The sequence below is a fragment of the Astatotilapia calliptera genome, chromosome 4 (genome assembly GCF_900246225.1).
Source record: "Astatotilapia calliptera chromosome 4, fAstCal1.2, whole genome shotgun sequence".
NCBI classification, from domain to species: Eukaryota; Metazoa; Chordata; class Actinopteri; order Cichliformes; family Cichlidae; genus Astatotilapia; species Astatotilapia calliptera.
In genome coordinates, this window is record NC_039305.1 from 14018002 (window position 1) to 14088681 (window position 70680).

Here is a 70680-nt window from a genome sequence, read left to right on the forward strand (position 1 = left end):
GTCTTAGACTCAACCTCTCTGGGTACATCTCAGGCCCTCTAAAGTACGGAGGCCTATCTCCCCTCACCACACTCCCTGCCGGTGGCTGATGCCCTCAGACGTTGGTGTGTTGGTGGTCCTTGTCGTCTGGGGCTGGGCGCTCATGTATGTACCGGCTCACTCCTGGTGGCCGATTGGCGGGGCCGGGCGCCTGTGGCCCGGCTGGGCTCCTTCCGGGGGGTGGGATGCCCTCAGGCCTCTGGGCCTGAAGCTCGGTCCTCTCTGGCACAGCTGGCTGCCGGCAGAGCCCGCGGGCACACCACTGCAACGGGGCTATGGCTCCCCACACTCCCTAGCAGATCGTTACATGGAGAAACCTTTGGAATACAAGCATGCTGATCCACACAGGTGTGCACACAGGTGTACACACAGGTATTCACAGACGCGGACTACAGCTTTCTTGGCTGCTGCCTCAAAGCACATTGTGCGCTGTCTATCTTGCGTGCTGCACAATATCGTTTATTATTTAGTATCTACTGTTATCTACTGCTAGCTAGTTTATTGTGATGGTGCTGTTTTTTTATTATGTTGCTCTTTGTTGTTTGCTTTCTCTTCTGTTTTTTTTCTCCATACAGGTGACCCAGGTGTTTTGTTTGTTTTTCTTTTTTCTTTTTTTCTTTCTTTTTCTTTCTTCCCCCCCTTCTCACCGTCTCTTCTCCCCTTTGGTTTTCTTTCTCTCCCTCTCTTTCTTTCATTCTTTCTCCCTGTCCTATCCCCCAGTCATCTCTGTCCCGTTTGCAGCAACTGAAAATAAAATAAATTCATAATTATAATACAGATCAATCAAATGGACCAATATGGCAAGGCCATGATGATCCACTTGGTAAAATAAATCCGCTTGGCATCTTTCTTGGCCTCAAGACAACAATTCTGATGGCTAAAGATCCAAACGGGACACAAAAGAAAAAAGGGGAAAAAAATAGTCAACAGGAAAAACCAAGGTGCAAAATAACTGCCCATGAACTGAGAAAAGTCAAGCGTGCAGCTGCCAAGATGCCACTTGCCACCAGTTTGGCCATATTTCAGAGCTGCAACATCACTGGAGTGTCCAAAAGCACAACGTGTGCAATACTCAGAGACATGGCCAAGGTAAGAAAGGCTGAAAGACGACCACCACTGAACAAGACACACAAGCTGAAACGTCAAGACTGGGCCAAGAAATATCTCAAGACTGATTTTTCTAAGATTTTATGGACTGATGAAATGAGAGTGAGTCTTGATGGGCCAGATGGATGGGCCCGTGGCTGGATTGGTAAAGGGCAGAGAGCTCCAGTCCGACTCAGACGCCAGCAAGGTGGAGGTGGAGTACTGGTTTGGGCTGGTATCATCAAAGATGAGCTTGTGGGGCCTTTTCGGGTTGAGGATGGAGTCAAGCTCAACTCCCAGTCCTACTGCCAGTTTCTGGAAGACACCTTCTTCAAGCAGTGGTACAGGAAGAAGTCTGCATCCTTCAAGAAAAACATGATTTTCATGCAGGACAATGCTCCATCACATGCGTCCAAGTACTCCACAGCGTGGCTGGCAAGAAAGGGTATAAAAGAAGAAAAACTAATGACATGGCCTCCTTGTTCACCTGATCTGAAGCCCACTGAGAACCTGTGGTCCATCATCAAATGTGAGATTTACAAGGAGGGAAAACAGTACACCTCTCTGAACAGTGTCTGGGAGGCTGTGGTTGCTGCTGCACGCAATGTTGATGGTGAACAGATCAAAACACTGACAGAATCCATGGATGGCAGGCTTTTGAGTGTCCTTGCAAAGAAAGGTGGCTATATTGGTCGCTGATTTGTTTTTGTTTTGTTTTTGAATGTCAGAAATGTATATTTGTGAATGTGGAGATGTTATATTGGTTTCACTGGTAAAAATAAATAATTGAAATGGGTATATATTTGTTTTTTGTTAAGTTGCCTAATAATTATGCACAGTAATAGTCACCTGCACACACAGATATCCCCCTAAAATAGCTCAAACTAAAAACAAACTGAAAACTACTTCCAAAAACATTCAGCTTTGATATTAATGAGTTTTTTGGGTTCACTGAGAACATGGTTGTTGTTCAATAATAAAATTATTCCTCAAAAATACAACTTGCCTAATAATTCTGCACTCCCTGTAGTAAAAGAGACTTTAGTCTGTGGCTTACATGTTATTATGTTATTAAGTAAGCGAACGCTGTAACAAGGACTGATACAGTTTAAATGTCCGAACTCTGAATTAGTGTGGTCTCCATTCTGCTTGTTGGATTGGAGTTAAAGTCATGAGAAAAACATGGTCAGGGCTCTGTAATTTAAGTAAACAATGGCAGGGGAACTTCTGCAGACACAGGTAGGGCCCCAGCTGAAATGTGCTGATTTTAGCAATAATAGGCTGCTATTCTGTAACTGTGTAGTAACCTTTGGCCTAAATCAGAGGCTTGATGCAATCTTTCAGCAATATTGCCATGGTAACATTTCTGCATAACCTGTTTCTGCAAAATATCATTCAATAGTTAAACACAGAAACTGTGTATGTGTTAGCATGAATTTACTTTATTTACAATACAAACATAAGCGTAGATATATTGAGACCAATAAAAAGACTGCTGTTTTGAAAGCAGTAGTCTTTTTATTGGTCTTAATTTGTCTTTAGAAAGGATTAATCAAGGAGGATATGTAGACTAAAGTAGATGTCAGTGCATAGAATACCATCACTGTGCATTAGATTTACAGGTACTTCACTCTATAGACTAATGCTAATTCATAAGAAAAACACACAGTTATCAAAAATTTCTGGTTCTTTTTCATTGGCGTCTGACAGCACACAGCTTCTGAGGTGAAGGAGAGAGTGTGAAGCCCACAACTGGTGTCAGGTCCAGTTCATCCTCTGAAACTCCAGGAGGGGGCGTGAATCGAAAGTGCTGAAGGAGAGACGTGAAGAACAGGAAGATCTCCATTCTGGCCAGACCTTCTCCGAGACACACCCTGCGCCCTGCAAGGACAGAGGTGAAAATAGTCTTAGGTATATGCAAGCGTAACATATTTGTTTATTTGGGGTTTTTTTAATGGCACCTGCAGAAAATGGCATGAAGGCATCTCTCCTGACAAATTTACCCTCCTGATCAAGGAAATGAGAAGGGGTAAAAGTAAACGGGTTCTCCCATTCACTCTCATCGTATAGGACTGAAGTGAGAAGGGGAAATACAGTAGTTCCCTGTAGCAGAAGTAAAGCATAATGTTCAAAATGTAAGTTAATATATAACAAAGAAAGAAAAACGAATTTGTGTTCACTGGAATAAATGTTAGCAGCAAACCTCTTTGATAAAATAGCCATGAAGGGAAACATCTCTGCTGGTTCTGTGAGGAATAGCCATGGGAACAAGGTTGCAAAGTCTTTGTGACTCATGGATAACAGCATCAGTGTACGGCAGGTTCTTTCTGTCCTCGACACAAACTTGTCGACTTCCAACCACCCTGTTCAGCTCTTCCAGAACCTGGTCTGCATGTAAATGAAATATAAATCAAATTTAACAATATGTGACCTTTTTTTAAGTTCATGTAAATTGAAACAAGCCTGGCGAGGAATTTCTGCACCTTGGATATGAGGGTACTTGGCCATGTACAGCAGACACCACTGAAGTGTATTTCCTGTGGTATCGGTTCCAGCTGCAAACAGATTTATCACACTGTAGAGCAGGTTATCATCATGATAGTGTGAATCCTTGATTTCAGACTTCTAGCACGACATATGGAGAAGAGTAAATGCCGTTAATGAACAACATTAACAGTATAGGACTGGAGTGACCGCTGATACCTCACCTCCAGTTTTTGCCTATGAATCAGAAACGCATCAACAAAGCATCTGCACATCTCAGGGTTGAAAGTCTCTTTAAGGTTTCCTATGATCCTTTTCATCTCCGCCTTGTTGTCTTCAATATTTTTCATCAAATCCCTCCAGTCTTTAAGAAATGGACCCAGCCACGGAACTATGTTGTATATCTGTTAGAGTGACCAATACAAATAAATTATAGCCAGAAAACATAACTATGAAAATCATGAGCCCCAGTTGAGCCTCATTTACTTATTATTGTTTGAACATGGGTTTCAAATTTTGACATATTCATCCTGATGCTGATAATCTTGGAATATTTGCCATTTTCGTTATGTTTGAAGAGGTGTAATGATGCTTTTCTACACATTGTTGTGCTATTAATTGAACATGTTTGTCTTGTTAACATTTAAATGAATTCATTAGACAAATAAGGAAAATCTTACAATTTCTAATTTCAGAAGAGATGTATATCTGTACTGATTTTCCATGTCAGCATTAAATTATATAAGTACCAGAAGGGAAGCTGAGCCCGTCAGACGGATGGACTCATTGTCTCTTTCCACCATAGCTTGGAAGACAGGATCTTTGTATTCAAACCTCTTTCCAAACATTATAGCTGATATAATGTTTGAAGCAGCATAAACTAGTGTCTGCCTATTGTTGAAGGCTTTCCCTGTAATAAAAAATAGTTAGAAATAATTAGATATAAAATATATAATGAACTGCCACACATTATAAATACCTCAGTTTAGGCTCACTTTGAGATAATGTAGCATTAATGTCATACTGGCTGTTCTGACTCAGTGTTAAGGTTACTTTTTTTTTTTCAACTAAAGTAGGATTATTGTGAAGTGTTAGACATCATAACCCAAAAATGTAAATGTATTGTTAGTTGAGCAAAATAATGTTAATATCCACTCACTGACCATTTTATTGGGCACACCTGTTCAACTGCTTGTCAACACAACAATCTCACTGTCATTTAAGCATGTAGACATGGTCAAGAAGACCTGCTGAGGTTCAAAATGAGCATCAGAATGAGGATGAATGATTACGTTTTTACTCTGATTTTCCAGCAAAATCTACTCAAGGGTTTACAAAAAAATTGTCAAAAAAAAGAAAATATCCAGCAAACAACAGTTCTCAAACTGCTAAGAGGTGGGCAATGGTAACTCACAAAGCCACGTGTTGCAAACAAGGTATGCAGAAGAGCATCTCTGAATGCACAACATGTTGAACATTGAAGCAGATGGGCTAACAGCAAGAGATGGGCACACAAGGTGTCACTCCTGTCAGATAAGAACAGGAAAGTAAGGCTACAGATTGCACAGACAGTTTGAGTACAGTTCCCTGTACTCAAATGCTCTTCACAGTCAACAGATCAAAGTCCAATAGAGAGTGCCTTTGGGATGTAGTGGGATGTGGGATTTAAATCCACAATGTGAAGCTGGCAAATCTACAACAGTGAACCGTTAATGACCAAAATCTGTGAAATGTTTCCAGCACCTTGTTGAATCTGTGCCATGATGAGTTAAACCACTTCTGAGCCCAAAATCGTCTCTAACCCAGTACGAGCATAGTGTACCTAATGAAATGGCCATGGGTATATTTATATTCCTCTCTGCTAAGGTTACTAAGTATTTTGTTTATTGAGTCACTTGTTTAACCAATGTGATTGTGTTTGAACTTGTCAAATTGTTCAGTAGAGCTCATGTTACCTTGATGCTGTTTAAATTCTTGGATCAGATAGTGACATTCATCAATGATTTTTCCCTCACTAATCCTCTTGCCCATTCCAAAATCTTTCAGGGTACTTAAAGCAAAGCGCCTCATTTCCTTCCACGAGTCACCATTGGAAAATAGTATTCCTGGAAGCAGATAAAACTGTCTTTTTAACAAGAAGAAAATGAGAAAATAAATAAAGTCACTAACTCAAAGAGGATTTTCTTACCATGTCCTTTGTTAAAGTCATAGAAGACGGGCGTGACTTCTCTGTTTCCAAACTCTTCAGCATGGTTTACTAGAGCCTCTTTGACTGCCCTGTAACCTGCTATGACTATGACCTTCTTTAGTCCAAAGTAGACTGTAAACACTGGTCCATATGTTTTAGACAGCTGAACAGAAATCATGTGCACATAGGTGAGATTCATAATCCGAAACAACAATGACAAAATTGTATTGTCTAAGTTTTGTTTTTTTTAAAGTTTCTCACATCAAAGAGAGATTTGTCGAGCCTCTTGGGATCGACCTGCAGCAGGTTACCGAGCAGAAGAAAAGGTCTGGGTCCTGGAGGCTCTCTCCTTTCTTTAGAGCTGAAGCTGGATAAAAGAATCTGAATGATCAACAGGCCAATGATGACCCCCAAAAGCAAAACGGAAGTGGAGGACTTAAAAAGCTCTTCAAGCATGATCCTGGAAGCTTCCTTTTCTGCTTTTCAGAAATAAACACTTTCACAAGTGTTCTAACACTGAGTGTAAAGCACTCCCCACTGAAACACCAGGCAGCAAGTCGGCATGTCAGAACAAGAATTTCCTGTTTTGCAAATTTTGCCCCACACTTATGGAGTGCCAGGACTGCCATAATGAATTAATTAAATACACCATTAAATAATTAATTAAATGTGGCAATAATTAATTAAAATTGGAATTAATTAATTAAATAAATAGTTATGACACATGTAATTAATTAATTATTGACACATTTAATTAATTATTTATGTATTTCACATTTTAATTAATTATTGACACATTTAATTAATTATTTAATGATATATTTATTTATTTCATTTTGGCAGTCCTGGCGCCTGGCTCTCATCTTGAAATAATTTTATCTGTCAGCCTCACCCATCAAACTCAGGGGGCGGGGTTAACGCTGCCCATGCAGCTTCTCTAACATTTGATTGGTTGCCGTGCAAAGTAAGTCAAAACAGGTCGATCCAAGATAATCGATTGCTTGTGTAGACTTGGGGCAGCCAGGTATCCCAGAATGCAGATCAAATCACAGGCAGCGATGGTGGTGGTGTAGTTTTAAAATACCCCGTTTTTCTGTCACCAGCTACACTTTTAACAGTGTTTTAGCCGCGACTGTCGCGACGTATGTCTGGTCAGGTTGTCGACATAGAACATGTTTGCAAAAGTGCTCAGATGTTTTCAGAGATTTCACTAGCTCTGCTAACAATTAGCATGCAGAGTGCACCCAGGGGGTTACATTAACCGGTTTGTTTACATATTCCACTCTCCGTGTTCCACATGTTGCATTCGCAGATTCTCATTTTCACCGAACGATCGTCTCTTTCCGCCTGGTCCTGTGTCTCTGTGCTTCTGTAACATAAAGAACGAGCTGACATTTTTCTCACGAAGCAGCGATCAGCTCAACAGACCCTCAGTTTACCTGCATGCATCCTCCTCCTCATCAGTCAGCTGTTTAACACCTGCTGCTAATTCAAGAAACACGCCTACATTACCTGGTGATAGTCACAGTTTAATTGGGCAGCCGGTGCTCGATATAAAGCAATGTCAGCGCATTTTTCTGCACAAGATAAGTAAATATAGTGTTTTCCCAGAGCGCAGAGCTGCTGGAGCTTGTTTCCTTACAGAGCACTTTATAGGCGAACCAGCTTCATCAGCGGCTGATGTCCAATCACCGGCACACAGCTTTGAAACCTCAGCTGAGTTTTAGCTCTCAGTGGTTAAACGCTGGACTTCATTCACTCAGGTTCTGTCTGTCGGGTCACGTTTACTTCGCTGTTTTATTTACAACTGAGCAAATCGGTTTGGCTGAGGTTAAAGTTACGTTTCATAACTGCATAGTTTCACAGACGTTTAATGGTTCACTGGCACATGTGTTAGACTGAACTATCATCTAAATATCATCTGTTTTTTAATAGTTATTCAACTGTATTCTAAGCACCAGCTGTCTGTTAGAATGTGATTTTTTTCTCTCTCTCTGTTGGCAGAGGTATAAAAATGCGCAGGAAAATCTGACGTGCATGGCAAACTTCACCGACGATATTTAGGGAGGAATAATCACATCAGACATAAATGAACCATTTGCCTGTCTCCATAATTGAGAGCATTTTCTCTTCTTATGTCAACACTCTCTCCCTCTTTTTTTTTTCTTTTTTTTCTTTTTTTTTTTTGCTTTTTCGGTCATGTTATGTTTACCTGTCAAAGGCTTGTTACAAACTATGAAACACATCGTGCAGACTTCTGGATGTTAGAAAAAAACTAATACTGCTCATGAATGAGTCTAAAGGCAGGAAGGTGTCCTTTAAAACTAAACATGTTAATAGGACCTCCCTATTTATATCATAGTTTATGATATAGCATGTGTATTTCAGTAATAGCCTGCTGATTTCAGTGTAGTGGTGAACAGTCGCACAGCTCACGTAGGTGTTATCTGTGATACTCCTTAACTATAATTTATCCAAGTTAACGTCAGTTAACCATTCAGACAGTTCTTTTGCAATGAAAAACATAAACACCCATGCTGCCGGGAGGTTTCCTCAGTGCCAGCTGTTAACATTATAGCTGCTTATGCAGTAACCATGGTAACCATGGACTCTGAGCGGCTGGATCGACGGAGGTCAGACAACAATTTTGCATGTATGATCTTAAAACAGGACACAGCCACTATACAGTGGGGCAAAAAAGTATTTAGTCAGCCACCGATTGTGCAAGTTCCCCCACTTAAAATGATGACAGAGGTCAGTAATTTGCACCAGAGGTACACTTCAACTGTGAGAGACAGAATGTGAAAAAAAAATAAATCCATGAATCCACATGGTAGGATTTGTAAAGAATTTATTCGTAAATCAGGGTGGAAAATAAGTATTTGGTCAATAACAAAAATACAACTCAATACTTTGTAACATAACCTTTGTTGGCAATAACAGAGGTCAAACGTTTACTATAGGTCTTTACCAGGTTTGCACACACAGTAGCTGGTATTTTGGCCCATTCCTCCATGCAGATCTTCTCGAGAGCAGTGATGTTTTGGGGCTGTCGCCGAGCAACACGGACTTTCATCTCCCACCTCAGATTTTCTATGGGGTTGAGGTCTGGAGACTGGCTAGGCCACTCCAGGACTTTCAAATGCTTCTTACGGAGCCACTCCTTTGTTGCCCGGGCGGTGTGTTTTGGATCATTGTCATGTTGGAAGACCCAGCCTCGTTTCATCTTCAAAGTTCTCACTGATGGAAGGAGGTTTTGGCTCAAAATCTCACGATACATGGCCCCATTCATTCTGTCCTTAACACGGATCAGTCGTCCTGTCCCCTTGGCAGAAAAACAGCCCCATAGCATGATGTTTCCACCCCCATGCTTCACAGTAGGTATGGTGTTCTTGGGATGCAACTCAGTATTCTTCTTCCTCCAAACACGACGAGTTGAGTTTATACCAAAAAGTTCTACTTTGGTTTCATCTGACCACATGACATTCTCCCAATCCTCTGCTGTATCATCCATGTGCTCTCTGGCAAACTTCAGACGGGCCTGGACATGCACTGGCTTCAGCAGCGGAACACGTCTGGCACTGCGGGATTTGATTCCCTGCCGTTGTAGTGTGTTACTGATGGTGACCTTTGTTACTTTGGTCCCAGCTCTCTGCAGGTCATTCACCAGGTCCCCCCGTGTGGTTCTGGGATCTTTGCTCACCGTTCTCATGATCATTTTGACCCCACGGGATGAGATCTTGCGTGGAGCCCCAGATCGAGGGAGATTATCAGTGGTCTTGTATGTCTTCCATTTTCTGATGATTGCTCCCACAGTTGATTTTTTCACACCAAGCTGCTTGCCTATTGCAGATTCACTCTTCCCAGTCTGGTGCAGGTCTACAATACTTTTCCTGGTGTCCTTCGAAAGCTCTTTGGTCTTGGCCATGGCGGAGTTTGGAGTCTGACTGTTTGAGGCTGTGGACAGGTGTCTTTTATACAGATGATGAGTTCAAACAGGTGCCATTCATACAGGTAACGAGTGGGGGACAGAAAAGCTTCTTACAGAAGACGTTACAGGTCTGTGAGAGCCAGAGATCTTCCTTGTTTGAGGTGACCAAATACTTATTTTCCACCCTGATTTACGAATAAATTCTTTACAAATCCTACCATGTGAATTCATGGATTTTTTTTTCACATTCTGTCTCTCACAGTTGAAGTGTACCTCTGGTGCAAATTACTGACCTCTGTCATCATTTTAAGTGGGGGAACTTGCACAATCGGTGGCTGACTAAATACTTTTTGCCCCACTATACGTGCAGGCCTCATATCAAATGTGAAGGCAGACTGAGTCTATGTTTGACGTTTGTTTATATCTAATCTTCCTTTTCAAACATTTAAACAGCAGCGAGTCTGCAGCTGAGGGAATACAAACTCAAATTGTCGGAACAGGTTTGCTCGTTTCTTGGATTCATTTGGTGATTTATTAAATGTATAACTGTTATTCTAATCTGCTGCTGAGTCTCTTACACTTTTCTTTATGCTGTATATTTTCATGTCTCTGGAATAGTTGGCAGTTAGATAGTCAGCTGGGAAACTTTGTGTTAACTCATGGAGCTGAGGATATCGTGGACATGCTGACCTCGCTGCGTGGTGTACAGGGCCGTTTACCCTCATGATTAATATTCACAATAAAAATATTAGCCGAACATCATGAAGTCTGTATGTGTTTCATAGTGTCGAACAACCTTCGTACAGTTAAAGCCAGCAGTTACTACATGACGGAAACACCAACGTTATCTCTTTTATGCGTTTATACACAGGTCACGCTGATTACTGAACAAAAACCCAAAGATCAGATGTTAAACAGATTTATTTGCTCTCTCTCCTCCTTAAACATGTTTTTAATGTTAGTTATAATTCAGAATTGGCGACTGAAACACGTAGGACACATAAGAACATCAGGAAATAAAACACCGATAAATATAACCTCAGTAAAAGAAGTCAGCGGGGGTTACTACAGCTGTGTACCGGGGCCTGCGCTTTGTCGGTGGGATTGCTTACGAGGCGAGCGGGTGTATCCCACGCTTTGCCGTGAGACTGGGCAGACATCTCCGAAATCATCGAAACACTTTTGCAAAGAGGCTGTATCTTGACAAACCGACCAGACACATGAAGATTAAACCACTGCATTCTCGGCTAAAAAAATATTAAAACGGTATTTGGTGACACACAAACAGGGTTTTTCAAAGTTCAGTTCTGTTAGCTTCCACATGCCGGTTGTTGTGTGCTAGAAACAATGGCCACCAGGCCAAAGCAATGGTTTTGACTCGATCAGCGTTAACCCCGCCCCCTGAGTTTGATGGGTGAGGCTGACAGATAAAATTATTTCAAGATGAGAGCCAGGCGCCAGGACTGCCAAAATGAAATAAATAAATATATCATTAAATAATTAATTAAATGTGTCAATAATTAATGAAATGTGTCAATAATTAATTAAAATGTGAAATACATAAATAATTAATTAAATGTGTCAATAATTAATTAACTATTTATTTAATTAATTAATTCCAATTTTAATTAATTATTGCCACATTTAATTAATTATTTAATGGTGTATTTAATTAATTCATTATGGCAGTCCTGGCGTTCCATACACACTAACGCAGGTGACGTTACAGACTAGACCAAACTCACCAGTCACACTGTGAGTTATTATCAATCCATAGATCGCAAGGAAATTAATGGCACTCTTATTTGGATAAGCAAATCTTCTACCCTGTTTAACACAGCATCTACAAATAAATAGCTGGTAGAAGAAAAACTGTTCTAAAAATAGAATGATTTGGGGGTTTTTAACCATTTATTAACAAAATTGCAAATAGAGAAGAGGAAAAACTTAAACTTTTTAAACCTGTTCAAAAGAAAGTATAGGGTACCAAACTGTAAGTTAAATAGGTGTAAATTTTCTCCAGCGGTATTATCAAGCAAATGTTTCAATGGCAATAGGTAAAGTGTGTGTGTGTGTGTGTGTGTGTGTGTGTGTGTGTGTGTGTGTGTGTGTGTGTGTGTGTGTGTGTGTGTGTGTGTACGTGTTCCTGTCTAGCTATCTTTGTGAGGACCGAAATCTGCATTCTACTATACTTGTGAGAACCAACAATCACTTGTGAGGACACACTCACCGGTCCTCACAAGTTTGAAGCCCTTTTTGTTTCTCAAAAAGGCTAGGGAAACTATTATGTAAATGAAGATCCTCACTGAGATAGCTGAACGGGCTTGCGTGTGTGTGTGTGTGTGTTATCTTATGTGATGTGTTTTCAACATTTGTCCAAGATAAATTCAGAGACAGTAAAGGGTAATCTAAAAAAAAAGAAGAAATGGAATGCACTTGTTTTGTCCGGATGTACTCATTTTAATGATTCATAGATTCAAAAGGGTGACAGGAAAGAAAACAACACAAAGAACACTCACAAGTGCTCTAATTGTATACCATGTCCCTTTTCAACATTAGAAATTTGATCTCTGCCTTTTCTTTATTTCAGCAGAGAATAAAAACTGGCTGGACTGAACGGTGTCGTGAGGAATTTTAATACCAGAAGTTTCACTTTATTTATTTATTTCAAGAGAATTCAACACCAACTCGACGTTTGTCTGGAATGATCTGCAAATGTAAAAGACGCATTTGTAAGTTTAGCCAAATCAATTTTTATCTTCATTTTGGCCTAATATCAGATATTTTATCTGATATTTTATACATTAAATTCTAGTTTGATGCCAAGAATTTGTAATTTTATTTTCCTGAAACATAGTTATTAATAGCCATTTACAAAATCATAATTCAAAAGTAGATTAAACACACTTTTTTCCATCTTTAATACTTTAATCATTTATGTGAATGTGTTTGGAATTTTTTCTTAACAATATTATTTTTAAACACAAAATACCCAAAGTGACGAAAATTAAAAGCCATTAGAAGAGTTACTTTGTCCAAATGTATTTACAGTATCCAATTAACACGATAGAGCTCTTTTTTATAAAGATTAAACCCAGAACAATATAAAATTATTCCATAACAGTCCATGGAAATAGAAAATATAGTACAACATGTATAGTACAACAACTCCAGGAACTCACTCTGCAGGTGGGGGAGATATAGGAGAGGTGGAGGACGAACTCAGCCTGGGTATCTATTGTTTTGTGTAGTCTGGAAGATGAGTGGATGACGGGGTGGGTGCAGTTTTCTCTGTGGTGGGGTTGGGTGGTGGGGCCGGGCGGCACTGCTGAACTGGGCCCCGGTCCGGATGGGCCTGGGCCCCCTTGCCCTGGTGGGTTGAAGAGTATGGGGGTGCCTACTGGTGTCAGCGAGGGAGCTGGCCCCTCCCTTCCTTCCCTCCCTATCTCCAGCTGCCTCCCTGAAGGAGGAGTTGGCCGTCTGATTGGGATCTGGAATGTGGGGCCTCCCTGCTGCTGCAGAGTCGGGGCGGTCTGCTTCTCTCCACCCCAGGGAGGAGGGTAACACTACTTGGGTTTGGGTGCAGTTTCCCCCTCCAGGGGCAAGGGTACCTAGACCTGGGGCTTAGAGTACGCTTGGGGAGTGTGATTGTGTGTACAGTGTCTCTCTATGTCTGTCTCCACGTTGGGTGAGTGCTGAGTAATTGCATATGAGAGCATGAGGGTGGGAATGGATGTTTGTATCTGTGTGTGCCTGTTTGTCTGTGTCTATATGTCAGGTTGGGTATCAGACGCCACCTCTCTAGGGACATCTCAGGCCCTCCAAGGTATGGAGGCCTATCTCCCCCCACCACTTCCCCTGCCAGTGGCAGGCGCCCTCAGACATCGGTGCGTTGGTGGGTTTTGTGTCTGGGGATGGGCGTCCAGGTACACACCGGCTCACTCCTGGTGGCTGCTTGTCGGGTCCTGGAGCCAAAGGTGAATCAAATAGACCAATACAGCAAGGCTGGGATGGTCCATTTGGTAAAGTAAATCTGTTGGGCATCTTTCTTTGCCTTTAGACAATAATTCTGATGGCAAAAGAACCAAACGGCACAGGCGGGGGGGGGGGTTTATTGTCAAGTAGTGAAACTGCAGCAGTTAATCTGTTCAATAAAGTTTCCCTGGAAGCTCAAATCTTGGCTGGTTTAATAAGGAAAGAGAGCTAGCCAGCCACTGTGCTCATTACACACAGACAGAGGAAAGTTCAGTTTCTTCTTTTCCAAACCAAAATAATACATCAGTCTGAAAATTGTTGTTTACATGTGCAAAAGAATCAGCTAAATGGAGATGCCAGTCTATGTTAAACCAAATCTGATCAGGTTTAAATATTACAACTTTTGAATTCACAGTAAACAGAATTGAATTGATTTGAAATGTTCTCATATTATGAGATGCTTTGTCTTTCTGTAACATGGTGTGGCATTTTATATATTTTTGGTATTTCTTAAGGAACAGTTTCTTTCTGATTTAATAGATATTAATAGAAAATAGAAAAACAGCAAATTCATGCAAAAAATGAGACCAGTTTTCCCATCTCTAAAGATCACCACTCATTCCTGTTAATACAGTTTTATTAGCCTTCATGTGAAGGACTGAAATACATTCATATCCTTTTATCTCACAACATCTGCTTTTGCTCAACAATCCAGGCGTTAAGGATCATGACATCTGCTAGTGGTGGCTGAAAAATGATCCTTCTGCTTGCCGCAGGCATCCACTTTAACCTCCTAGGACCTGGCGTCCACATATGTGGACATCACATTTTGGGTTATTTAGACCAAAATTGAGTATTTTGGTCTACAAGCGCCTGATATCCACTTACGAGGACATTATACTGCTACTGTTCTATCGAAATTTTAAATGAATATCCTCATATGTGGCTCTCATTTTTCTTAGAAACAAAAATTAGGTAAAAAAAATATATATATATGTGGTAATTCTTTGTTTTTACATTCATCGGGTTCCAATATGAGCAAATATCAAAGAGAAATTAAAAATGCATGCGATGGAAGAGTTTGGGTCTTAGGAGAAGCCCTGCTTAAGCCCTCTCTCACTGGCGACTGACAGCACACAGCTTATGGGATGAAGGAGGGGTGGTGAATCCCACAGCTGGTGTGAGATCCAGTTCATCCTCTGTAATTCCAGGTGTAGGAGTGAAGCAAAAGCGCTGAACAAGGGAGGTGAAGAAGAGGAAGAGCTCCATCTTAGCCAGACCTTCTCCAAGACACATCCTGTAACCTGCAAATGCAAAGAGTTTACGCTTATTTAAACAAGTCATGTCTGTGCAAATGCAAATTTTCTTAACAAAAGCCTGATAAAGTTGTCATACCTGCAGAAAAGGGCATGAAGGCATCTCTCCTGACAAATTTACCTTCCTTATCCAGGAAATGAGAAGGGTTAAAAGTGTGTGGGCTCTCCCATTCACTCTCATCATACAGGACAGAAGGGGAAATACAATAGTTCCCTGTAGGCAAAAGAGCACATTTATCATAGATGTGCGATTCAAGTTATCAGAGGTGAATCAAAATGTCAAATAAAGGGTATTTTTTGTGGATGAGCAGTTGACCTTTTTGATAAAGTATCCCTGGAAGGTGACATCTCGGCTAGTTTGGTGAGGAAGACATACAGGTAGAATATTAGCCAGTCTCTGGATCTCGTGAATGACTGCATCAGTGTACGGCAGGTTTTTCCTATCATCAGCACTGACTTTTCGGCTTCCCACTACATGTCTCAGCTCCTCATGGACCTGCTCTGTAGACACAAAATAAATAGAAAGGTTTTGTCTGCATTCATTTTACCACATATTACCAATGATCACTTTATATTATAAACACAAAACCCTTACAATATTGCAGAGCAAAACCCAAAGATCAGACCATCCACTATGAACAAGTTATTGGTGGTAGTGGGGAGAAAGAACTCCCTTTTAACAGGAAGAGGTCTCTAGGAGACACAAGCTCAGAGTGGGACAGTCAAATTCTCCATCATGAGTACAAACAGAGTTCAGGAGCAGACTGCCCTATTACAGTGGCTTGCAAAAGTATTTGGCCCCCTTGAACTTTTCCACATTTTGTCACATTACAGCCACAAACATGAATCAATTTTATTGGAATTCCACGTGAAAGACCAATACAAAGTGGTGCACACGTGAGACGTAGAACAAAAATCATACATGATTCCAAACATTTTTTACAAATAAATAACTGAAAAGTGGGGTGTGCGTAATTATTCAGCTCCCTGAATCAATACTTTGTAGAACCACCTTTTGCTGCAATTACAGCTGCCAGTCTTTTAGGATATGTCTCTACCAGCTTTGCACATCTAGAGACTGAAATTCTTGCCCATTCTTCTTTGCAAAACAGCTCCAGCTCAGTCAGATTAGATGGACAGCGTTTGTGAACAGCAGTTTTCAGATCTTGCCACAGATTCTCGATTGGATTTAGATCTGGACTTTGACTGGGCCATTCTAACACATGGATATGTTTTGTTTTAAACCATTCCATTGTTGCCCTGGCTTTATGTTTAGGGTCGTTGTCCTGCTGGACAGTGAACCTTCGCCCCAGTCTCAAGTCTTTTGCAGACTCCAAGAGGTTTTCTTCCAAGATTGCCCTGTATTTGGCTACATCCATCTTCCCATCAACTCTGACCAGCTTCCCTGTCCCTGCTGAAGAGAAGCACCCCCAGAGCATGATGCTGCCACCACCATATTTGACAGTGGGGATGGTGTGTTCAGAGAGATGTGCAGTGTTAGTTTTCCGGCACACATAGCGTTTTGCATTTTGGCCAAAAAGTTCCATTTTGGTCTCATCTGACCAGAGCACCTTCTTCCACATGTTTGCTGTGTCCCCCACATGAGATCTGAGCTGTAGATCTCTGCAGCTCGTCCAGAGTCACCATGTGCCTCTTGGCTGCATGTCTGATCAGCGCTCTCCTTGTTCGGCTTGTGAGTTTAGGTGGACATCCTTGTCTTGGTAGGTTTGCAGTTGTGCCATACTCCTTCCATTTCTGAATGATCACTTGAACAGTGCTCCATGGGATGTTCAAGGCTTGGGAAATCTTTTTGTAGCCTAAGCCTGCTTTAAATTTCTCAGTAACTTTATCCCTTCATGGTGTTGTTGCTCCCAATATTCTCTTAGACAACCTCTGAGGCCGTCACAGAGCAGCTGTATTTGTACTGACATTAGATTACATGTGTGATTTTCGTTCCACTTCTCATGTGTACACCACTTTGTGTTGGTCTTTCATGTGGAATTCCACTAAAATTGATTCATGTTTGTGGCTGTAATGTGACAAAATGTGGGAAAGTTCAAGGGGTCCGAAAACTTTTGCAAGCCACTGTATGTGCTTTACCTGTTTCTTTACCTCCACCCACTCCTGAACACGCCTGAAGAAATCAAGCATCTGTGAGGCACTTTGCAATCTGCTGACAACTATCCAAGCTGGGACCTGACTTTCAATTTTCACCTGAGTGCGGTCTAACCGCAGTAGCAATCTCCTCATCGTCTCTGTAAAAAACTCTCATTTTCTCTTCACAAAGATTTCTAACTCATATTTCCTCTGTTAAGGACGTCCCAGTGGAGTGTACGGGAGAGAGTTTTGTGTGGCTGAAGAGGAGGAATTTGTTTCAGCGCTGGAAGTTTGGAATCACCTCCCTTGTTGGACTTTGTAAATAAGAGACTCTTGAACTGTGAATGGCTAAAACACTTTGTAAATACCACAATTCACCGTCACTGTAAATGAAATCACTTAACTTGCACAAGTTCTGCGTTTGAGTGCGGCCCAACACATTATGATAGTCCCAATATAGAAAAACCGGGTGGTTTTTTTCCCCCCACTAAGAAGAATTTAAATTTGAAATCAGGATCTGTAAAGGCTGAAAAAGACTCAAGAGCTGTATGTTTGTCAAAGCAGGCTCCAATAAACATTTACTGAAAGTTTAACAAAAGATTTCATATCAGAAATGTATTATCTTTTTACAACCTCTTAACTGAAGAGTTTATACTATAAGGTAAATGCATAGAACAAAGACTGAAGAAACTGAAATACTGCCAGAGGAACGGAAATCAGTGGATACTTACTGCTAACCCCAGCTCCTTTTTCTCTCATTGCCAGATTGTTGACTTCTCAGTGCTCAGGCCACTTAGGTTTTCCAGGTAAGTAAGCTAAAAGGCTAGCAACCAACCTCATTCTTAAGGACACCTGCCTGTTCCACTCTCACACTGTTGGAAGCTTAAGTTTTAGCTCTAGGAAACCCTAACCCTCCACCTACTGGAAAGGAAATGAAGTTCTAGAAAATTATCCATAGTTTTTGAGTGGTGTGTTTGGTCCTGTTGTTGAGTTCCTTGTTGTACTTACCTGAGCTGAACATTAAACTTTAACCAACACTATCCTGCCATTAAGTCTGTGTAGTATGGAAACCATAAGACAAAGAGCTGTGGCTAAACCAAAACTCCTGCATGCATGAAATACCTTGATGAAATGTATTTTTTTGCCTTTGTCGATATCTATTTAGAAAATATTCAGTTTTCTAATGGCTGAGGGGCTTTATGAAAACAGAAATAAAATTTCTGGAGGAGAGTTCTGCCTCCTTACCCTGTATGTGTGGATATTTAGCCATTAACAGCAAACCCCATCTCAGTGTGGCTGCTGTGGTGTCAGTACCAGCAACAAACAGGTCAATCACTGTGAATATCAAGTTCTCCTCACTGTAGTGAGAGTCGTCAATTCCAAATTCCTAAAAAAAGAAAAAGAAAAGGTATAATAACAAAACTAAAACACTGTTTTGAACACTGAGCCACTTTTTAAAATGTTAGAAAAGACAAAACATGCCGTCTTACTTCCTCTTTATGCTTCCAAATCAAAAAACAGTCCACAAACCCTTGGCACATGTCAGGGTCCAGTGTCTCTTTCAGGTACGTAATTAAATACTTTACATCTCTGATGGTCGTCTCAACATTTTTTAACACCACCTGATGGTTTTTAATCCATCTGAACAGCCGGGGAAACATGTTATGAAGCTGTAAAATTAAACAGTAACAAAGTAAAGATTCAAGTAATACTTTCATTTTTACAGAAGCACCATCGTCATGCATTGTTTTACGTATACATTTGGTATTTTCCATATCTTTGTGACCACTTTATGCTTTCAATCACTATTTTAGATTTTGCCTTCCCCTCATGAAATGTGAATATTTTTTGTTTGGCTCAATGGACAACAGTAAAACAGTAAAAAACTGATATACAGACAGAGTCTGCTTCAACATAAAATCAGATGTTTACCATTCAGTTTATGCCACACAGGTAACAATAGTCACTGTTAACATTTTATGTCATTCTTTTTTTTTTTAAAGAGAGTAAAAAAAAGGGGGGGGTATGAAAAAGCAAACCTGGACTGATGCAGAACCTGTGACACATGTGGCATGATTGGCTCGCTTCACCATTTTTGTGAATATCGGTTCATTGTAATCAAATCTACATCCGTACACAACGGAAAAGATAATATTGGCTGTTGCATAATTTATTGGAAGTGCTGTATCAAATGGTTCTCCTGTAACCCAACATGTGGACAAGATTGAGACATTAATAATTAATTCTAATAGCATTAAAACAAACCTCAGCAAAATTAAATTGGTCTTTGTTTTAACACTGCGTATACATGCTATCTCCATATCTTTATGCTCTTCGATCACTTGAATGAGATAGCTACACTCTGCCAAGATTTTATGAGAAAGTCTTTTGCCGAAGTCTTTGAGGGTGGTGAGGGCAAAATATCTCAGCTCTTTCCATGATTCTCCATTTGCAAACAAAATCCCTACAAGACATAAAATTTTACAACAGGAGGTTGTGCCACATTGAGTCGTCAATGTAAAATATACATAAAAGATAATTACAAAATAAATATATAACGCTTCAAACCACCTCAACCAACCACTGATTCTGAGTTGGATAAGCAAGGGAAAGTGACTTTAGCTGGTAATATAACATGCTAATGTGTGTTAAACAGCAAAGATCAGAGCAAAAAAATAAAATAAAATCAGCATTTCTTCAAAAAGAAAATCATCTGTTTTTAAGGTTTTCAACCGTAATTCTACGGGTCTTTAATTTTTTATTTCAGAGTCATTTTATCACTTTTGATCTGACGTTTCCATCTGTGTCATTGGTGAAATGTTATTATAAAGCCAACTATCAACTGAACTCAAAGTACAACACAATGTTGTCACAAACAGCAGAACTTACTCTCATGGCAGACATCGAGAACAAAGGAATATGCGCCACTAAACCTTTAAAATATTATTTTGAAATATTATTTTTCTGATTGAAAAGAAACCTGGACTTCAAGATATTGGTCAGCTGTTGCAAAACATGAGGAAACATGCTGTTAATTGTGTAGCCTGTTTCGATCATGTTTTCTTATATCTCTAGTGATCACAAATAACAAAACCCTGGGCTAACACAGATTTATGAACATGAAATTAAACTTAATAAACCACAATATAAAAGAATCATACCATGACCTCGGTTTATATCATTAAGTATCGGGGAGATGTTGCGCTCTCCAAACTCCTCTGCATAGTTGACCAGTGCCTCTCTGACTGTCTCATATCCAGCCAGGACCACGACTTTGTTGGTTCCAAAGTAAAGAGTAAATACAGAGCCATATTCCTTTGAAAGCTGGAAGAATCATTCAAAATAATAATAATTAAATAGCATGTTACGTTCCCCTAACATTTCACAGGAGACCCTGCTAGGGCCATAACATAGCATTAGGTATTGTAATATGTTTAAACTGGCTTCTTTTGATTCAGATCTTGAGAAGAGTTATTTTACCTCACACAGAGTTTTGTGGGGTCTCTTGGGATCTAATTGCAACAGGTTACCAAGCAGGGGCAGAGGTCTCGGTCCTGGGGCTTCATTTCTTTTTCCTTAGAGATGAAAATGATAGAAACAAGCTAAAGTACAAGCAGGAGAACAACGGCTGCCAGCATTGTGGTGGGACTGAACAAAATGAAAAAGATAAAATCCCCAAAATGTTCCATTTGCTCTGATGTTGATGGGGGGTGTTTAATGGATTTGCAAAAAGTAAACACTGCATAGAAAACAGCTTGCAGGTCTCTGTGACTCTGGCCATAAAGGTGCAGTGGGCGGCTTCAACCTTCCCTGTGATGCTCACCATGACCCATGGCTGAAATGCTGGTTCATTCAGTCTTTGAGAGTGCCTGAAACATACAAAGTTAATTTAAAGACAAGGACTTTAATGAGCCAAGGCTGACATAAATGTGTTTTATCTACTTTCTAATCCATTTATCATAAATGTAACAAAGTGTTTAGAAAGTTAGCACATACATGTAACTTTTCTTCTTTTTTATGCATCCATCTATAGAACGCTGCATGTTATATTCTAAATCTGCCTGTTCTCTTTCAGAAACCTGCCTGCAGAAAATGAACCTAAAGTATGTAATGCAAGGATGTAATCACTTTCAAGATGGAGAAAGCATAAAGTTTGACTTTAAGTGACAGTTATGGACACTTAATATGATAAGGAGATTTTGCAGGTCATTAATCAATGTATAAAACTACAATAAAATGTACTTTTAGTGACACAGGACACAAACATGGAAGCAAGATCTATAATTATGATTATTTATAATAATCATTGCACTAATAAATCATTGCAATTTCTTTAACCATAAAGAATAACTAAATCCATCAGGACAATATCACATCAATGCACTGAACTCACTATGTTATCCCTCTAACAGCCTCCACATGTTCTCACTGTAATTTCCCCCTCATGAATGAATTTATGCTGCACTAATTTGAATGTGTCCCTCCAGAGATTTATAATTGCGAAACCGGTTCACCTTGTACACGCTGACTCCACAGACAAGGTACGAAAATATATCAGGCTACGTCAATAGCGGTAGGTCGTCAGGGTTTCTACTCCACGGCCGTATTTCATACGGTTCCACATTTCCAATGTACGCTATTTTCTGCAAGTACCGTCTCTTTGCATCCGGACGCAACCTGTCTCTGTACCGTCCCTTTTCTTTTAAACTGCTTTTAAGCATGTTTCTAGCAACCGTCCTTCCAGCACAGTGTGTTTGCTTTGATTCGTGACCCAGATATATGGCGCCGCGCTCCCACAATACATTGCGGCATTATGTCAACTCCAAAGCCCTACCGTTGAGTCCCTTCCAGTATTTCAGACAATCCCTTTCCGTCAAGAGCCACTTGTTAATTTGTTGCGGACTTGTGATTTGCACTTCCCAGCCACTGTAAGGAACACTATCAGACACTCTGATCGATGTCAATAAACATGTGCACACTTAGTGCAGACTTCCCCAAGCTACAGTGGAAACTATCAAAAAGAAAAAGAGATCCTAATAGAACAAAGATTCATGTTCCAAGCCATCAAGTATTTCACTTGAGGAAACTTTTATCCTCTCCAAAATCACCTGGGTTATTTGGTGGATTCTTAAGAATTTGCTAAACAAAAGACTTGCCTTATAGAAAGGGGCCCATTTTAAAGCATACCGAGACACAAAGTCTGAAAGAATATGTATCCCCTGCAACTTTTAGAAGGAAAGACTAATCTTCTCCAAAATCATCCATATTCGGTGCTTCCCCTTCTTCTTTGTGCTTCCAAGAATGGGATCACAATTTCTTCACGACACCTTACTTATGTCTGTGAAGGTTCTCAGTCATCCAGGTCATCGTAGTCAAAGGAGCTTGCAAAGAAAAGCGTCTGGACTTCTTTAAGTTACTTGAAGACGTTTCACCTCTCATCCGAGAAGCTTCTTCAGTTCTAAGGTCAAATGGTGGAGAGTCTGAACTTACGTCTGAACAGACTTAACAATGTGGTGTATGCTGTACAGTGCAGCGAGGAATGCCCAGACCTCTACATTGGAGAGACCAAACAGCCACTTCACAAGCGCATGGCACAACACAGAAGAGCCACCTCCACAGGACAAGACTCAGCAGTCCATCTGCATCTTAAGGATAAAGGACACTCTTTCGAGGATGCCAATGTTCACATTTTGGACAGAGAGGACAGATGGTTTGAAAGAGGAGTGAAAGAAGCCATCTATGTCCACTGTGAGCGACCATCTTTGAACAGAGGCGGTGGTTTACGACACCAACTCTCTGCCATCTATAATCCAGTTTTGAGATCCCTTCCCAGACGCCTTAACGCCCACTCACATCCTGGGCCATCTGATCCCAGGAATTTGCATGATAAGGTGGGGCCAGGTTTCACAATGAACACACCCGAAACTCTGGCTGATTGGGACCCACACCCAGTTTCACACCTTGGCTCAGGCGATTAGAGGATCATCAGGGGGTCCTTTTGTCCCTCTGTGGGGGGGTTACTCCCACTAGGTTTAAATCTGGGACTCCCCACCATTTGACCTTAGAACTGAAGAAGCTTCTCGGATGAGAGGTGAAACGTCTTCAAGTAACTTAAAGAAGTCCAGACGCTTTTCTTTGCAAGCTCCTTTGACGACGCCTTACTTACTTTAACCTCACTTTCACCATTGCACTTTAGTACAGAAAAAGAAACTTATTTTCTTTGTGGGTGTGTTTCGGTGCAAATGGGAAGGAGTTATAGTTCTTAGTTATAGTTTATAGGCTGTGATAAGTGCTGTTATGAATTTTCAATTAATTGTATTACAACCATCATATGACTCCCTGAGCAAGTGCTTTGGCAACAGTAGGAAGGAAAAACCCGCTTTTAACAGGAAGAACAACTAATGTGGTCAAGGATGTTACCTGGGTATTAACTACTAAACATAGACACAGCATAGGTAAATTTAAAAAAAGAAATTAAAAGGTTGCACCAATGGAAAAGGTAAAGCCTTTAAAAAATTACTGTCTAAAAAACAAAACAAAACAAATTCTAACTAAAGTCTGGTCAACCATAAATCTGACTGTTAATGGCTTGGACTGTGAGTGTTCATTATAGAGCTTAGTTTCCTCCAAAGGTTTGTTGCACTAAAATAGCTGGCTAAGCAGATTTAAATATTGAATAAATTAGAGTACAATGTAAGAATACCTATCTAAACCTGATCCAACATGCTGTATTTTTACATGCCATTTGTAGTATCTTCACTGTTTTGGTAAAAGTGTGTCTTCTTTATGTTCATGATGTGTTTCACTGCGTGCAAAAAGCAAACTGAAAAGCTAAAGACTTTCGTTTATTGCCATTTTAGATCCGTTATTGAAAATGCACAATTCCAAATGTATCTGCAGAAAACAATATTTTTCACAATTCTCCTGCAATTGAAAGAATAAACCTCTAACAAATTACTCTCTAAAAAAATAACAGTGAAAAACAAAAATACTGATATGATCTGTTAATCATTCAAACAAAGTTCTGGTTGGTAATCAAAAATTTGAATGACTCCACTCATTCTGTCAATTATACTTTGATTTTACTTGTTAGAAGTGACTGGCATCGGTCGGCCTGCCCGTGATGTTGTGTTCTCGGAATTTCGAGGGTTAATCACCACCTGGGACGAGGGTTATTGGAGGACACGGGGTTTTTATTCTCTACTCGGGCACGGACGAAAAGAAGAGGAGAAAACCACCCACTCAACTTTCATTGTACCTGGATCAGATGTTCACTGTTTTTACCACTTTGTAAATAAACCACACTGTTTATTCTTAAAGAGCAGTGTGTTCTTCACTTTTCACAGTACAACAAACTAACCTGTTTATCCTGCACTAACCTACAGCAAGGAAATACAGCAGCTGGACCTTTAGCTAGCAACACACTTTGAGACAAACTGCACACAAACACTTTGTGTGTTTGTGATGTTTGTTGAGCTGAGAGGAAAGCTGCACTGGAAATTAACTGACACTTAAAAACAATCACTTTTAATCCCTGACTTTGACACATGTCATCTTTTTTATCCACTGGTGATTAATAAACAAACAAAGGTCTGCAGTCTCCAAAAGTTGATTCTGTTTATCTGAAAGTAGCGTTTTCAGTGGGAGAAACGTTTCGTCTCTCATCCAAGTGACTTCTTCAGTGTCAGCTGACTGCAGGTTTCTCCAATCTAATTAACAGTACATTTGCATAATGACTGAAACCAGCCCAGTGAAGGAACAATGGGCTGGGAGGTCCACAGTGACAAGATAATAACGAGATAATGATTCCCCCCAAATGCATTATAGCCAAAGTAATGAGCCTGTTTTGAAAACGTAATAAGCAGAAAGTACAGATATTTGCTTGAAACTGTAGGGAGTAAAACTAAAAAGTAGTCAGAAAAATCAGTTTCCTTGACATCTGCCTTTGCCTGTTGTTCAGAATGCTGACATCTGTTTCCTGTTGGGTTAGGATGATAAAAACAATGTTTATGCTATTGTCACAAGTAAATGCTATAATGTCAAGTTCCATGTGTCTCTCACTGGCGACTGACAGCACACAGCATATGAGATGAAGGAGGGGTGGTGAATCCCACAGCTGGTGTGAGATCCAGTTCATCCTCTGTGATTCCAGGTGGAGGAGTGAAACGAAAGCGCTGAATGAGGGAGGTGAAGAAGAGGAAGAGCTCCATCTTAGCCAGACCTTCTCCGAGACACATCCTGCGACCTGCAAGAGCAGTTTACACTCATTTAAATCCAATCACGTCTGTGGAAGTGTACATTTTATCAAAGTTGTCATACCTGCAGAAAAGGGCATGAAGGCATCTCTCCTGACAAATTGACCCTTTTTGTCCAGAAAATGTGAAGGGTTAAAAGTGTGTGGGCTCTCCCATTCACTCTCATCATACAGGACAGAGGTGAGAAGGGGAAACACAATAGTTCCCTGTGGGAAACCAAGAAGATTTCTCATGTAGATGTACATCTACAGAACTAGTTCAGGTTATCAGAAGTGAATCAAGATGTTAAAATATATTTAGGTACAGCAGCTGACCTTTTTGATAAAGTATCCCTTGAAGGTGACATCTTGGCTAGTTTGGTGAGGAAGAGACATGGGAGCAATATTCGCCAGTCTCTGAGTCTCGTGAATGACTGCATCAGTGTACGGCAGGTTTTTCCGGTCATCTACACAAACTTGTCGGCTTCCTACTACCCGGCTCAGCTCCTCGTGGACCTGCTCTGCAGAGACAAAATAAAGAAACGCATTTGTCCACATTAGTTTTAACAGATCTGCTAAAATGTGTAAAAAAAAAAAATTTAAATCCAAAATATACACAGAATATTGTTATGGTGCACATTGTTTGCATCTGACATGTGTATTTATTTACCACTGACTGGTAGTAACAAAGACAAAACTCCTGATTTTTTGCCTTATCTCTCTGATATCACATGCTGACATGTCAGTAAACCCATAACTGAAGTCCTTGGTCTTGTACCCCAACAGGACACTGAACTCTATTTATGTGTTATTACCATACATAATGAGACTTGCATGTCTTGTCCAGTTCCTTACCCTGTATGTGTGGGTATTTAGCCATTAACAGCAAACCCCATCTCAGTGTGGCTGCTGTGGTGTCAGTGCCAGCAGCAAACAGGTTGCTCACTGTGAATGTCAAGTTCTCCTCATTGTAGTGAGTATCCAAAACACAGGAGTCCTAAAAGAAGTAACACTCACATTGCTTATTGCTATCAAACCTAAAGTGTAAATAATATTATCATAATTTTAAAAAACACATATTGTCTTACTTCTTCTTTCTGTTTCACAATCAGAAAACAGTCCACAAGCCCTCGGCACAGTCCGGGCTCCAGAGTCTCTTTCAGATGATTAATTAAATTCTTTATATCTGTGACAGCCATCTCAACATTTTTTAACACCACCTGGCGATTTTTTATCCAACCGAACAGCCAAGGAAACATGTTAAAAAGCTGTGGAAAAAACAGTAAAACAAAGCTTATTCCAAGTAAATACACGTAATTATCAGAAATAAAATGAAATACACTTTACTTTGTCATATGACACAGTTTACATACTTAAAAATGTCAATATAGTATTATTACACAATTTTTCACTAAATCCTGGTTTTCATTTTTGTGAAAGCACCAATGACTTAACTTTTTTCAGAATTTCTCTCACAGAAATCATTGAAATCACAATTAACAAAGTTACTGTTGCTGTGCATCTAAAGATATCTAATATTTTCAGGTAGCGTTACCATGTATTCTCTTAATGACTGTGAGTGCATATTGTGTCATATACAGTGGGGCAAAAAAGTATTTAGTCAGCCACCGATTGTGCAAGTTCCCCCACTTAAAATGATGACAGAGGTCAGTAATTTGCACCAGAGGTACACTTCAACTGTGAGAGACAGAATGTGAAAAAAAAATCCATGAATTCACATGGTAGGATTTGTAAAGAATTTATTCGTAAATCAGGGTGGAAAATAAGTATTTGGTCACCTCAAACATGGAAGATCTCTGGCTCTCACAGACCTGTAACGTCTTCTGTAAGAAGCTTTTCTGTCCCCCACTCGTTACCTGTATGAATGGCACCTGTTTGAACTCATCATCTGTATAAAAGACACCTGTCCACAGCCTCAAACAGTCAGACTCCAAACTCCGCCATGGCCAAGACCAAAGAGCTTTCGAAGGACACCAGGAAAAGTATTGTAGACCTGCACCAGACTGGGAAGAGTGAATCTGCAATAGGCAAGCAGCTTGGTGTGAAAAAATCAACTGTGGGAGCAATCATCAGAAAATGGAAGACATACAAGACCACTGATAATCTCCCTCGATCTGGGGCTCCACGCAAGATCTCATCCCGTGGGGTCAAAATGATCATGAGAACGGTGAGCAAAGATCCCAGAACCACACGGGGGGACCTGGTGAATGACCTGCAGAGAGCTGGGACCAAAGTAACAAAGGTCACCATCAGTAACACACTACAACGGCAGGGAATCAAATCCCGCAGTGCCAGACGTGTTCCGCTGCTGAAGCCAGTGCATGTCCAGGCCCGTCTGAAGTTTGCCAGAGAGCACATGGATGATACAGCAGAGGATTGGGAGAATGTCATGTGGTCAGATGAAACCAAAGTAGAACTTTTTGGTATAAACTCAACTCGTCGTGTTTGGAGGAAGAAGAATACTGAGTTGCATCCCAAGAACACCATACCTACTGTGAAGCATGGGGGTGGAAACATCATGCTATGGGGCTGTTTTTCTGCCAAGGGGACAGGACGACTGATCCGTGTTAAGGACAGAATGAATGGGGCCATGTATCGTGAGATTTTGAGCCAAAACCTCCTTCCATCAGTGAGAACTTTGAAGATGAAACGAGGCTGGGTCTTCCAACATGACAATGATCCAAAACACACCGCCCGGGCAACAAAGGAGTGGCTCCGTAAGAAGCATTTGAAAGTCCTGGAGTGGCCTAGCCAGTCTCCAGACCTCAACCCCATAGAAAATCTGTGGCGGGAGTTGAAAGTCCGTGTTGCTCGGCGACAGCCCCAAAACATCACTGCTCTCGAGAAGATCTGCATGGAGGAATGGGCCAAAATACCAGCTACTGTGTGTGCAAACCTGGTAAAGACCTATAGTAAACGTTTGACCTCTGTTATTGCCAACAAAGGTTATGTTACAAAGTATTGAGTTGTATTTTTGTTATTGACCAAATACTTATTTTCCACCCTGATTTACGAATAAATTCTTTACAAATCCTACCATGTGGATTCATGGATTTTTTTTTCACATTCTGTCTCTCACAGTTGAAGTGTACCTCTGGTGCAAATTACTGACCTCTGTCATCATTTTAGGTGGGGGAACTTGCACAATCGGTGGCTGACTAAATACTTTTTTGCCCCACTGTATACATTTTATTGTATCTCATGATTAAGAATTACTCTCTTTGGCTCAATGAGCAACAAACAAATTTATAAAATAAGAAGAAAAAAGATTGTGAAAAAGCAAACAGTCAGATTTCCAATGCACCACAGAGCCACATTTGCAAAACACATGGCCAAACAGCGGGAGCAGCAGGAAGAACTGCAGAATCGAATCGAGCGTATGATGGATTGAGAACCTGGCAGCTCGGATCTGGTCCCGGCCGCCACCCCAACTGGCGTTCCCCGAAGCCGTGGAAGTGGAGGAGGTCCTGACTGTTCCGGTGCCCGTCGTCGGGTGGGAGCGGCTGGTGCCTGGCAGCCTTATACGTGTAGTAGAAATCAGGTCATGAGGCCTGTTTGTTGTTGCTAATTTAAGCTGCTTTTATAAGATTTTATAGTTTCACAGGATGTTCTACTTCCATATATGAATGTATGTGATTGTCATTGTAGCAGGTTGAAAAAGCTACATGTTTATTTTTGTAAGAAAACGGGATCGTCTAGTGGTGACGTGTGTGCCAAACGACCAGAACTGGTGTCCAAAGTCTCAGGGAAGGCTGCATTGAGTGCGTCATCCAGGGAGCCCAGGTCACAGTCAAAACGTCAAGATGGCCACTGTTACCCCACGGCGGTTGTTGATAGTAAAGATCCAGAAAAGACTTTGTGATTTGAGTGTGAGCCAGCTGCGCACTGTTGTTTCTTCAGTGGAGGATGGCAGTATGACTCGCAATCTTGATGGCTTAAGTCAGGGGTGTCAAACTCAAATACACAGTGGGCCAAAATTCAAAACTGGAACAAGGTCGCGGGCTAACATTAATATTTATTGAAAAAAAATCTTCCTCCAGATTTAAGAATGAATCTCTTCTTATGGACTCAAACAAGTTTTGCTGAAAAACTGAATATGGAACGAGCAAAGCTTAATACTAAACAATATATATATTAGCTGTATAATACCAGTAGGCCAGCTCTAATAATAATTTGGTATGGCTTCGCGGGCCAAATGTAATTAGGCTGCGGGCCAAATTTGGCCCGCGGGCCAGAGTTTGACACCTATGGCTTAAGTGAACCAGAACTGTATGACCTGATCGTTGAGTACATCAGAGGTGAAAAGTTAAGAGCGTTGGAGGATGAAGGTATGGCCCAGCTCTTGCTCCTCGACGACATCGAGAGTGACCTGCTGTCAACGGACGTTGGAGGGGCTGGAGATCATCTGGCCGTGCCGCTTGAGATGGAAGATATTCCTAACCAGCAGCAGGAGTGCCCTACTTGACCCCACACATCCTGACAGACACCTGGCTATGCCAGCTGACCACATCCCCTAACACAGACTCTCACACACAGCCCATTCTACCGCAGGACAGAGACATCTCCACCTTTCCCTCATCCATGCTAAGAGACACTGATACGCCCACCAAGAACTTCAACATCCCAGCTTCAGTGTCACCGGCGCCTAGTGTTGCTGGGGTTTCCCCTGGCAGGGTGAGTCGTCCGTCCAGAGGATATGACCAAGTTTTGAGTCTCAGTGATGTGGCAGCTTTGTTTCCACGCAGAGAATTCAAGTTGCATGGTGGACAAATTTCAGATCTTGGCTCGGATATGTCCTACAGTAGTCTGTGCAAACAAATTGATGAGGGGTTACAAGAAGGGTTTACTGAGTGTGAAATAATCAGAACCTTGCTAAAGATAATGAAGCCTGGTACTCTCAAGGAAATGTTAACCAACAAAGATGATTTGACAGTTGATGGTTTGAAGAAACTTCTCCGCTCTCATATTCGAGACAAGAATAGCGCTGAACTCTTTCAAGAGCTAAGTAATGCTAAGCAGCAAGACAAAGAGAGTGCACAGCAGTTTTTGTACAGAATTATAGGGTTAAAACAGCGTGTACTATTTGAGTCACGACAGCCTGGTGCAGACTTTAGCTATGACAAAAAGCTTGTGCAGGGCACATTTCTTCACACACTTTATCAAGGGTTCAATGAAAAAAACAACTATGTGAGACAAGACCTCAAACCTTTTCTTAATGACTTGCAGGTTAGTGACGACTTTTTGCTTGAACAGATTACAAAGTCCATCAGCGAGGAAGCTGAGAGACTGAGGCGACTGGGTACAGCATCTAAAATCAGACCTGTGACTGTAAGTGCCGCTCAGCTTGCTAACACGGACTTGAGTGAGCAAGCGAAGGTTAACACTGAGCTACAGGCTAACCATGCAGCTATTAGAGAACTGACTGCCCAAGTGTCTTCATTGACTAGACAGCTAACTAAAGTGGTGAGCCAGACTGATAGTGTGGCATCTGGAGACTCCTGCTCGCCCCTGAACCACCCTCCAACACCTCCAGCTGAGAACCGGGGCAGATGTGGTGATTGTGTACAGCAAGGCAAAGTGAGCTGCCCCCCACTGCTTTGCGTGTGGCCAGCCAGGACACCGGGCTATTGGCTGCCTGTGGCGTAAGGTGTCGGGAAACGGGGTGAGGTCACTGGAGAGGGGCTGCCAGTGACCGAACAAGCCGAGGAGTCCCCAGCACACACCAGTTTTGCTAAGACTTCAAGTGTGGTGAGATCAAATGTACCCAGTCCTGCACCACCAGCGAAACCCACTGCACAGCTTATTGGGAACAGATGTATGGTCTCATGTGCCATCAATGGAGTACCACTTAAGATGCTGCTTGATTCAGGGGCCCAAGTGACTATGGTATCAAGAGCATGGATAGAGAAAAACATCCCCCACATTAAGATCAAGCCACTTGAGTCCCTCCTTTCAGACCAGCCTCTGGAAATAGCGGCAGCTAATGGTACAGACGTTCCATTTGATGGTTGGGCAGACACGGAACTTCAAATTCAGAGTGTGAACTATGGGCATGTCGCCATACAAGTGCCAGTGCTTATCAGTCAGCACAACCTTAACTGTCTTATTTTAGGCAGCAACGTAATAGCTGAAATCCTAAAAACCAATAAAGAACAGAGAGGTGGGGCTGACCTGTCTGCGCTCCTCAAAGAAGCTTTAAGTGTCAGCAGCAGTGCAGTAGATGCTCTAGTTTCAGCACTTCAGATGCCCACCCCTGATGAAATAGATCCTGAGTGTAGTGTGAGAACAGGAAAAAAGGTGTAATGATTCCTGCAGGACAGATTTGTGAAGTAAAGTGTAGAGTCAGAGAATGGCCAAGAGGTGGCCCACGACTCTTCCAACCAAATCTAGAGAACAGCTGCCCTGAGGGTTTGGAGTTGTTCCCAGCTTTGGTAGATGTCCCCAGTGGGTTGACAAAAATTGTTAAGATTCCCATTCAGAATCCTACCAAACATGACATTTTTCTCTCCAAAAGAACAGTCTTAGGTACATTGGAAGAGGTGACTGAAGTAAAACCTGTCAAGTATCTCTCTGCTGACGCAGGGTCATCAGCCCATACAAATGTAAAAGTGTGTTCAGTTCAGCTAGGTAACGAAAAGCATCAGACAGAAGTCAATGAAGGTCAGAGATGGCATCCACCTGTTGATTTGTCCTACCTGACAGAGGGTAGTTAGAGACATGTTGTATGAACAGTCAGATGTTTTTGCCCAAAGTGACTCTGACATTGGTTGCATCCCAAGCTTGCAGTTGAAAATTAATCTGAAAGACGATACGCCTGTCCAGACATCCTACAATTCGGTCCCCAAACCTTTGTATAAAGAGGCAAAAGAATATGTTCAGAATTTGCTGGACAACGGCTGGATCAGAAAGTCCACATCACCCTACTCATCTCCGGTGGTGTGTGTCCGAAAGAAAGACAAAAGCTTACGCTTGTGTATTGACTTTCGGGGCCTTAACCGTAAAACCATTGCTGACCGCCACCCACTACCACGCATCCAAGACCTGCTGGATAATTTGGGGGGCTATTCATGGTTTTCAATACTCGACCAGGGTAGTGCGTACCACCAGGGCTTTGTTGATGAAAGATCAAGACACCTGACAGCATTCAGCACGCCTTGGGGGTTGTACGAGTGGATCCGCCTCCCATTTGGCCTTACCAACGCCCCAGCAGCATTTCAGAGATGCATGGAGGGGGTCCTTGATGGTCTGAGGGATGAGTGCTGCTCACCATATTTAGATGATGTGCTTTGCTTTTCCAAGACTTTTCATGACCATGTTGATGATCTGATGCATGTGCTTTGCCGCCTGCGAGAGCATGGTGTGAAGCTACGTCCCAAAAAATGTGAACTGTTTAAGCGTCAGGTCAGGTATGTTGGGCGCTTGGTGACCACTGAAGGTGTCCAGATAGACCCAAAAGATCTCGAAGCAGTGGAACATTTGAGAGACAGAGAGCCAAAGAACATGGGAGAGGTCAGAGCACTCTAGGGTTTCTAGGGTATTACAGGACGTTCATTCAGGACTTTTCTAGAATAGCGAGGCCACTGTTTAAGCTTATTGAGAGTCCCAGTGATCCTAGCCTGCAATGTAGCTCAACTAGAGCCAAAATCAAGTTAAAGCGCACAAATGGTGGTCAGCTTCCTTCCAAAACACCAGTGCAATGGACAGCAGAACATCGTACTGTGGTGTCACGTCTGGTGGATATGTTAACCCGTCCACCTGTCCTGGCTTACCCAGATTTCAGTTTGCCCTTCGTTCTACACACAGATGCATCACATGAAGGCCTGGGGGCTGTGCTTTATCAGCAACAGGGGGAAAAGCTCTGTGTCATTGCTTATGGTTCCAGGACACTCACGCCTGCTGAGAAAAATTACCATCTCCATTCTGGCAAGCTTGAATTCCTTGCCCTGAAGTGGGCAATTTGTGATAAATTTAGGGATTACCTCTACTATGCACCCACTTTCACAGTGTACACAGATAATAATCCCCTCACATACATCTTGAGCACAGCAAAGTTAAACGCTGTGGGACATCGGTGGGTGGGCGAATTAGCTGACTTCCATTTCACTGTAAAGTATAGACCAGGCAAGTCCAACGCAGACACTGACACGCTCTCCCGCTATCCATTGCCACTCCAGGAACACCTCATGGAGTATACTGAGACACTGTCCCCAGAAGTGGTTTCTGCAATCTGGCAAGGAGACAAAGCCATGAGAGACGGTGATGTACCATGGGTGGCTGCACTGCACTGTGTTGACGACACACCCCCTGAAGGTGCCCCTGTCATCACCCCAGAAAACATCAGGGCTGCGCAGAGGGAGGACCCCCCTATCTGTGAGGTGATAAATCTGAAAAAGAGTAGATGGAGTCCTAATAGTAAAGATAAGAGACAGCTAGGACAAGAGACACGTAGGCTAGTACATGAATGGAACAGACTTGTACTTGAGGAAGGAATACTGTACAGACAGACTGGACAAAGAAAACAGCTGATTCTACCCAGTAAGCTTAAGCAAACTGTACGGAAACACCTGCATGATGATATGGGACATGTTGGTGCTGACAAAGTCATTCAGTTAACAAGGGAGAGGTTTTACTGGCCTTTTATGCAGCGTGAAATTGAGGACTATGTCATTCGCCAGTGCCCTTGTATCAAACAGAAACGGCCAAGTGTCCCAGAGAGAGCACCAATGGGCTCGATAACAACCAGTGCCCCCTTTGAACTCATTTCGGTTGACTATTTACATCTAGAACCAAGTAAAGGTGGCTTTGAGTACATTTTAGTCTTGGTAGATCACTTTACCCGTTTTGCCCAAGCTTACCCGACTAAGAATAAATCTGGCAAAACAGCAGCTGAGAAAATCTTTCTTGACTTTATCCCGCGTTTCGGGTACCCTGAAAAGCGGCATCATGACCAAGGCCGGGAGTTTGAGAACAACCTTTTCCAAAGACTCAAACAGCTGGCAGGAATAGGCCACTCTCGAACAACCCCCTACCACCCACAGGGAAATCCTGTTGAGCGTCTAAATAGAACACTTCTACAAATGCTACGGACTCTTCATGAGGAGAAAAGGGCAGAATGGAAGGATCATTTGCCCCATATAGTCCATGCATATAACTGCACAAGACATGAGGCAACAGGCTATTCACCTTTCTTCCTCCTTTATGGAAGAGCCCCACACTTGCCTGTTGATCTGCTTTTTGATTTAAAACCTGAAAAAGAGTCACAGTCCAGACAGGAATATGCACAAAAGTGGGCTGCACGCATGCAGGAAGCCTATAAAATTGCTTCAGAAAACAGTGCAAAGTCCTCTGCAAAGGGGAAAAAGCACATCAAAGGCATCGCACTGCAACCAGGAGATCGAGTGCTTGTCAGAAACCTCTCCGAGCGGGGTGGTCCAGGCAAACTCCGTGCCTACTGGGAAAAGAAAATTCACAGAGTTGTTGAGAAGATTGGAGATGGACCTGTATATAGGGTACAATCAGAAACAGGAGACAAAACCTTTCGTGTCCTGCATCGAAACCTCCTGCTGCTTGTGACTGATTTGCCGGTAGAGCAAGATCAGCAGGGACGTCAGAAAAGACAAACACAAAGACTGGGAGAGACAAACCCCAATGAAACAGTGGAACATGAGTCTGATCATTCGGATGAAGAGGAAGGGTACACATACAGCCTGAGAACTATACCTGTGTATCAGTGGAGGAGAGTTAACCCCAAAAGGCCTCAGCCGAGACCACACAGTGAACTGAGAGCTGTAGCTCCTGAGTTTCAGCCAATAAGACACGAAATGGAATCAGTGGAAGTGCAGCAGGGAAGTGCAGTCCCACCAGCTGTATCTACAGAACCAGCAGATTTCCCAATGCCTGTTGTTTCATCACCAACTGTGGAAACCCAGGAGGAACCTGCAGCTGAGGATCTTATGGAGGACACAGGGTCGGAGAGCTGTGTGGAAAACAGGGACCCTGCCCCAGAGACACCAGAATGGGATGTGCCACCAATACGGAGGTCGACCAGAGCTGTGAAACCGAAAGAGGTTTTTACATATAGCCAAATGGGACAGCCTTCATATCAGCTCTGGAGACCTGGAGCAAACATGATGCTTGCATATGTTCCCTGCCACATGTCACTTTACCCAGCTGTTCCTGACTGTTATTACCTCACACCAGTATGGACATGTTAGACTGGTGACCAAAAGACCTTTTGACATTACTCCTGGAACTAATAGTTTTGACTATTAGACTTTAAAGACTTTGGGCAAACGCCATGAAGTGTGTTAGTTTGGTTCCAGATGTCCGGAGCCATCTCTTAAAGCAGGGGAGAGTGTAGCAGGTTGAAAAAGCTACATGTTTATTTTTGTAAGAAAACCAAATACCCCCTTATTTTTTGTTTATTATTGTGACTTATTTTGACATTGTTATGTGTTGTTATATTGGTTATATTTCATTATGCCAGTAGATGGTGCTCTTGCACTGCTGTGGAACTACCAGAGAGACTAGCTATAGGCTCTGCGCATGCGCAGCTCAGAAATAAATGAGCTCCAGCCTGAGCAAGACGCTAACTTCGGTGTCCTCTCTATTAATCCACAGGTACTGACAAACAAACTTTTATGTTACCGAACTGGTTCTAAATGTCATGTAAGTTGAGTAACAACTGTTCGGCTATATTTTGAGATGAGAGTGATGATGTTGTTTTGTGGTATTTTGTTGTAATGAGTATTAGTGTATCATCGGCATAATGCTTTAATGCTACGTAGCACTATAAGTATATGCTATGACAGTGGCAACCTGCGACTTCCGAAAATGTGTTGTAGTGTTTGTTTTAGTGTTAGCCAAGCAGTACTGAGTACATGTATTAAGGGGAAAGCTTTTTGTTGGTGAAACAATGTTTGCAGTCGTCTGCCGCCATGTTGGTTGCGTTCAGGAGACGCCATGTTCAAAAGTAATAGCGTATATGGCGCGAATGTGGGGAAAGGTTGTGTGAATGTGAGATGGGTTATTTTGGTATGTTGTTATGCTTTGGCCGTGAGTGTTTTGTTTAAGTGTGAGTATGTAAAGTCATTTTGAATTAGTTTGTATTTATTTTGCTTTTGAGAGAATGCTTTTTGTAACTTTATTTTTGTTTATGAACTCTGTTATTTTATGGGAAGAATGCATGGTCTAGTGTGATTTGTATTGTGTATATGTGGAGAAATAAATGAGCTCCAGCCTGAGCAAGACGCTAACTTCGATGTCCTCTCTATTAATCCACAGTTTGCTCATATTTGGCTACGCAGTGCTCTCTAGCCTGTGTGCCGCTTGCTGCCGGTCCAGATTCCCCTAGGTCTGGTGCCGGTAACATCATCAAATCTGAATCAGCATGAAAACGGATGCTGATTGCTGTTAAAGCTGTAACAGTATCAATTTATACCTCGATCCTTTGCACAGTGGTAATATTAGTGGATCTAAATCTTATGTGTAATTTATTTTAAAAACAGCGTCAAGTCAAAAAGCCAACCTGGACTGATGCAGAACCTGAGACACATATGGTTTGATTGGCTCGCTTCACCATGTTCTTGAATACAGGGTCACCGTAGTCAAATCTGCTTCCGTACACAATAGAGGAGATAATGTTGGCTGTTGCGTAAGTTATTGGAAGAGCTGTATCAAAAGCATTTCCTGTAAATTGACACACAAGGGGGGGGAAAAATCTAAAATAAATAAATTCGTACACGGGCTAACAGAAATGCACAAAATTTAGAGGTGTGCTAAAAAATTTTAAAAAATCCTTTAAGTTGAAGTTCAGGGTTCAAAACTGCTTCAGCACACAATGTCATCACTTACATCTACACACACTATCGCCATACCTTTATGCTCTTCAATCACTTGAATCAGATAACCACACTCCTCCAGGATTTTATCCTGAGAAAGTCTTTTGCCCATCCCAAAGTCTTTGAGGGTGGTGAGGGCAAAACGTCTCAGCTCTTTCCACGATTCTCCATTTGCAAACAAAATTCCTACAAAACATAAGGTATAATGCATGTCTGCTCCAGCCTAGCAGCCAGAGCCTGACATTCATCAGTTCAGCAGAGGCACAAATGAACAATCAGGCTTGTAGCGCAGACCTTTGTCTGTTTCAGCAGTAGTCTCTGTGACAGAGTTCTCAATTTTGCATTCATGCCTTAACTCAAATAAAGAACTGACAGTATGTGTTTCATGTAATTTTGTATTTCAGCGTGTACTTCTCGGGCTCCACAGCTGAGGTCCTACTTTATCATATTTATCATTTCAAAGTTTGTTTGTTTTTTCCTGTGTTAATTCTCTTTCACTTCACCAATCGGGTAAGAGGTCAGATGACTGCTGTCGTTATCAACTCGATATGTCAGGTCAGTGAGAGTGAAGGGGGCTGTTGCTCAATCTGATCTTAACCAAGCAAAACAGCAAAGATCAGAGCAAAAAAATAAAATAAAATCAGCATTTCTTCAAAAAGAAAATCATCTGTTTTTAAGGTTTTCAACCGTAATTCTACGGGTCTTTAATTTTTTATTTCAGAGTCATTTTATCACTTTTGATCTGGCGTTTCCATCTGTGTCATTGGTGAAATGTTATTATAAAGCCAACTATCAACTGAACTCAAAGTACAACACAATGTTGTCACAAACAGCAGAACTTACTCTCATGGCAGACATCGAGAACAAAGGAATATGCACCACTAAACCTTTAAAATATTATTTTGAAATATTATTTTTCTGATTGAAAAGAAACCTGGACTTCAAGATATTGGTCAGCTGTTGCAAAACATGAGGAAACATGCTGTTAATTGTGTAGCCTGTTTCGATCATGTTTTCTTATATCTCTAGTGATCACAAATAACAAAACCTGCAATTTCCCTGGGCTAACACAGATTTATGAACATGAAATTAAACTTAATAAACCACAATATAAAGAATCTTACCATGACCTCGGTTTATATCATTAAGTATCGGGGAGATGTTGCGCTCTCCAAACTCCTCTGCATAGTTGACCAGTGCCTCTCTGACTGTCTCATATCCAGCCAGGACCACGACTTTGTTGGTTCCAAAGTAAAGAGTAAATACAGAGCCATATTCCTTTGAAAGCTGGAAGAATCATTCAAAATAATAATAATTAAATAGCATGTTACGTTCCCCTAACATTTCACAGGAGACCCTGCTAGGGCCATAACATAGCATTAGGTATTGTAATATGTTTAAACTGGCTTCTTTTGATTCAGATCTTGAGAAGAGTTACCTTACCTCACACAGAGTTTTGTGGGGTCTGTTAAGATCTAATTGCAACAGGTTACCAAGCAGGGGCAGAGGTCTCGGTCCTGGGGGTTCATTTCCTTTTTCCTTAGAGATGAAAATGATAGAAACAAGATAAAGTACAAGCAGGAAAACAACGGCTGCCAGCATTGTGGTGGGACTGAACAAAATGAAAAAGATAAAATCCTCAAAATGTTCCATTTGCTCTGATGTTGATGGTTCTCCTCTGTGCTGTCCTTGCAGGTAACACACTTTTCTTTGTGCCAGACTGCAGGGTGGGGGGGGGGGGGTTTGACTGGCTTTGCAAAAAGTAAACACTGCATGGAAGACAGTTAACTCACTCGACGCCGTTTACTAAAATCAGGCTGTTTTCCAATGGCTGATAAAAAGGCCAGGAAGGCTACCAGACACTCTGATGTCAATAAACAACTCTCCAAAACCACCTGGGTTATCAGGTATACTCTTTTTTTTTTCTTTCTCATATTTTTATTGAGAGACAAGTGTACAGTGGTTTACAATGACAATACAATCTGTTCCCCTCACATATTTTTTAGTTTTTCTTACATGAACAGATACGATAACACACACACACACACACACACACACAGGCACACCCACACACACGCTTAAATAAACAAACAAGACAAAACCTAATAAGAAACCCAAAACAAACACAAACAACAAACCCCAAAACACACAAAAAAAAAAAGGGGGGGGAAGAGATATGATATTAATCAGCTGGTAGAGCGTGTAATGACTTGCAATAGTCTACGAAGGGGCCCCAGATACGATAAAATTCTCTGTATTTCCCTTCGCCACAAGGCCTATCTTTTGCAATTTAAGAAATGACATCACATCTCTAAACCAAAAAGAAACTGAAGGTGGCTTTGAAGATTTCCAAAGGAGTAAGATGCAACGTCTAGCCAAAAGTGATGTAAAGGCTAATATTTTGAAGTGTGTAGGGTCGGTTAGACCAGTGTTGACTGGAAGCCCAAAAACAGCTAGAAAAGGGTCCATGCAGATTTGGGTCCCAAGAGCCTTGGAAAGAATAACTGAATACTGACTCCAGAAGCCATGGAGTCTTGGGCACAGAAAGAACATATGGCCTAGGTCACATGGGGTGGCATGACATCTCTCACACTGATCCATCACTTGTGGGTAAATCTCAGACAGACGAGACTTTGAATAGTAAACCCTGTACAACACCTTGAACTGGATAAGTTGTAACCTGGCACAGGACGTACTATAACGGACATTGGATACTGCCTTCTCCCATTGCTGATCCGAAAAAATTACTCCTAACTCCCGCTCCCAAGCCCCCCTAATTTTAGCAACTGAATGGACATTTAAATCCATAAGTTGTTTATATATTAAAGATATAATTGACTTCTTATTGGGTTTAAGGGATAAGAATTCCTCCCACGGTTGGACATTTGGAAGAAGAGGGTAGGAGGGGAAGAGAGCAGAAGTGCAATGCCGTGCCTGAAAATAACGGAATAGATTGGTAGCCGGAAGATTTGTTTCTGAACACAGGTCTAAAAAAGTTAAGAAAGTACCATCTTTATAGAGATCCTTAAACGTATTAATACCATGATGCTTCCACTGTACATAGGTACCATCAATGAGGCCAGGAGTAAACAGATGGTTCTGCGTGATGGGCATGTGTACTGACGCAGAGATGTACTTAAAATGACTCCTGAATTGTGACCAGACCCTTAGACTAGACTGTACCACGGGATTTTGGGTGAAATGAGAAGGCTTAAGTGGTAGTGGAGAGAACAATAAAGCTTCTAAGGATGAGGAAGTGCACGACAGGCGTTCCAGTTTGCACCACAGCAGTTCTTGAGATTCAAGCCAATGGGTCAATTTGTGAACATGAGAGGACCAATAGTAAAATAAAAAGTTAGGCAAGGCAAGACCACCATCAAATGTCAGTCTCTGTAATAATGATTTCCTCACCCTGGGGTGTTTCCCTCCCCACAAAAACGATGTAACTAGCTGGTCTAACTTTTTGAAAAAAGCTTTAGGTAAAAATATAGGAATACTCTGAAACAGAAATAACAATCGAGGCAAAATGTTCATATTTACAGCATTGATCCGACCAATTAGGGACAAAGGTAGCGATTTCCATCTCTGAAAATCCGATTGAATTTGAGTCATTAAAGGGGAGAAATTGGAAGAGTATAGAGAAGACAAAGTACGAGTCACGTTAACTCCCAAATACTTAAAGCCGGCAGGGCTAAGTCTAAAAGGAATGTCAGATTGTTTACGTGTAAGACTTAAAGAATTTATGGGGAAACATTCACTTTTAAGAAGATTTATTTTGTAACCTGACAGAAAGCCGAACTTGTTTAATAGAGACACAATCGATGGTATGCTAGATAAGGGATCAGAAACATATAGAAGCAGGTCATCTGCATATAAAGACAATTTTACGTCAAGGCCTGACCGGGAAATACCACGAAAATGAGGAAGAGCCTTCAAAGCTATAGACAGGGGTTCAATTACAATAGCAAAAAGTAGGGGGGACAGGGGGCAACCCTGTCTCGTGCCGCGTGACAATGAGAAGTAGCCAGAGGAAACACCATTTGTATAGACACTGGCTTGGGGTGCCTTGTACAACAGTCGAATCCATGAAATGAATCTGTCCTTGAAACCAAATCTTTGCAAGACCGCAAAGAGAAAGTTCCACTCCACACGATCGAAAGCTTTCTCAGCATCAAGTGAGATAACTACTTCTGAATTAGTGGTCGAGTGTTGGGAAAAAATGACATTCAAAAGCGTGCGGACATTAAAGAACAGCTGGCGGCCTTTAATAAAGCCATTCTGTTCATCTGAAATAATAGTAGGAAGAACCTTTTCAAGGCGAATTGCTAAATTTTAGCCAAGACTTTAACATCAACATTCAGCAGTGAAATAGGCCTATACGAGGTGCAAGACGTAGGATCCTTACCCTTCTTTAAGAGAACAGTAATTAGTGCTTGAGACAATGTAGGGGGCAATAGACCACGTACAAAAGATTCATTATACACTGAAAGAAGTAGTGGGGCTAACTTGTCTACAAATGTTTTTAAAAATTCAACTGAAAACCCATCAGGTCCTGGTGCCTTACTATTGTGCATGGTCTTGATTGCATGCACAATTTCATCCAACCTAAAAGGGGCATCTAATTGTTCAGTTATAACAGGATCGACAGTGGACATTATAAGACCGTTAAAAAAGGAATCCATCTCAGAGGCGTCAGCAGCAGATTCAGATTCATATAGGGAGGAATAATACGTCTTAAACACCTCGTTGACTTCCTTTGAATCAGAGACCAAGTTGCCTGCCGCATCTTTAATTTGAGAAATTAATCGAGAAGAGGCCTGACGTTTTAACTGATGGGCCAAAAGCCTTCTGGGCTTATCACCATGTTCATAATAAGTCGCACGCGCACGAAGTAAGAGACGTTCAGCATCTGCCGTAGAAAGTAAATCAAATTCGGTCTGCAAGTCAAGTCGTCTTTTATGCAAATCAGGAGTGGGACTGTCAACAACCTGTCTATCTATGTCACAAATTTGTGTAGTCAAAGTTTGAAGTTTGGCTTTGTGGCTTTTAGTGGAATGGGCAGAGAAAGAAATTATTTGCCCACGCACATATGCCTTAAGAGATAAGATAAGATAAGATAAGATAACCTTTATTAGTCCCACACGTGGGAAATTTGTTTTGTCACAGCAGGAAGTGGACAGTGCAAAAGTTATGAGGCAAAAATTAGAATACAATAAGAATAAATACAGTACACAACTGTACAGAATAGAATAAAATAAAATACTATATACAGTAGAATAAAATAAAATAAATATACAATAAGATAAAAATAGAATACAAATACTATATACAACTGAGTAAAAATACAACGATGACAGAAAGGATTATTGCACTTAGTATTATTGCATATGTATGGATGTGTGTGCTTGATCAGTTAAAGTCTTTATTATGGAGTCTGACAGCAGTGGGGAGGAAAGACCTGCGAAATCTCTCCGTCCCACACCGTGGGTGCCGCAGTCTCCCACTGAAGGAGCTGCTCAGTGCTGTCACAGTCTGCTGCATGGGGTGGGAGATGTTGTCCATCAGGGATGACAGCTTAGCCGCCGTTCTCCTGTCACTCACCACCTCCACTGGGTCCAGAGGGCATCCTAGAACAGAGCTGGCCCTTCGGATCACCCTGTTCAGTCTCTTCCTGTCCCCAGCAGAGATGCTGCCGCCCCAGCAGACCACACCATAAAAGATAGCAGAAGCCACAACAGAGTCATAGAATTTCTTCAGGAGTGGGCCCTCCACTCCAAACGACCTGAGTCTCCGCAGCAGGTACAGCCTGCTCTGCCCTTTCCTGTAGAGGGCGTCTGAGTTATGAGTCCAGTCCAGTCTATTGTTCAGATGAACACCAAGGTACCTGTAGCTGTCCACAGCCTCAATGTCCATACCTTGGATGTTCAGTGGTTGCAGTGGAGAATGCTTGTGCCTGCGGAAGTCTACCACCAGTTCCTTGGTTTTACTGGCGTTGATCTGGAGGTAGTTCAGCTGGCACCAGTCCACAAAGTCTTGGGTCAGACCTCTGTACTCCTTGTCGTCCCCATCAGTGATGAGGCCGACTATTGCAGAGTCATCAGAGAACTTCTGCAGGAAGCACTGGGTGGAATTGTGGGAGAAGTCTGCAGTGTAGATGGTGAAGAGGAACGGAGCCAGAACCGTTCCCTGTGGGGCCCCCGTACTGCAGACGACCCTGTCCGACACACAGCCCTGAGTCCTCACATACTGTGGTTGGTCGGTGAGGTAGTCCAGGATCCAGGTAGTGAGGTGATGGTCCACTCCAGAGTTCACCAGCTTGTCCTTTAGAACCGAGGGAAGAATGGTGTTGAAGGCACTGGAGAAATCAAAGAACATGATTCTCACAGTGCTTCCAGCGGTCTCCAGGTGAGCGAGGGAACGATGTAGGAGGTGAATGACGGCATCATCCGCTCCAATGCCAGGCTGGTAGGCAAACTGAAGTGGGTCCAGTGATGAGCTTATTAGGCGCCGAAGCTGAGCCAGGACCAACCGCTCCAGGGTCTTCATCAGGTGGGATGTCAGAGCCACCGGCCTGTAGCTGTTGAGGTCCTTGGGGCGTGAAGTCTTTGGCACTGGTACAACACAGGAGGTTTTCCAGAGCTGTGGAACTCTTCCCAACCTCAGGCTCAGGTTGAAGAGGTGCTCCATCACCCCACACAGTTGGTCCGCGCAGGACCTGACGACCCTCGAGCTGATGCCATCTGGACCCGCTGCCTTCTTGCCATTAATCCTCCTCAGTTCCCTCCTAACCTGGGTGGTTGAGAGAGACAGGCTGGAGCCTTGTGTTGAGTGTGTATTGGATGCTGTTGTTGGGGGTGGGGGGGAGTGAGCAGGGTGAATAGAGGAGGTGTGAAGTGTCTGAGGTGGAACAGCAGCAGTGGGGGTGGGTGAGTCTGCAGCCGATGTTGCAGACTGCCTCATGGCTGAGTCAAATCTGTTGAAGAAATGATTCAGTTCATTTGCCCATCTCACATCCCTCCCAGGCAGAGAGTTCTGCTGTTTGTGGCCCGAGATGGTTCTGAGGCCTCTCCAGACTTCACCAACGTTGTTTTGTTGAAGCTGGTTCTCCATCTTCTGCCTGTAGCTCTCCTTCCCATTCCTTATCAGTCCCCTCAGCTCTCTCTGCACCCTTTTCAACTCTTCATTGTCTCTGGATTTGAAGGCCCTCCTCTTCTGCTTGAGGACGGTTTTAATTTCTGGGGTAATCCAAGGTTTGTTGTTGGAGAAACACCGTACAGTCCTGGTAGGTACAGTGTTATCCACACAGAAGTTTATATAGTCAGTAATGCATGTAGTAAGGCTGTCGATGTCCTCACCGTGGTCATCACAAATCACCTCCCACACAGTCGACTCAAAACAATCCTTAAGAGCCTCCTCGCTCTCCTCTGACCTTCTCTGTACTGTGCGGGTGGCTGGTGGCTCCCTGCGCACTAAGGGCTCATACACAGGGACAAGGTGCACCAGGTTGTGATCAGATCTGCCCAGGGGAGGGAGAGGTGATGAACTGTATGCCTCTTCTGCATTGGCATACAGTAAGTCCAGTGTTTTATTGACTCTGGTTGGGCAGGTCACATACTGGGTGAAGGTGGGCAGTGTGGAGTCCAGTGAGGCATGATTGAAGTCCCCTGATATTATGAGAAGGGCTCTCGGTGATTGTGTTTGCAGTCTGCTGACCACAGAGTGGAGAGAGTCACAGGCTGCATCCGCGTTGGCCGAGGGGGGGACATACGCTGTTATTGCGATAACATGCGAGAACTCCCGGGGCAGGTAGTACGGACGCATGCTAACGGCTAACAGCTCAATGTCTCTGCTGCAGAGTTGCTCTTTTACAGTGATGTGCCCAGGGTTACACCATCTGTCGTTCACAAAAACTGCCAGTCCCCCTCCTTTCCTCTTACCGCTGTCTCTGGTCCTGTCCGCTCGCAGCAGCTGGAATCCCGGTAGTGTCACGCTTGTGTCCGGAGTTAGCGATGTTAGCCACGACTCCGTTAGCATCATGATGCTACATTGCCGGTACGCCCTCTGTGACCAGGTTAGCGACATGAGCTCATCCATCTTATTGGGCAAAGATCTTACGTTTCCAATAATTACAGAAGGAAGAGATGGTCGATAACGTCTCCTTCTCGGGCGACGGCGCTCCTTCCCAGCACGACACCCCCGTCTTTTCCTCCTCAGCTCGCTGGGAATATCGGGTCTGTCCGCCGGCAGTACCGCTGCAGGACTCAGCGCTAACAGCTGATCCTTACTGTAAACAAAGGATCTCTGCTCTGGGTCCCCAGACACGGGTGAAAAAAGTAGAAATAAACTGAGAAAAACGACCAGGACTAGCACAAAACGGTAGAACATGGTTGCAGAGTCTAATTACTAATACGTTAGTTATAAAAAAATTACGAGAAAAAAGATAAGAAAGAAAGAAACTCAGAATGAGCAGAGCTGCTGTAACAGGCTGCCGCACACGGGGGGCGCCGGAAGGGATTCCCAAAGTAATGACCCCGTAACAGTATCGCTGTCGTTAAACACCATAAATTCATCAATTGCGGATTTGATAAAGGTAACAAACCCCTCATCCGAAAGCAACAAAGAGTTAAATCTCCAGGGTGAGGAAAAAGAGGACTGGGCTATGAGCTTGATGTCAACGCTAAGTGGTGCGTGATCGGAAATGACAATAGGATGATATGTAGATGACAGTACTTTTGGAATAAGGGAACCGTCCACAAAAAAATAATCCATCCATCCATCCATTCGCTACCGCTTATCCTTTTCAGGGTCGCGGGGGGCGCTGGAGCCAATCCCAGCTGTCATAGGGCGAGAGGCGGGGTACACCCTGGACAGGTCGCCAGTCTGTCGCAGGGCCAACACACAGGGACAGACAACCATTCACACTCACATTCACTCACAGATTCACACCTAGTGGCAATTTGGATTATCCAATTAACCTATCCCCACAAACTGCATGTCTTTGGACGGTGGGAGGAAGCCGGAGTACCCGGAGGGAACCCACGCAAACACGGGGAGAACATGCAAACTCCACACAGAAAGACCCCGGCCTGATGGTGGAATTGAACTCAGGACCTTCTTGCTGTGTGGCAACAGTGCTAACCACCGTGCCAAAAAAATAATCAATCCGCAAAAAGGACTGATGTACCTGAGAAAAGAAAGAGTACGCTCTGGTAGTAGGGTTAGAAAACCTCCAGGGATCTACAAAACCATTCTGAGACATAAACTCTGAAATAGACTTGGACATAGAGGATTGGGTCAGGGTCCAAGGATTCGAGCGATCTAAGGCAGGATCAATAACACAGTTTAAGTCGCCACCCAATATCAAAAGATGAGTATCAAGGGAAGGGAGACTACTCAAAAGTGCATCTGTAAAACCTGGATTATCACAATTTGGCGCATACACATTGACTAAGAGGACGGGTACATTGTACATGGTGCCTACAACAACCAAATATCTCCCGTTTTTGTCAGCTTTAATCTCAGAGGCTGTAAACTGTACCCTTCTGTTTATTAAGATCGCCACCCCCCTGGCTTTTGAATTAAACATTGAATGGAAAGTATGACCCACCCATGGGCACCTGAGCCTAAGATGATCCCGATTTCGCAAATGGGTCTCTTGCAAAAACATTACATCACTCTTTAAACGTTTAAGATGCGAGAATATTTTAGATCGTTTAATTGGGCTATTCATACCTTTGACATTCCAAGTTAAAAATCTAATACCACAATTGCCTAAGGACTGACCTGAAGTACTGGTCATTGCAGAAAGATAAAAGAGAAAATACTTATTTCTTCACCCCCAAAGAAAGAACAAGTGGGAAAAACACACTCACACAAACACACAACGCAAACCCACAACAACAGAAGTACAGCTTCAGAATAAAAATAATAATAACACGTCAAACACACCCTCCCGCCTCCCCCCTGCACAGCAAAAGCCCCCATCCCCAAACGATGGAGACGGCAGTGCACGCTCCCACCCGGAGCAATCTGAACAAAAACGCTCCCAACTACGAAACGAACCGTGTCAAACCAAAGCTCCAACAGAGTTATTTCTCAATAGATTAAAAGGCACAAATAAAATAAAAATAACCCAATTATATTTTACTATTAGACAGGTAAAACAAAACAAGTGTTTGGCAGAGTAACAAACTTAGCTTACCACAATGATGTTTGGATTTGGATCATGCGCTATTTCAAACAAACAAACATTGTCCCGCTATATTTTTTATCGCGTGGTTATTGTCTTAATATATTCCTTGGCCTCATCTGGCGAGACGAAGTCGCGCTGCATTCCTTGATAAGTGATCCGCAGTCTTGCCGGATAGAGGATCCCAAATCGGACTCCCTGGATGCCGCGAAGCTGGCGACGGACCTCATTGAAAGCCGCACGGGCCCGCGCTGTCTTAGCGGTGTGGTCGGGGAACACAGAAATGGTCATATTATTTATCTGCACCCTCTGCAGCTCCCTGGCCTTCTGGAGAATCCTAGCACAGTCCGCGTAATAGTGCAGCTTCACAACCATAGCACGGGGGCGTTCACCGGTGTTAGGTTTGGGGGCCAAAGTTCGGTGGGCTCTGTCTACAAGCGGCTCCTTCCCAAGCTGAAATGCCTCCATCAACAGCACGGACACATCTGTAGCGGACAGGACGTTCTCCTCTGGCACACCAACAATGCGTATATTATTGCGGCGAGACCTGGACTCCAAATCCTCGCATTTATTCTCCAATTTGGCCAACTCCTTTGACATCGCATCCACTTTGGCTTGGAGGTGGACAATATCATCCGTGCATGTGGAGAGAGACTGTTCCATCTCCGTAACTGTGCTCCTGAGGCCAGCGAATTCCTGCCGCATGGTAGTTATATCTGAGGAAAGGTCCGTTTTTAGTTGCTGTATGTCGGACCTGATAGACGTGAGATTCTCCGCAAACGCTGCCGTCAGTTCCTTTTTAAACAGTGCTGAAATTTCTTCACGAAGTTCAGAGAGGAGTTCAGCCTTCGTGAATTTTTCCGTAACGACGAGCGGCGTGTCGGGTGACCCAGGCAGTGGCGAAGTTTTACCACGAGGCGGGGATGCAGTGTTAGCAGCAGGCCGCAAGTTCGGCTGAGAGGTGCTTGCGCTCTTATTAACCTTACGCGACATTGTAAACACAAAAAGCAAAAACAGTCTTGTCTCGGAACTATACAAAAAGAAAAAACCCGTCAAAATGTGCCTGGAAATGCTAGATAATAACTAGACTCTGCAGGAGCTACGCTCGGTGCGACCTACGCCATAGTCACCTAAACCGGAAGTCCATCAGGTATACTCTTAAGTATTTGCTAAACAAATAATTTGCACTATTGAAATGGGCATGTTACGGATTCAAATATTGGGGATGGATACAAGAGGAAAAACCAAAATAACATCACTGGTCCGGCCGGGTCAAGTCAAACGATGATTTTAATGATCACACGCGTGGGAGATGGACACCGTACACAGACAGCATCAGATCTCAAAATGGTGGAGCATTGATCAAACTCTTATAGCCTCTAGTGGCCCCCATCTAATCATAAAAGCCTAAAAATTCACATTCTTTCTCTCACACGGCGCCTAAGCTACGACCTTGACTCCCTGTTTATCTGCTCCTGCTGAGATGGGGCAGAAAACTCCAGTATGTTCTGTTCTCTTCTAATCAGACAAATAAGGCGATGATTTTCTGCGAACAGTATTTCTTATAACTCAGCAGTATAATGCATCATAAAACAATATCATTCATTCACAATAAATCAGCAGTCTATGCAAATCAGTTTAACAAATGTAATAGTTATCACCTTCTTCTAATTCAGGAGAATAATGCAAACTAAAACTACATAATAATTTACAATCTTTAATTAAGGGTCTAACATGGCATAAAATAATATTATAATCCCACAGGCACATTTTAAGGCAAGTATAAGTAAAGTAGCCAAAATAAAAAAGTTAAGAGACTGTAGATTATTGGAAATGATAACACATTTAATAAATTACAGTCTAAGCAAAGAGTTACATAAAGCAGGAATGTATGTCAGAGTTATGAAAGCAAGACCCAAATGCAAGACTTCCTGTAGAGTACAATGTGTTTATTTACAGGGAAGAAAATGACAACAAGTGCAACAATCTTCCGCGTGTGTTTCTCTCTTCGTGTGCTCGCTCCCGTGCATGACTTCTCCAGTGTTCGTGGTGGTTGTCCTTTTCCTTTCAGTAACTATGAACAACATGCTCCACTTCCTCCACTCGTTTCCGCAACACTTTGGATATAAACACACTGCCGTTAATACACGCAATCCCCTCCACTCGAAACACTATCACAAAGTAGCTGGGAACTGAATGATTTCTCACAACGATCCAGCATCGAGTGAAGCTCAGCTCGTCTGTTAAGTAGCTCTTCAGATTAGGCTGATCAGTAACAGGTGAGTTTCATTCACTTTCAGGTGTGGCTGGCTTAACGGCAGGAAACTCTGCGGGCCTGACGTCTCCAGAAACCCCGGACATCGCTGTACACACACACACCCATCAACTCACAAGTGAAAATGAGGGACGGTGAGTGTTGTGTTGGGCTCTTGAATAAAACTCCCGCTCAAGCGATAACGTGGAGCAACAACAATCTTTCTTTAATACAGCTTACTGTCGTGCTGTTTTACATTAGTGATTCTCGATTCGTGAACGAATCGTTCAATACTCGAGAATCACTTTACTGACTCGTGAATCATGATTCACAAGCCCAACTGACTCATCCCTGTTGCTGTTAGCAAACTAATTCCATTAGTAGAAATATATCTAGCTTATAATTAAAATTGTGGGGGGGGGAGAAACAACAGCCAGTTTCGTAACAAAAGCATTTCTGCTCTGAACTGGAAGAAAAAACCCTGAGTAGAAGCTCACATCAAGAAAATAGCTCCTCGGTTCAGAGTAGCATCGCGCTGCTAACATGCTAACAACACATTTGAGCTACTCACCCCCTCCCTCCTGTGCTGAATCATAGAGCGAACAATCACTCAGGATTCACTAACGCCCTCCCTCCTGTGCTGAATCAAAGAGCGAACGAACGAATCACTCACCCCCTCCCTCCTGGCTCACAGCTTCTTCTTCTTCTTGGTTGGCAACCAATGTTAAGGTGCATCACCGCCCCCTGGCTCAGAACGCAGTGGACATTTAGATGAGAAAATATATATTTGACACACTTAAGGAAAATACTAATAAAATACAAATAAACAAAATAAATGTTTATTAAGCAATTTTGATAGGAAATTGCTTAATTTTGGAAATGTTTTTGCTCTTTTTTCTCTATAGAATAGTTGTTGTTGTTGTTTTTTAATCATTCATCTTAGCAGTGGGATTTACATGAAAAGGGAAACAAATTAAGTTTGAGTGAAAATGTAAAATTTTTGCACTCTCTGGTCAACTGACTCAGTGAATCAAATGACTCAAAAACGCGATTCACTTTGGTGAGTGACTCATTAACAATCGATTCAATAAAAAGAATCAAATTTACCATCACTATTTTACATGCTACCAATTTCCTGTTTAGTGGGTAAGTACTGCCGCCTAGTGGCGCATGATGTACATCAATATAGATTACACCACAGTGAGCAAACACATTCATGGCCACGGCAGGTCGTCAGGCAGGGACGGCAGACCATGACAATATACTGAGCTGATTACTTTTTTTTTTTTTTTTTTAAACACAAATTCAAATTCTTTTGGGCTTATCAACCCTAAATCTGAACCTTAATGGCTTGGACTGTGAGTGTTCATTATAGAGCTCAGTTTCCGCCACAACTTTGGTTGTTGCTCTAAAATAGCTGGCTAAGAAGATTTAAAGATTATATAAATAAGAGTGCAATCTAAGAATACCTATATGATCTAAAGCTTGATCCAACATGCTGTATTTTTACATGCCTTTTGTAATATCTGCACTCTTTTGGTTAAAGTGTGTCTTCTGTATATTCATGATATGTTTAACCGCATGCAAAAACCACACTGAAAATCTAAAGACTTTAGTTTGTTGCAATTGAAAGAATAAACCTCTACCAAATTACTCTCTTAAAATAACAGTGAAAAACAAAAACAGTGACATGATGCACAAATACATTTTGCCGTGTTAATCACTTAGTAAAAAAGCACACATTCAAACAAAGTTCTGGTCGGTGATGAAAATTTTGAATGACAGAACTCATTCTGTGTATTATAATCTCCTTTTACTTGCTAGAAGTGACTGAAATAAAGGGTTCCCTTGTAGAGGTGGTAAAAGTATAGAATTTTGTTCTTAAGTAGAAATACTACTGCAAAAAAAAAAAAACTCCAGTAAAAACTGAATTACTGATTCAACTTCTTTACTCAAGTAAAATTTAAAAAACAAACAAACAAACAAACAAACAAATACAGGCTCTGAAATGTACTCAAAGTATGAAAGTAAAAATAGCTCTTTGGAGGATTTTTCTCTTACCTAGATTGTTTTTCTAAACAGGAAAATGTGTGCAGTCGGGGGTTAATGTGAGATTCAGTAGGTTGGAGAACCCTAAAATTGGTTGCAATACCTCAGTGTGTGGAAAACAATCATAACTCACAATTGGCATGTCTGCTGTGGCAGACGGAGAGGAGTGGAGAAAGATTGGACCCGAATGCAGACACTGAAAACCGACTTGAACTGAGAGTGAACCTTTATTACGGCAGAGCAGAATACAAACAAAAGCAAAGGGTGGCAATGAGTAAGCTAGCAAAACCTAAACTGGGAGAAACCTAAAAATAAATAAATAAATAAAGAATAATGACACTAAAGCCCTGCAACATGGGAAATGCAGTTTGCAGACAATCCAGCAACAAACAGGACGACAAAGGGCTTAAATACACAGAGGGATAATGAGGGAATGAGACAGAGGAGGAGGAGAAATCACACACAACGAGACCGGGGAAATAAAACTGAAAACACTAACATAGCACACGAGACTGTAAAAGTCTCTGAGCAGTCGTTACCTTTGAATCTAACCTCTCTTCTTCCTCTCCTGTCCTGTCTTTCTTATCTTTCTCCATCTCTGAGTGAAGTTGGCTCTCTTTCTGTTCTCTCCCTGTGAAATACAGCAGCTGGACCTTTAGCTAGCAACACACTTTGAAACAAACTGCACACAAACACTTTGTGTGTTTGTGATGTTTGTTGAGCTGAGAGGAAAGTTGCATTGGAAATTAACTGACACTTAAAAACATGGTGGCTGTAGCTCAGGTGGCAGAGCAGGTCAGCCACTAATCAGAAAATCGGTGGTTCGATCCCAGGTTGCCTCCTGGCTGCATGCCAGGAGGGTAAGATACTAACCCCATGTTTGCCTACTGGTGGTGGTCAGAGGGCCCGGTGGCGCTACTGTCCGGCAGCCTCGCCTCTGTCAGTGCGCCCCAGGGCAGCTGTGGCTACAACGTAGCTTGCCATTGCCTGTGTGTGAATGGGTGAATGACTGAATGTTGTGTGAAGCGCTTTGGGGTCCTTAGGGACTGAGTAAAGCGCTATACAAATGCAGGCCATTTAAAAAACAATCACTTTTAATCCCTGACTTTGACACGTGTCGTCTTTTTTTTTATTTTTTTATTTTTTATCCACTGGTGATTAATAAACAAACAAAGGTCCGCAGTGACGAGATAATAACTCCCCCCCCGAATGCATTACAGCCAAAGTAATGAGCTTGTTTTGAAAACGTAATAAGTAGAAAGTACAGATATTTGTTTGAAACTGTAGGGAGTAAAACTAAAAAGTAGTCAGAAAAATCAGTTTCCTTGACATCTGCCTTTGTCTGTTGTTCAGAATGCTGACATCTGTTTCCTGTTGGGTTAGGATGATAAAAACAATGTTTATGCTATTGTCACAAGTAAATGCTATAATGTCAAGTTCCATGTGTCTCTTACTGGCGACTGACAGCACACAGCATATGAGATGAAGGAGGGGTGGTGAATCCCACAGCTGGTGTGAGATCCAGTTCATCCTCTGTGATTCCAGGTGGAGGAGTGAAATGAAAGCGCTGAATGAGGGAGGTGAAGAAGAGGAAGAGCTCCATCTTAGCCAGACCTTCTCCGAGACACATCCTGCGACCTGCAAATGCAAAGAGTTTACACTCATTTAAACGAATCATGTCTGCGCTAGTGAGAATTTTCTCAAAAAAGCCTGACAAAGTTGTCATACCTGCAGAAAAGGGCATGAAGGCATCTCTCCTGACAAATTGACCCTTTTTGTCCAGAAAATGTGAAGGGTTAAAAGTGTGTGGGCTCTCCCATTCACTCTCATCATACAGGACAGAGGTGAGAAGGGGAAACACAATAGTTCCCTGTGGGAAACAGAAGATTTCTCATGTAGATGTACATCTACAGAACTAGTTCAGGTTATCAGAAGTAAATCACGATGTTAAAATATATTTAGGTACAGCAGCTGACCTTTTTGATAAAGTATCCCTTGAAGGTGACATCTTGGCTAGTTTGGTGAGGAACAGACATGGGGAAAATATTCGCCAGTCTCTGAGTCTCGTGAATGACTGCATCAGTGTACGGCAGGTTTTTCCAGTCAGCTACACAAACTTGTCGGCTTCCTACTACCCGGCTCAGCTCCTCGTGGACCTGCTCTGCAGAGACAAAATAAAGAAACAAATTTGTCCACATTAGTTTTAACAGATCTGCTAAAACGTGTAAAAATAAATAAATAAATAAAAAATCTAAAATTATACACAGAATATTGTTATGGTGCACATTGTTTGCATATGAAATGCTGTGTATTTATTTACCACTGACTGGTAGTGGTGGTGGTTGTTTTGCCTTTTCCCTCTGATATCACATGCTGACATGTCAGTAAACCCATAACTGAAGTCATTGGTCTTGTAGCCCAACAGGACACTGAACTCTATATACGTATTTATGTGTTATCACCTTATATAAATATCAACTATGTGTGTTGGAAAGGCTGTCGACTGTGTTCGAGAGCCCCCTTGTGGCGAGAGAGTTGAACTATTGAGAACATGGTCCAGATCATGTAGGTTAAGCTAACACATAGCAAGAGGCACCTTGTAAACTGACTCAACAGTGGACGTCTAGGCATAGTGTGAGTTGTGTGCGTCTCTAAAGAACTGTGAGTAGACATCTTGATTGAATCCTTATTATAATCAGCATTCTGTATATGTTTTGTTTACAGACCACACATATGGGCTCAAATTGTGGGCATAAATATTTTGTACTCTTAAATCAAATGTGTAGTTGTGAACTGAGTTTTGTAAGTGTGTAAGTGTGTGTGTAAAAAAGATTTGTGTTTGTAAAAAAATATTTACACAGTTACAAATTTGTTTGTTAAGGTCTGGTTACAACGGTGGCCCTGAGAAGCCAAACGGACTGCAACTTACACCAGCAATAAGAAAAACGTTGCAAAAGCACACAAAACACAACGGAAATAGGAAACAAGAAAACAAAAATAGGAAAAAAAAAAAAAAAACACACACACACACACACACACACACACACACACACACAAGGGAAGTGTTTCTGGGGAGACAACCTGACGGACCAGTTGCAGGAACCGAAAAAATGGTGTGTTTTATCATGATTCATATAATACTGCTGATGTATTTTCAGACTAATAGTTAGGCTAACACACTTACCTCTCATCTTTTCTTTCCTCACAAAACCGACAGATCCTTCACTTCTTCTAAGTGTGTCCCAGCGCAATTCTTAGCATAATTTGGTTCCTGCAACTGGTCCGTCGGGTTATTGTCTCCCCAGAAACACTTCCCTTGTGCTTTTGGAAATCTGTTTTTTCCCCCATTTCCGTTGTCGTTTTTCCTATTTCCGTTATTTTTTGTGTGCTTTTGCAGCGTTTTTATTGTTGCTGGTGTTTTCTTAAGTTGCAGTCCGTTTGGCCTCTCAGGCCCACCGTAGAGGTTACAGATACAAAGCAAAAAACTGCGTATTAAACTCTACACTTAAGTTCCCTGGCTATGTGTGACTTTCTTCTTATGAGTAGGAATTTTGTCCCAATTTTTCTGCCTTTCACCTGATTGGTCAATGTCGTGTCAATCATAAATTTAACAATCCAGTCAGAGAATAGATGGGTTTGGGGTGCTTTGCTGAGCTTCAGGTCCTGGAAGGGTAATGCAGTTTGAAGCTGGAGGATCTCTATATGAATGTCCTAAGCTAGGTCCCTTAACTTTTGGCAGCTACTGAAAGGATAAAGTTGTGCTATACCAGAAATACCATTATTACTTTAGTATTGAGCCCATACACAGACCCCACCTACGAGTTGTACACCACCCCTGTAAGCCTGTGGTTGCATCACTGTGCTGTTGTGTTAAAGAATAACAGTAAATAAGGAATAACCTTATTTGTGCATCCTGTGTGTTCTGACCGACACCCCAAGGTGAACACCATTGTTATTCAACCAACGCCTATACAGTCCTGGGTGAAACCCAAATTAACAGTGTGGTATTTCTTATCATCCACATTCTTTTGAGGTGAGACTTGCATGTCTTGTCCAGTTCCTTACCCTGTATGTGTGGGTATTTAGCCATTAACAGCAAACCCCATCTCAGTGTGGCTGCTGTGGTGTCAGTGCCAGCAGCAAACAGGTTGCTCACTGTGAATGTCAAGTTCTCCTCATTGTAGTGAGTATCCAAAACACAGGAGTCCTAAAAGAAGTAACACTCACATTGCTTATTGCTATCAAACCTAAAGTGTAAATAATATTATCATAATTTAAAAAAAACAAAAAAAACCACACATAGTCTTACTTCTTCTTTCTGTTTCCGAATCAGAAAACAGTCCACAAGCCCTCGGCACAGTCCAGGCTCCAGAGTCTCTTTCAGATGCTTAATTAAATTCTTTATATCTCTGACAGCCATCTCAACATTTTTTAACACCACCTGGCGATTTTTTATCCAACCGAACAGCCGAGGAAACATGTTAAAAAGCTGCAGGAGAAAAAAAAAAAAAAACAAAAACCTTAAACAAAGCTTATTCCAAGTAAATACACGTAATTATTAGAAATAAAATTAAATAAATTTTACTTTGTCACATGACACATGTTATAGTTTAAATATTAAAAAAAAAGATTAAAGTCCACACATTATTATTACACATTGTTTCACCAAATCCTGGTTTTCATTTTTATGAAAGCAGCGATGACTTGACCTATTTTAAAATTCCCCTCACAGAAATAATTTAAATCAAAAATAACAAAGTTACTGTTGCTGTGCATCTAAAGATATCTGATCTTTTCAAGTAGCTTTACCATCTAATTCCTTAATGACTATCGGTGCATATCGTGTCATATATACATTTTATTGTATCTCATGATTAAGAATTACTGCCTTTGCATCAATGAGCATTAATAACAATAATAAAAATTAAAAAAAAAAAAGCTTGTGAAAAAGCAAATAGTCAGATTTCCAATGCACCACAGAGCCAGATTTGCTAATGGCAGCGCTACAGCTTTGGCTCTAGCCTGTGTTTCTTCACTGAATGTTTAGAGCCTTGTTATTGTAGGGAGTTGTGTATGCCTTCCAGAGAGCCATATCGATGGGGACTTTAGCCCCTGGGATCCCTGTTCAGCCAGGCAGGTCACGAGGTGGAGGCCGGACAACAATCAGCAAAGTCAGATAAGACAGACATGAGATGGATCAGTTATCAGGCCATCCTGACTCCCCGAAAAGCCTTCAGTTGATCCAAAATGCTACAGCGAGAGTATTGACTGCAAGAATATTTCTCCCATATTCGCTTGTCTTCACTGGCTTCCTGTTAAATCCAAAGTTGAATTTAAAATCCTTTCACTTACAAAGTCTTGAACAATCAGGCCCAGTCTAATCTTATAGACCTCATAGGACCACATAGCACTGCTGGTTTACTTGTGGGACCTAGAGTATTCAAAAGTAGAATGGGAGCCTAAGATACGAAGCACGTAGTAAACATCAGGTCATGAGGCCTGTTTGTTGTTGCTAATTTAATTTAATTTATAAGATTTTAGTCTCACAGAATTTTCTACTTCCATATATGAATGTATGTGATCGTGGCCAACTTCACCAACTCATCGAATCTGTCAAAAAGCCAACCTGGACTGATGCAGAACCTGAGACACATATGGTTTGATTGGCTCGCTTCACCATGTTCTTGAATACAGGGTCACCGTAGTCAAATCTGCTTCCGAACACAATAGAGGAGATAATGTTGGCTGTTGCATAATTTATTGGAAGAGCTGTATCAAAAGCATTTCCTGTAAAATTGATACACAAGAAAAAAAAAATCTAAAATAAATAAATCCATACATGGGCTAACAGACATGCACAATATAACATTTAGAGGTGTGCTAATTAAAAAAAAAATCATTTAAATTGCAGTTCATGGTTCGTGTACTTTTGCCATACCTTTATGATCTTCAATCACTTGAATCAGATAGCCACACTCCTCCAGGATTTTATCCTGAGTAAGTCTTTTGCCCATCCCAAAGTCTTTGAGGGTGGCGAGGGCAAAACGTCTCAGCTCTTTCCACGATTCTCCATTTGCAAACAAAATTCCTACAAAACATAAAATCCTTTATTTTAAAAACTCAATTAACTGATTTTTATGATATGGAAATAGAAACATGCTGACAAGGCTTAAACCACCAGTAAGGAAGGGCTGAAAACAATGAGTATTTTTAAAATTTTTAACTTTTGAAGTAGTTTTTGTTTTTGAATATATCACATTTTGTACCCCCCAAAAAGTCAATTCTGTTCATCTGGATGTAGTGTTTTTACTAAATTACAGTACATTTGCATTTGTCTTTTTTTCCCCTAAATAGTTTAAAATTGTACATGTGACTCTATTGTATTGAAATTAGCACCGCTGACTAAAAATGTCAGACTCATGATCATTGGTCAATGAACATTATTTATAAAGCTGGGGAATCTTGCAGTCAGCTGAGACTGTAGAAGTCACTTGGATGAGTGACAAAACATTTATCCCACAGAAAACGCTGTCGAGATGAACAGGATCAACTTTTTGGGATTTCCTTACCTGGACGATTGAAGCAATTTCATAATAAAAGTGCTGTATTGCATAGTTTACTACACAAACAGGGTCACATCCTCACGGAAGACATTCAACATTAAAGGAATATGTAGCACTAAACTTATATAAACTTTTTTTTTTAAATTCTGGATGGAGAGGAAACCTGTATTTCATGAAGTCATGTGAGTCACAGCAGCTATAAGTGCTGTTGGTTATTTCTGAGAAGCCAGGTATCATATGTTGACCGGACTATTTGTGATAGTAAAATGAAACAGAATAAATGGTATTATGAAAGAATTTCATACCATGACCTCTGTTCAGGTCCTTAAATATCGGGGAGACGTTGCGCTCTCCAAACTCCACTGCATAGTTAACCAGTGCCTCTCTGACTGCTTTGTACCCAGCCAAGACCACAACCTTGTTGGTTCCTAAATAAACTGTAAATACTGACCCATATGTCTTTGAAAGCTGGAAGAATAAAAATTAAGCAAAAGACAACTGAAATAGCATTAAATACATTGCAATCTTTCATTAAAGCTGCTCCTTTTGAACGAGAAGACAGCCTGATTTACCTCATGCAGAGTTTTGTAGGGTCTCTTGAGGTCAATTTGCAACAGGTTGCCTAGCAGAGGCAGAGGTCTCGGTCCTGGGGGTTCCTTCCCTCTTTCCTTAGAAATGTAATTGACAGATAGGAGATAAAGAACAAGCAAGAGAACAGCAGCAGCCAGCACGGTGGTGGAACTGGAAAAGTTAAAATCTACAAAAAGTGCCATCTCCGTCTGGTGTCAGTGGTTTTTCTCTGTGTTACTTATGTGAAAACTGCTAGAGCTTCCTTGTAGGGACTCCCATGATAGGTTTAGCATCCATGTTCCCGCCCCTGAGATGCATATCTCATCTGTGCATTAGGTAACTCCCCCAGTGATTTAATTACAGGAACTTGTTTTGCCAGAGCAAGTGAGAGCTGTCTCACCCTTCAAAAAGCCACAGCTATGTTTTTTTAGGGTCAGCAATGTTTCAGTTACCGGGTTGCTATTTATCACACAGAGACATGTAGAAGATTGAGGTCTGTTAGGCGCCACCTCTGTCCCCTGGGGCTCCACCTTGTTTATGCTCATGGTGGCTTTTGGAACATTTTAACACAGTTATCTGATTTAAAAAAATATATCGCTTGCTGTGTGATACAGCTCATCCTTCCTTTGGGATTAATAAAGTATGCTGATTCTGATTCTGATCTAAGTTTGGGGAGTGGAATTCTAATATTTAATTAGTTTGTCGCATAACAATAAGTAAGTAGCAGATACATCCAAACAGTTCATGGGTGGCAGCTTGTTAATGAGGCTCATACAAATATGGTCACTAAAGGCTCCAGAAGACTAACCTGGTGGAGGTCAAAATGCTTACTTGGAAACTAAAGAAGGACCTTACAGTGGTCTCCATTATCCAAATTATGCTGCATATATATATATTCATTCCCCTATGAGGATTGTCACGTGACTCTCCAAACAGGCTGCTGGACATCAGGATGTGCAAACATTAAATTATAAATGTAGCAGGGAAGGAGTATTTCCAGGATTTCTGAAATGGGATGGAACAGGGTGAGCAAGAATGAGAATACGTAATCGGAAATAAAATCAACACAGAAAACAATAGGCATCATTTTCAGGCTCATGTGTAGCCCTGTGGTCTTTAATAATTTTAATTAGTTATATATTGTTGGGTAGTTTGAGTTATAACAATGCAATTAATCTAAAAAGAATAAAAAATAAATAAAAACTTCAAAATAAATGGAACAAAGAGCAAAACATAGTAGCGTAAAAGCTTGAAGTAGCATAAGATTTAAAAAAAAAAAAAAAGAAAATACTTAAAGTACTTCATGAATACTCGATTACATTCCTACTGGTCTGTCGCTGCTCTCCTCCAGTGGTGTTGGGCATCGTAAAACACTCGAACACCTGGTGCTATCTACTCTCTCACTCTAGCCTACCTCAGTTCTCCTGCTTCTCTGTGCAGGTATGCCATGATGTCCAGCTTTAGGTTGGCTTAGATTTACATAAACCCATTTCTAACATACATTTGTTTTGTGTGCATTTTGTTTTGGGGTTTTTTGTGGGGCCTAAAGGGAGAGTTAGCTTTCTGGGGATGATGTGGTTGCCCATCCTTGTCTGTCACAGTGTGGTTAATCCAGGAAGAGGTCAACAACAAAAACTCAAAACCCTTCACCACTTACCTCTGGTGGCAAAACCATTCAGGACAAATGCTGAACAAACTGAAATATAAAAACAGGATCCCACACTGGGCTTTGCATCCTTTTGCATAGAGCATTATTTAATTTAAAAAGAGTAGCGATACATTTAGAGTTGACAAAGTCAGTCCCATGGCATGGTACAGTACAGTACACAATTACAATGATGTAAATTCCCTTTTTAAATTTGATACACCACATTTCAGCGTTAAACATTCTTCAATATCAGCAGCGCAAACCTTTTAAATGTTTATCATTTTTCTACTTGTCTAACAATGCTGTTATTTCAAGTCACACACATAATGAAAGAGGATTTGTGCAAATACACAGAAATTATAATGTAAAAACCTTTGAAAACCTCTAAGCAACACATCTGTGGGGTTTTTAGGAATATCAGTTTCTTGTTTAGCATAAAGAAAGCACTGCGGATATATCAAGCTGTTAATACAGCTGTCAGAGAGCTTTTTGTGTGTAAGACGGTATACATTCATTTCATTTCTCGGAAGTGTTTCTTTGAGGACAGCAATGTCAAGTAAAGGACTCGGTGTGGTTATCCCAGATTGCAACAGCAGGATACTGAGTAAGAATTCGTTTTTGGAGACATTAAAAGTCTTCAATCTGTTTTGCAGACTCTGGGATGAATCCAGGAAGTGGGCTCCCATTTTATCTGTCGCTGTCTTTACACATGCACAGGTGCAGCATGTGAATTGCACAGCTGATGGAAAAAAACAATAAAAGGTCATTGCAGTCTCGGTGTTCTAGGCCAATTTTAATTGAAAGACTTTGAGTTTCACCAGAACAATGGCACGAGTAAAATCTCCAGCGTCACTTTGTGGGTTTTTTCTTTTTTTATAAACAGCTTCGACGTAAGCACTGAAGCTGATATCCACATAGTAACACACTGTTCCTGTACTTTTGTTGGGCAGAAAACTGAATAGTTACCTAACAGGAGCTGAAAATTGAGATGTAGTAAATGCTCTAAGAAGAGACTAAATGTACCCTGTGGATTAATCCTCAGTCTGGACGGCCTTCTATTGTTCACTAGCAGCTCTCTGCTCTCCCAGTTTCGTGCATTTTGCAAGTCCTATTTTAGGCATGCATCCATTAATGATTCCAAAACAGGCTTTAAATGAGTAAATGGTTTTAGTACCATGAACACATCGCATTATGTACATCTGGCAACAACATTAAGAGGCTCTTAAGGAAAAAAACAAAAACAGTCCTTCTTCATAAGGGCGACATAAAGAAACAGGAACCCTCATTTGTTAGATAGGGCTCAAAGGTGTGCGACAGTTACACAATAAAATCAACTGGAGTGGTCCGTTCTCTTGCAATGATTGACAGTCACCGAAATAAAGCACACATTTTTGAACACACACAAAAAGTAATAAAAATCATAAATAACAAAATGACAGACTGTACACTCAATTAAAACACACAAATAATCCCTGTCACACACATTTCATAGTAGTGGTAGTATCTATTGAGTGATGCAGTTTTCTTTGTTTGACCTCGCTAAAAAGAGTCAGTGTAATCGTGTCGTAATCAGAATCAGTTCTTCTACTTTTAAACAACAGCAAATGGCATGAGTGACCAAAGAAAGACACATCCGGGTGATACAATAAAAGAAACGCTGAAGTTGGTGTTTGCCACTGACCCGCAGAGTGTGTGTTCGTGTTCAAGGTTTAAAAACGGCGCTGGAGATGAACTGTGTTCTCCTCTCCACGCCTGGCGATGTAACCGAGGCAAGTCCCTGCGTAAGGGCCGTGTGCACGTAGTGTAGGAAATGGGCGATGGGATGGACAGATTCTTCACCTAGTTCCTCTCGCTCTGTGTGCAGTGCTGAAACTGGGCAAAGCTAAGGAACACCTGCTCCAGTGATATCTGACTCACGCAGTAGTCTTCAATGTGGTATTTCTCTTTGGCTGCCTCCAAAGTGCCAAACACCTAGATGGGAGTTGAGAAAGAGAGGACATGGAAAAGTGAAGATCACATTTAATACCTTTAATTTGCACACAGTTAAGCAGACAAAAAAAAAGAAATCTACTTTTTCATGCACATCCAAATACCGGTTAGCTTTTATATATACATTTTTTTGTTTTTCAGTATTTTCCAAGGCATTTTGTGCACCATGTATCACAGCAAGTTTGTATGTTAAAGTTATGATATGAATACAGACTTTAAAATTAAAACACGGCAATCAAGACGTGGAAAATGTCAAGTTGAAACCTTGATCAAGTTACAAGAGGACTAGAAAAAACTGACTTAAACAATGTAGTTACTATTTTGTCCAATAGAGGGAGATATAACACAGCACAAGTGCAGGGACTTATTTTTTTATTTGTGAGCGATCTACTTCAAAGTTGACTCACAGATGACTAAAAACAATAATTTAAAAAAAAAAAAAAAGGACAAAAATAAATATAATTTCCATCATTTGTGCATTCATCTTTTTTTCACTTATCCAGGGATAGGTCAGGGGTAAACGTAAGAAAATAGAACATAATACGATCAATTAAAGTATAGACAAACAGATGCTGGGTAAAAGATCAAAAGTAACTGTACCTGTGCCCAGGTTAGTGTTTTGTCAGTCAAATGGTAATGCACCATTCCCTGGTGTTCATCCTTGAGCTGACTTCCTGTTGTGGAAGAAAACTGACAGTTACATTTGCTTTGTTATTCTTTTACTTTGAAAATAATAGCTTAATCTGATGAGCTTATCGTCCCACTTGAGTGTTTCAGTAAACTGTAAATGTGCCGCTTGTGTGTTGTTTACCCTTTTGGAATATTTCGGTTTGACCGCATTGGTCAAATACAGACTCATTAAAAGGATTTAAAAGGCTTCACCACGAAGAAAAGGAACTTCATTGTATAGTTTATTAAGAGTAAGGTCTTTGGATATTATGGCGTCTGTCTTTTGAGAAAGAGTAGCATACATTTTTGTTATTGGATATAGTCATAACACCACCAAGTGGCAGCAAACAGCCACAACAGGTAGAATTTCCTCAACATGCAATGCCATGCTTGAAGCTTAAGATATATATAATTATTTATGATCTTGGTATTTTCAATCCCTGAGAACTTACTTCTAGTAACTCACATTTTTTATGAGAAGTATTTATAGTTAGATTTAGAAATATTGAAACAACTCTTCTATCACGAGGCTCTGACCTGGGAAGGTGCTTTCAATGAAGTCTTTAAATAGCAGCAGGTCGCTGTGCTCCAGTTCAGCTTCTACATGGACTTTAGCCAGCAGCGTGTAGCCACTGCCAAACTTGCTCTTTAGATGTTGGGGACTCCCGAGGCACTTGAACTGACCGTTGACCATCACTGCCAGCCTGGTGCACAGGGCCTCACACTCCTCCATACTGATGAACGAACATATCGGTGGGAAAGTTAGGTAGGTGTAAGCTTAACTAGATGGAGCAAATCAGCTGCTATCTACCATATTCTTTAGCATGTACCTATGAGAAGTGATGATTATAGCCTTGCCAGACTCCCGTGTGCGTGTAACAGCGTCCCACAGCAGCCTCCTGGCAACGGGGTCCATCCCAGTCGAAGGTTCATCGAGGAAGATGACAGGAGGCCCACCAATCAGAGCCATTCCTGCGCTCAGCTTCCGCTTATTACCGCCGCTGCATATGTGCATTACGCCACATTATTAGAAAAACTTTTTCAAGCATTCTTCAGGATAACATGTGTATCCTCCCTCCACCAAAGAGCTACCTACCTGTAGCTGCGGACCAGTTTATCAGCATGAGGCTCCAACAGCAGCGAGCGCAGGACATTCTCCACGCAGCCAGACACGTACTTCTCTGGGATTCCTCTGAGCCGGGCGTACATACTCAGAGTTTCTCTTCCTGTCATGTGGTCCAATACTGCATCAAACTGAGGACAGTACCCTATGCGCTGCTGCACCTGTTATACAGAGATAAATCTTCTTTTTAAATATTTGTGTGTGTTGAAAGCAGTGTAGTTCGCCACTCTAGACTTTGTGGATTCTCCCATCTCCCTCCCTCTTACCTTCTTAATGTCTCTCCGGATGCTGTATCCATCAATGAAGGCATCTCCAGACGTGACGCTCTCATCGCCTGTCAACATCTTGAAAGTCGTGGTCTTTCCTGCTCCATTGAAGCCCAGCAGGCCGAAACACTCCCCTTTTCCTACAGCGAGAGACAGCCTGTCCACAGCCAGGAGACTCTCCCCGCTGCTGTACACCTGTGAAGAGGAGATAACAGTTTTACATGTATTTCAAAATTGGGACACTCAGTCCAAGTATTTAAAAAATAAGTCAAGACCTTTGCAAATAAGCAAAATACAGCTAAGCCACTTACTTTGCTGAGCTCCTGCAGAATGAGGGGGCTACCAACCATAGACTCTACTATCGGCTGGCACTCCAGAACCCGCTTCCTCTCATCGGCAACATCTCGGTCCTCTGGGAGCAGTGCTGTTGCCATGGGTACCTAAAAAACACACCAAAAAATGACATGATATCCACCTGATATTAAAAGGGATCAGATAATTGCATTTCTATGCACACAGTTTCTATGTGAAATAGCTTTCTATGTGCCATTTTGGATAAGACAAGTCCGTTTTAGGTCAGTTACACTGCAGAAACATGTTTCAACTGATTCCCTTAAAAAGAGCATATAGGGTCTTAGGATTTGGTAAGTAGCTATTTTAGGAAACATTGTGCAGCTGTCTTTGCAGTGTGCATCGCTGACATGAGTGGGTCTGTGGGAAACACAACAAAACAATCATTTTAGAGCTGGACCTTCAGAATAACATGCCCATTAATAAAATACTGGCATTATAAGAGAGATGGACAATGGACACCTCGCCATGGTTTAATCTGACCTTTAGCTGAGTGACCTAAAAACAATCTGAAACTGAGCATTTAAAGCAGTCTGAAGCTATAGATGATCAGTATGAGCAAAAACCCATAGTGGCCATAATTAATATATGCATTTATCATTGTAGCAGCGTAAATATGGCAATTTGAGCACAGTCAGTGCTTTCTTACAACAAGCTTCATTCACGTGGCTTTGTCTATGCGTAGGCCCTTTCAATATCTGGCCCAAGGATTCTTTTTCAGGTAGGTTGGAGGAGCCATGTATCAAACTACCAAACTTCTAATTAGTAAAGGTCACGCTCTCTCTTCTGAGCCTCAGCTGCACCCAATACTAATAATATTATCTCCATGGACCACCACAATAGCCATGCATAGTGTCACAGTGCACCCTTGAGAAATTCCGCATGCGCACCACTTCACAAATTCAAACGTAAGCACTAAATATTAAAAATAGAATGTTTTCTGCGATCATTAGTCATAACCCTGACCCGTATACTCAAACATGACATCTTTCAAAAGCCTTTTGTGTCCGACCAGCCTGACACCAGAGTTTACAGCCTTCCACTGCAAAGAAAGATCAGTTAATCTTCAACACGAGAAAAGAGAAAATGACCGAGATTGTGACTGTTTCACAAATGAAATAAATCTTTTTTCTTACAATCACCTAATCACTTTTACTTCTAGTTTTAGCTCTGAGGTGTTTTCTTAAATTAGCAACACAAATGATAATTTCATATGCAATTTTTCAATGTCAAATAATCCCTAAAGTCCAACTGTTCAGCTTTGCATGGATTTTACAGCTCCAAATATTATGTCCTTGTGAGGATGAATGCAGAGGTGGTAATCCATTTTAGAACTACCAAGTGCCTCAAGGGTATCTATTCTGGTGAAGCAGATTAATATACTAATCAATATTTAATTCCTCCAAGACTCAAAACTGTTCCCTTGGAAAAAATAAAAAACACAATTCAAACTGACCGCATTTCAAATGCAACATAATATAGACCACACTAGTAGCAGAAATGTTTGCAAATTAACCATGAAGAAATATTTTAGTCTTTTTAAGCACCCTCTTAATTCATCTACCTTTTTGCTCCTCCTGAACAGTGAGGTGAAAAGTCTCCAGAGAGTGTGGATGCACTGCAGCTCGATGACAAACAGCAGAATGATGAAGACCACACCCTGCACGGAGAAGGCCACGAGAAATCGTCCCACCCCAGGCTCTGACATTGAGAAGTAGTTTCGCTGGTATGTGATGTCTACAAACAGAGAATCACCAGGTTACCTCTGCACTTCACAAGTAAACTTCTGTACTCGCGGCACAAATAAAATAACTTTTAAGAATAAAAATCAAGCGATTAATCTTTTAGGCAGTACTTACTATATTGCTTGCAGATTAATTCAGTCATAAAACTGGAGGTGCAAAACGAGATATATTCATAGTTCTGGTAGAACTGGCTGAAGGACATTCCCAGGCAGTAGTTTGGGAAGATCAGGAACACCTTATCCAGCAAGTGTGACATGTGCTGCAACTCCAACTCTAGACAGGAAATATTATAATAAAAATATATTTAACGGGATGGATTTATTTTTTAAGCATTCTTCATCTTTTTTCCCCACGAGGACCTAAACGAGTGTGTAGAGATCCAGGGTTCTCATCACAAGTACGTCTCACAAACCCACTCCTTTTCACAAAGTTAATCCAGTTTACCAGTAGGAGGTAATAAAACATGATTCTTCACTGACTTCCCACACATACTTATACTGTCTATTGTATTCAGTGAAGGACAGAGCCAAGCCAGAAGCACTGCTGCTGGGAGATGAGCCCTAATGCCAAAAAGAAGGACTAAGTGATTTTTTAAATACATGAAGTTGGCACATTACATACTGCTGGTCTGAGTTTATTAAAAATATTGAGTTTGTTAATGGAAAAAATATTGAGCCGTAAAAGCTCTGGTCACTTTAATAGGTACACCTTGCTAGCAGCCAACACTGTGGTCATAAATTGATGGACATGGTCACCAACAGTCCTCAGGCAGGCTGTGGTGTTTAAATGATGCTCAGTTGATGCTAAGTGGAGCAATAAAATATCCTCCACTTCATTACATCACCAGCAGCCTGAACCGTTGATACAAGGCTGGAAGGATCCATCCTTTCATGTTTACTCTGAATTTTAAACCCAACACACTGAAGGTTATAGCAGAAAATGGGACTCATCAGGCCAGGCAATGTTTTTCTAATCTGCTATTGTCTAATTTTGGTGAGCCCGTGTGAACTACACCCTGACTTTCCTCTTCATAACAGTGGCACCAGATGTGGTCTTCTGCTGATGTAGCAGTCTGTCTGTCACCAACATCAATGCCACATTCAGTCACTTAAATCACCTTTCGTCCCTGTTATGATACTTGTTTTTAACTTTAGCAGGTCGCCTTGAATATGTGTCTGAATGTCTAAATGAACTGAGTTGCTGCCATGTGATTGGCTAATTTAAAATTTGCTCATTTGTAAACAAGTGTACCTAAAAAACAACTAGCAGTATGAAAAAGAGGGGCTGTCGTATTTTGACTGGTGACCATCCATAACCGCTCTCACCTGGGATCGTCAAGATGGTGACAGCCAGAAAGGTAGCAGTGCCTGAGATCATGTTGAAGATGGTGAGGCGCGTATATGCAGTAGCAGCAGTGGAGAAGAGGAAGCTGAGCAGGTACATAAGAGGCACCACAGCCCAGCCGTACAGCAGAAGTAACAACAACACATCTATAAGGTGGTTGTCCTCTAGAAAAGCACTGATTCCAAAAGCCTGGAACACCACCTGAAAGAAATATACACATATATGCATACAACAGATTCACAAAACCCTATATTGAAACCAATCAATCTGCCTTATTATCCTGTCTGAGTATTGCAGTAGTAACAGATGTCATACTGACCAGCATGAGGAGACAAGGCAGCAGGAAGTTGACCAGGTCCCAAAGCAGGGCTGAAAACCAGAAGTTTGCCAGGTAGACGCCGCTGACCTGCTGCACATGCTTGGACTTGATGGAGGACTCTGTTACAAGCAGCAGGGCAAAAGTGCTGGACAGGGAGGCCATCCCATACATCAGGTTGATAGCAATGGCAAACCCTGTCTTACTCCTACATAAAATGGAATGAAAGAGTGCGATGATTACACCACAAGATGGAAAAGAGGTGGGAAAAGGTTGCAGACAGGGCGTCTTTCTATGTCCCAAGTCTTACTGCTATAACATAACTTGAATACAATTTAAATGCCTGATTTATATTTCAGAAACCAGAAATCTTAACCCTGTTAAGACTGGTGTGGTGGTGTGTTGGTCTCTACCAACACTTTAGGGATGATACCCAGCAGCAAAATGTTCCACTGTCTGTGTTTGCCTCATTTGCTGTAGGTGGACAAGCAGTGGAGAGATCATTTTTTCTAAGTCCACAGTGAAAAAAACACCCAAGGTTTTCAGCTACACATGGGTTTAGTCACCCTAAAAGAAAGGAAGCAAATCTGCTTCATGTAACAATGATGTGTCACTTTGGCTCACCCTCATCACTGCAGGGTTATTTTCCAAACAGTAAAGGGTATTAATGAGCTCGACTAGAGAAAAAACACAGCAACACTTTGAATGTTTGAGCCTCGTGACAGTGAAATTAAAAATATTGTAGAGCAACCATCCTGCAACATCAAACACGAGAAAACTGAAGCTGGAGAGGAGAGATGTTAGTTACTTCATACTGGGAAGTGCTGTGAATTGGTTTCAGCTGTTTACTCACTCACACCTTCTTTGCGTGAAAGGAAAGAGCTTCATTTGAACAGGAGTACACATGTGCTGATTGTTTTTTTTGTTGTTGTTTTTAGAAAAATCTAAAATTCTGATTCAAGGAAAGCCCTAGGTGTACGCATCACATACAAAAATGACTAAATTGAGAAAATCTAACTTCTATCTGTTTAATTTCTGTGATTTTTAAGTTGCTTGGAACTGTGCTCTTAAACTAACTTCTATTAATTAGTCTGAATGTTTGAAGTTTTTGAGACTGAGCAAATACTAGGCTCAGTCTCAACTGATCCAGCATAGAATTGAAAATTTTTAATTAAAAAAATCAAATTAAAATACTATGAACAACAAGGTTCATCTCATGCACCAACATCCAGAGCAGAGGAAACATTAAACTGGCTCAACTGAAAAACCAGCCAACACTACGTCCTAATTCAGAGCCAGCTAACGGCTCAGTTCCACAAGTCAAAATAGGAAAACAACCTCCTTGCATCTCCAAAAAAAGAAGAAAAATGGTGGCTGCGTGGTGATTATATAGTTTTTTTGTTTTTCACATTTTGTGATCGATTGCAAATTGTGGCGACTAAATGGTTGCCTTTAGCTGTTCACTCGTGATTGTACAGGTCGCCTGTGGCAGGAGGCAAAATTACTGCAGTCTGACTTGGACTGACTGCGTTCACTCTCAGGGAGATTGTCGAAGTGTTGCGAATAATCGTTCTAAATCTGCAAACAGATTGCCAGCGTGTTGCCATCTTTGTCAATAAGCACAACTCGAGGGGACTCGACTCATTAGACTTGCTGAAGCACAACTATAATAGTTAAATGGGAATTCCTGTCTATGTATACAGCAACAGATATGTGATATTCAACAATTTATGACAGTTAATTGCTGTATTAATAGAAACAGAGTGCATGTAATGACCAAATCAAACACTGATGGAAGACTGACTTCAGATATCGTCAAAAGTTGAACTTTTTTTATCTTAATCTGCAGTTGAAAAAAAAATGTGAAAAATCGCAATATGTGTTATTGTGATGCTTCGGATTAACAAAATATTAGAAATCACAATAATATTGAATCCTAAAGGAAGTATTGTGATAATATCGCATCATGGGATATCTGCTGATTCCCACTGCTAGCAAATACTACCCCATCCTTTCTCTACTCACTCTGAGAGCTGGTTCTGAGCACTCTCAGACAGGTTGCGTGGCATGGGATAATTGCCTGCCTGGATGGAAGCATTCGGCCCTGCTAGAAGTTTGAACAGGGCATTGTCCACCATCATGAGTGCTGTGGCAGGTGTGTGGTAGCCCTCGTTGTTAAAGTAGGCTGTAGCTTCTGCAAAGTGGTTGCTGCTACCTCGAAAAACAGCGCCCACCACGCAGTGCTCGTTAAAGCTGCCTCCTTCTTCGTCCGCCTGAGTTAGGATGTAATCGTTGAAGTCTACAGGGAGAACGAAGGCTTACGATCAGTAAATACCAAAAGTGAGCAGCAACACCAAGCATTTGTCCTCCTCGTTACGCTTACCAGTAGCATTG

At 41.6% G+C, this 70680-nt stretch overlaps 5 protein-coding genes across 6 annotated transcripts in view; all 5 read right to left on the reverse strand.

The window, feature by feature from the left end:
- Positions 1-2653: 2653 nt before the first annotated feature.
- On the reverse strand, positions 2654-6339 carry LOC113020729 (cytochrome P450 2K1-like). The gene is made up of 9 exons (XM_026164933.1): positions 6059-6339; positions 5798-5960; positions 5565-5714; positions 4359-4519; positions 3834-4013; positions 3609-3750; positions 3329-3513; positions 3087-3228; positions 2654-3006 (listed from the first exon to the last, which is right to left on the reverse strand). The coding sequence occupies exons 1-9, from the start codon at positions 6251-6253 to the stop codon at positions 2819-2821; spliced, it is 1506 nt and encodes a 501-aa protein (XP_026020718.1). The 5' UTR covers positions 6254-6339; the 3' UTR covers positions 2654-2818.
- Positions 6340-14748: 8409 nt separating this feature from the next.
- Positions 14749-20952, reverse strand: LOC113020730 (cytochrome P450 2K1-like). Its single transcript, XM_026164934.1, has 9 exons — positions 20940-20952; positions 20597-20691; positions 20278-20440; positions 19156-19580; positions 18607-18786; positions 18362-18503; positions 15336-15520; positions 15099-15233; positions 14749-15007 (listed from the first exon to the last, which is right to left on the reverse strand). Exons 1-9 carry the CDS (start codon positions 20947-20949, stop codon positions 14792-14794), a joined length of 1551 nt encoding a protein of 516 aa, XP_026020719.1. The 5' UTR covers positions 20950-20952; the 3' UTR covers positions 14749-14791.
- A 3889-nt stretch (positions 20953-24841) lies between these two features.
- LOC113020731 (cytochrome P450 2K1-like) lies at positions 24842-39122 on the reverse strand. Its single transcript, XM_026164935.1, has 10 exons — positions 38654-39122; positions 38335-38497; positions 37247-37396; positions 36898-37058; positions 26438-26617; positions 26205-26346; positions 25686-25870; positions 25436-25577; positions 25178-25361; positions 24842-25094 (listed from the first exon to the last, which is right to left on the reverse strand). The coding sequence occupies exons 1-10, from the start codon at positions 38861-38863 to the stop codon at positions 25073-25075; spliced, it is 1539 nt and encodes a 512-aa protein (XP_026020720.1). The 5' UTR covers positions 38864-39122; the 3' UTR covers positions 24842-25072.
- Positions 39123-52778: 13656 nt separating this feature from the next.
- On the reverse strand, positions 52779-59038 carry LOC113020733 (cytochrome P450 2K1-like). The gene is made up of 10 exons (XM_026164938.1): positions 58838-59038; positions 58571-58733; positions 57641-57790; positions 57329-57489; positions 56012-56191; positions 55768-55909; positions 53679-53863; positions 53431-53572; positions 53157-53340; positions 52779-53073 (listed from the first exon to the last, which is right to left on the reverse strand). Exons 1-10 carry the CDS (start codon positions 59036-59038, stop codon positions 53052-53054), a joined length of 1530 nt encoding a protein of 509 aa, XP_026020723.1. The 3' UTR covers positions 52779-53051.
- A 2863-nt stretch (positions 59039-61901) lies between these two features.
- Positions 61902-70680, reverse strand: part of abca3b (ATP-binding cassette, sub-family A (ABC1), member 3b) — a 34945-nt gene continuing 26166 nt past the window's right edge. For both annotated transcript variants that reach the window (XM_026164936.1, XM_026164937.1), the window contains exons 19-31: positions 70670-70680; positions 70312-70585; positions 68290-68494; positions 67952-68171; positions 66741-66899; positions 66446-66618; positions 64842-64970; positions 64531-64725; positions 64238-64425; positions 63972-64142; positions 63679-63875; positions 63073-63146; positions 61902-62454 (exon numbers count right to left, since the gene is read on the reverse strand). The exon at positions 70670-70680 is cut by the window's right edge and continues 296 nt beyond it. In XM_026164936.1, the coding sequence (XP_026020721.1) occupies positions 62323-62454; positions 63073-63146; positions 63679-63875; positions 63972-64142; positions 64238-64425; positions 64531-64725; positions 64842-64970; positions 66446-66618; positions 66741-66899; positions 67952-68171; positions 68290-68494; positions 70312-70585; positions 70670-70680 (2128 nt within the window). In that variant the 3' untranslated portion in view covers positions 61902-62322. The remainder of the gene's footprint in view (positions 62455-63072; positions 63147-63678; positions 63876-63971; positions 64143-64237; positions 64426-64530; positions 64726-64841; positions 64971-66445; positions 66619-66740; positions 66900-67951; positions 68172-68289; positions 68495-70311; positions 70586-70669) is intronic.

Bases quoted from the DNA above. Each gene is read 5' to 3' on its own strand.
- LOC113020729 (XM_026164933.1), bottom strand. From the start codon at position 6,253: ATGCTTGAAGAGCTTTTTAAGTCCTCCACTTCCGTTTTGCTTTTGGGG. The intron at 4,520-5,564 runs GTAACATGAGCT...TTTTTATTACAG, and splicing joins AGAATTTAAACAGCATCAAG to GGAAAGCCTTCAACAATAGG. The intron at 3,514-3,608 runs GTGCAGAAATTC...ATTTACATGCAG, and splicing joins CAAGTACCCTCATATCCAAG to ACCAGGTTCTGGAAGAGCTG.
- LOC113020730 (XM_026164934.1), bottom strand. The intron at 18,504-18,606 runs GTAAGACGGCAT...TTCTTTTTTTAG, and splicing joins TTTGGAAGCATAAAGAGGAA to GAATTTGGAATTGACGACTC. The intron at 15,521-18,361 runs GTAAGGAGGCAG...TTGTGTCTACAG, and splicing joins TAAATATCCACACATACAGG to AGCAGGTCCATGAGGAGCTG.
- LOC113020731 (XM_026164935.1), bottom strand. From the start codon at position 38,863: ATGGAACATTTTGAGGATTTTATCTTTTTCATTTTGTTCAGTCCCACC. The intron at 26,347-26,437 runs GTAAGACAATAT...TACTTCTTTTAG, and splicing joins TTGTGAAACAGAAAGAAGAA to GACTCCTGTGTTTTGGATAC. The intron at 25,578-25,685 runs GTCAGCTGCTGT...GGTTTCCCACAG, and splicing joins AGGGATACTTTATCAAAAAG to GGAACTATTGTGTTTCCCCT.
- LOC113020733 (XM_026164938.1), bottom strand. From the start codon at position 59,038: ATGGCACTTTTTGTAGATTTTAACTTTTCCAGTTCCACCACCGTGCTG. The intron at 57,490-57,640 runs GTATGGCAAAAG...TCAATTTTACAG, and splicing joins AGTGATTGAAGATCATAAAG to GAAATGCTTTTGATACAGCT. The intron at 53,864-55,767 runs GTAAGGAACTGG...TTGTCTCTGCAG, and splicing joins TAAATACCCACACATACAGG to AGCAGGTCCACGAGGAGCTG.